Source organism: Coregonus lavaretus (assembly GCF_964263955.1).
Source record: "Coregonus lavaretus genome assembly, chromosome: 13".
Lineage (NCBI taxonomy): Eukaryota > Metazoa > Chordata > Actinopteri > Salmoniformes > Salmonidae > Coregonus > Coregonus lavaretus.
In genome coordinates this window covers 6,754,208-6,826,031 of record NC_140000.1, presented here as the reverse complement: position 1 = coordinate 6,826,031, position 71,824 = coordinate 6,754,208, and the positions used below count along the sequence as shown (strand labels likewise).

Here is a 71,824-nt window from a genome sequence, read left to right as displayed (position 1 = left end):
CCATCTTCTGTCCGACGGGATATCTGCGTGGGGGGGACCGCTCATATAAATATCCATACTCAAGGCAGCCTAAATTTAGGACAAAGGAAACAGTAATTAAAGACGCAATGTCGGGTACATTGTTTTTATGCTACAGGGTGCATACAGGCTAAGGCTAAATGCTAATATGCTGCATGCTAACATGTGACCGTAGAGGTCCACTGCGATGGTAATAAAGCCTCTTAAATTATGTTTGTATGTGGAATTTCGGTTCTATGTTTTGTGAGCGCTGTTAAATGTTGTTTGACTATGAGGGGGAAACGGGAGTTACAGCCGGACTGTTAACCGTCTATTTGGGTTGAGGAGAGGTCTAAGAATCTCCCTTCCACGGTGAAAAAGTATTTTTGAATGTATCGCGCATGCGTGGGATTTTACTAAACAACACATCTGTTACACTGCAGGGGGAGACAGGGAGACACAGACGTGGGAACAAAGAGGAGAGATTTTAACACGAATCTTATAGTTTAAAGTGGCTGCTGTTTGAACATGAAACTATTTGTTGAGATGTAGTGAATTTATACATTAAATATATGTTGGCGAAGTATAATGAATTAAATTAAATGACGGATTAAAATTAAATAAAAATGTTTTTGAGCTATCTATTTAGTCCTGAGTTAAATGACGGATTAAAATAAAATACGTAATGAATTAAATTAAGTCTTGAAGCGAATATGAACGAAGGAATATTGAATATGCTTGAAATAACTCAGTGATTGCATTAACTACTAAAATGTTATTCTGTGTCTCTGTTCTTCTGTCATATGAGAGGAACGATAAGCGAGGGGAGAGAGGAGATACAGGAAGTGATGACGTGACATCACGTGACGCGGCAGAGGCAGAGGATCAGATATCAGGCTAGTTCACAAAATCATCCCTTACAAAATATTTGATGTTATGACAATTTTACATAGGCTTGGCAAATACTATTTCATTAAAAATTGCATTTTGGAGGCTCTGTGCATCACTGGGGTTTGATTGGAATTGTGTTGGGAATCAAGGACTGACATTATTCTGTAAATTTAAGATAATTAGGGGTTATAGAGCAAGGGGTTACAGGCTTTGTTTTTGGGATGGCTTTGAAGTTGACTAACTTACATTTACTTGCATTTGATGGGTTGTGGTAAGATAGCAAACACTAATTGATAAATTGGTGACATAGGATATAGGAATAAAAATTGGTTTTAATTATTCATGATTTTTAATTGATTTATAAAAAAATAAAAAAAAGGAGTTGTTTGGGTTATATTAATAATTAGAGGGGGGAAGCCATAGGCTATATAGTCTAAAATAAGATAATTCATAATAAAGGAATATAAAAGAGTAGTTACAATGGGGAGAAAGGACAGCAAGGCTATATGAAGGTGATTACACCGATTGATATAGTACAAAATAGTGACCCTTTAACTAAAGTATTGCGAGGTTATCCGGCAAGTGAAACAAAAGTTGCCCTTCATTCTCAAACAAAAACTGATAAAAGATTCCAGCGATAAGATAAACAAAGCTATAGAGATAAGGCTAAGGGGAGTAGAGCTTAGGGATGTTTATCCTCAGCTTCCAGGGATCATCCAGGAGGGTGATTGTTGCATCAGAGATGAAGATGAATAATAGATAGAGGACAAGCAGAAACAACGATAAAGATGAATCCAAAACTCCAGAAGGAAGGAAATGAGATGTCTGGAAGAGAAGAGTGAGGTTAAAGAGGATGAGGATGATGAAGATGAGTGATTGAGAAGAGGTCATGGGTGGATATGACTCTGTGATCAGAAGGAAGTTGGCAAGAGAGGAAAGAAGAAGGATACTAGAGATTTGATCTCTGATGGAAGTTGAAGGAAGAAGGATACACGAGATTTGATCTCTGATGAAAGCAAAGATGAAGAAAGCGATGAAGATTTGGAGATTAAAGGTGCTTTATGTTCAAGAGGATTTTATCCTACAAGGACTGGCACAGAAGAAATAGAAGGAGATATAGACCGAGGCTTATCAGGCCTGGAGGAAGCGAGGACTTTGGGAGAGGTAAGAGAGCTAGAGGAACAGCTCGAGACGTTGAAGAGACAAGGAGAAAACCTGCTGAGAACATTTTTAATCCCAAGAATTGGAGGAGAAGAAGAATACATTGAGGCAAAGATGCTGAAGAAGATGATGGAAGATGATATTTTGAGGACAGAACTTAGAATATAAGCTTTTGAAGAATCCTGATATGTCAACAGCAAGAAAGAACAGGACGAAGAAACTCTGAGAAAACTCAATCATACAACTGGTGGAGAAGAGAAGCTTTGGTTATGAAGAATCAGAGTGAACCAAATCAACAATCACTGTTACAGCTTCAACTGAACAATATCAAATGCAATTGTACCAGCCAAGGGGGGTACCAAATGTTCCATATCCACAGCCAGTTTCTGGACAGACACAGAATTGGAGAGGAAGAGGACGAGAAGGGTTAGAAGGAGGAGGAAGATTTCAGCTACACTTCCAGCAACTTTCAGAAGACTGTTATAATTATGGACAGGTTGGTCACTTTACCTGTGATGGAAATGCGCCAGGAGAAAACAACAGAGGAAGATACAGGGGCAGTCGAGATCACCTGTTAGTGCCTAGAAGATACAAAGGGGGGTGTCAGCTGATAGCACGGATTAGAGAAGAAGACAAAATATCCAACAATTGAAGTAAAAACAACCGACCATTAGAAGTGATGGTGAATAGTGGAAAAACTTATCTGTGTTCAGCCTAAAGATGTTAAACATATCACTATGTAAAATTAACTAATTAGGATAGGGATTGGAGGTAGTAAACAGTTAATTACTCTTAGGGAACCAATGGACCTCTGCTATAAAAATCAAAGAGAAATTAAAATAGACATACTAATATTAGGACATAAATCTGTTGCAGTGTTGGGAAGAGATGCATGGTGTAAATTGAATTGTACAATAAGATGTACACTAGACGGCTGTCTGGTAGAAGATTTTAAAAAGTAGGGTTTTTGGGAATCATATTGGCTTAAAAAGATCATATCATAGGAAGGATGATAATCTATTAGACTGCCTATTAGACAATCTGTCTGAAAAATAAAGTTAAAAGGGGTGACTGTTATTCTGGGTTACATTCTTACACCAAGAGATTTCAGGCTAGGCTAAAAGGTGTTTAGTCGTTTGCCAAGTCTGTGTAAAAAAAGTCAGAAGCAGGTGGGGACTTTCCCAATCACGTATTCTAAAAATTTGGTGGTAAAGGGATTTTGTGAATAAATCAGTGGAAAAAGTTTTTAAAGGTTATGAGAGAAAAGATTAGATTAAAATAAGTTAGGAGAACTAGGGTTGAAGGAACTCTAAGACAGTAAGCTAAGTTTCAAAGTTAGTAGTAAGAGAGAGAGAACAGTAGTGAAGGACACTTTAGAGTAGGAAGATCAAGGTAATTATAGGTGTATTTTTTATAATCAAAAGTTTGAAAGTCAGGGATTAGAGATAGGACTGAGAGTTGGGAAAAAGTGACACTAGTGGTGATAGATGGAAGTACAAGCAAAGACAACTTTTCTTTGGAAAACTAGAAGTAACTAAGGACACTAACACTTCAGTCTATTAAAACAACAGTGAGAAGCAATTTAACTCTTTCAACATTGATAGTTAGTGAAGCCATAAATATATCGCATTTGATTATAAGGGAATCAATAGCTCCAGCACCAATTTTAGGGGGAAAATGCTTATTAGGGTTAGGATGGGGACGTTCCTCCCACATGGAGAGATAATTATGAAGAAGTATTGTTATCAGGACCAAGAGTAGAAGCTGTTGCACCTAATCAAAGGAGGTATAGTTTGGAAGAGGGTTATGAGTGATTGTTCATTCATTTTGCATAATGTTACAGAGAAAGATTAGGGAGAAGAAGTATACTTATCTAGTGCAAGCATTAAAATTTGTTCCGGTTAAGAATTATTGGTTAAAAGGCTATGTAATTCATAAAGTAACGCTTATAATGGAAGAGTTGAGGTCTGTTGTAGCCTCCACAGTCATTGAGGGAGTTCAGGAGGAGTAGATTACAGTAGTCACTCCAACAGTGAATAATACACATAGGATATCGGTAGTGAAGAGTGTTAATACATCAACTAAGTCAACTACTTTAATGGTAACTTTGGAAGGGATTAATGATACGATGGCAATAGCAAATGTAGGAAGTATGACACCGACAACAACTTTTCTGAAATTAAAGGGGTAGTAAGAAGGACTCAGGGGTTATGTTACGGATAGGGTTAAAATAGGAGAACAGATAGTAGTAGAGAGAATATAGATTCATCATGGAGGTACAGGATGAGGTCTTTGATTTTAATGACAGACAAGGAGAGGTATCTGCAGTACCGCTCGTTAGGGAAGAGAGAAACTAAATGGAGTGGTTTGATTCTTCTGTTGTGAAAGTTAAAGATAAATGGGCAGGTAGGAATCTTTGGTTCCAGCGGTTAACTCATTCTGTAAGATCAGTGAGGAATCTTGAGGGTCCATGTCTGGTGAGAATTCCAGCACCAAACATTTTAGAGACGGTCGTTCGACCTCTATCAAGTATGTGTCAATCTTATGCTTTGTCATGACTGTGGTATCAGCAACAAGCAGTAATAGATAAAATAATGTCGTTGTCAAAACATTTGTTTAAGCCTAGGTTTAGGTGTTATTGGGTTAAGTGAATTAACTTGTGTGAATTTGTTGGATGGTAAAGAAAAATCAGGTAACAGCGAACCCTGGAGCATTTGAGGTGTAACCATTGAGGGCTAAAAGTTGTTTTTGTTCTAATAAAACATATGAGGTAAGGGGTATGTTTATGGGAATATCAGATTGTGATGTTATATGATAACTTTGGGTATGCATGACCTTAAGGGTAGTAATGAGAAATATGTTACTTTTTATGTACCAGGTAGTAAGAACAGCAGGACTTTGATGGTTAAAAGATTAGCTTTTGCCTGACAATGTGACTATGGGGAATTTTAGAGATATTTGGAGGGTTTGTGGTGATAAAGCGTATATATTCTTACCCTATGGATGGATAGGATTTTGTTACATGTCAACGTTGAAGCTTCCATATGAGGTTTCTACCATTATAAGAGGGGTAGCACCGGACACAGAAATCTGAAGCTATATTTGAAATTGGATGAAAAGAGACATGGCTACATGTCATAGTCTTCAAACCTATCATTGAAGGATAAATCTAAGGGAGAAGGGGGGACTTTTTCCATGGTATGGTGTAACATAAGGTTAGTTATACTTTGAGTCCAGATAGTTCAGATATTATCACTAGGGTTATATATGCATTGAAGAATATAAGGGATGCGTTTGGGAGATCTGAGAAGACTTGGTTGCAAGATCAGGTAGGCCAGTAGGGGCAGTGATGGGTTACATTTAATGGCAGCTTTGATAACACTGTGTGTGATGTTTGTAATTTGTTACTGACCTTTGAGAAAGCTATGATATTGAGATAGGTTGGAGAGTGATGCCTGGAGACAACACTCAGATGCCGGTGTTGACTGTTCCTGATCTGGATGAAGATGGACCAGTGGAACTGAATGGATAAATATCATTTTTGATTTGATGATTTTTCAAAAAAAAAAAATTTCAATATTAGGGTGATGGTATGATTTTATGAATCAAGGGGGGAAGAGGTTAATGTGATTCATACATCATTTATATATCATTTTTATATTCTTGTTGATATTGATGGTCAATTTGAAAGTGTTGTTTTGCAAAAGATACTGTTTGGTCTTTCCTTTTCTTTCAGAAGCATTTGGGGGAACATATGGAGATTGAAATACTCAAACAACGACAATATGAAGGGACAATATGACTGGAGGAGATGAAACAAGGAGGGTGTGGCCGATTCCATCATCAACAGTCCATTGGAAGAGGAGACTACGGGGAGATGAAGTGTAGTGGACTACATTCCAGTGTCTGCAATGAAATATAGACATGTGTAATACATAATTGTGTCATATTCTTAGGGATTAATTTTTGTAGAAGGATATTTGATGTTATTGAATACATGTGAGGATCTTAGATGTTTTTGTTTATTTCGGTGATGTTTAGGGACAGGGAATTTAGGCAGGGAGAGGTTCACTGTAGGGTCCAATGGGTTGACCAGCCTTACAAGTGGATGTTTTTGGATAGGATTTTGTTTGCAGGGGCTTACATGTGTATTTAATTGCATCATAGTTTCAAATGCATTTACATTGTTTATGAGGTTATCTGGAGTACCGAGGTGGTTGCCTGGGGCAGAGGGACCGTGAGAGAATTTTACTGTCTTGATTGATATGGATGGAAGGTTGCCAGACAGTTTTTCGCTCTTACACTCCATAGAGATTTGTTCATATTTCATAGTAATGTATTCACACTTCATAAACAGTTGTTCATATTTCATAGAAAGGTATTTACACTCTAGAGGAGAATGTTTTTGGTTTAATGTTAAAGATACTCAATAAGATAAATTGTTACTTGTCATAATCCTATTCTGTTTGTTTTCGAGACTTTTAGTTCGTCTCGAAGGGGGGATATGTAGTGTATTGAGATTATGATGGTGTTAAATGTTTTTAAGTGGAACTGAAAGAATGTTCATTTTAGTATCAAGAGGGAATGTTTTAGTGTAATGTCACATACAACAGACAGGAAGAGTGTTGTAGACAGGGGAGACTGGTGATTGGCCAGAAGAGGGAGCCACCCATCTTTTTGCATTGTTTATAAATAGGGGTTAAACGAAGAAGAAAGGGCAGAACGGCCATGACAATCTGGGACGCCGTTCTCCGGACACCGCGGGTCTGTAACTTATGCTGTAACCTTGTGATATTAATAAAAGCCTCTAAATCATTGTGCAGCATAAGCGGACTCTTTGTTGACAGCAATAATTGCCACCATTCACCCGATACGACAGAGTGCAAAAGATAGCTCAGTTACAGCCATCACAACAGCTGCGATACACTGGTGGTGACTCAAGGTGTCTTTTACTCACAGTTTAACTGACAAGTTGGGAAGACGATTTAGAGTTACATTTACATTACATTTTAGTCATTTAGCAGACGCTCTTATCCAGAGCGACTTACAGTTAGTGAATACATATTTTTTTTATACTGGCCCCCCGTGGGAATCGAACCCACAACCCTGGCGTTGCAAACGCCATGCTCTATCAACTGAGCTACATCCCTGCCGGCCATTCCCTCCCCTACCCTGGACAACGCTGGGCCAATTGTGCGCCGCCCATGAGTTATGAGTTATGAAAATGTAACTCTTCTTCCAGATTTTTTTCAAAATACTTATTTACAATTAATAGCTTCAAATAATTTTTTAAAACTATAATACCAATCTCATATACTATTAATACTTGCATCCATAGCTCTATCAATGAATGTGAAAGTGGCTACATTTCCCCAGCCACATCACTCATCTCACCAAACAAAGTAACAGGGTCAGGCTGTTGAAATGGCAGACTGGGGCTGCCCGGTGGGGTGTGTACTGTTTTAGCAAACAACTTCTGTTGTACTTGGATTAGTAAAGTTATATTTGAGTGAGGAAGTATTAGAGAATTGAAATCGCTCTTCAAATGCTCATTAAGGAAGATGTCCAATAGGACCTAATATGTCATGTCCTATGTAACCTGCTCTCTTGTATTTCATCCTTACAGGAATGAATGGTGACATGCCATCCCGGGTCCTTGCCTGCTCGATGTGCTCCTTTTCTCACAGTAAAATGGCCGAACTTCACCAGCACATCAGGACCAAGCATCAAGGGACGGACAGCAAGTGTCTTGTCTCTGAAGAAGCTGAAACTGATAACCCTCTTCCCCAGCGCAAAACAAAAAGGGGCTCCAACAAGTGGACTCCAACTTGCACCCTATGTGGAAAGGTTTTCAAATTTGCATATCAACTACAGCGACATTTTAGAACTCATAAACTGCCATTCCATTGTAACCAGTGTGAGAAACGTTATGCTAAGCAGAGCAGTCTGGAAATACACCAGAGAATTCACACAGGAGAAAAAAACCTTGATTGCTCATACTGTGATAGGGGATTTAGAGGTGGTTTTACACTCAAACTGCATGTGCGTACACACACTGGGGAGCGTCCTCACTGCTGCACTGTTTGTGGGACGCGGTTGGTCACAAGACCAAATACTAATGAAACACCTGCGGATGCATAAAGGAGAGAGAAATTATTTATGTAGCATATGTGGAAAGGCATTCCTTGCCTCTGGAGAACTGAGGCTGCAAACACGATTGCAGACAGGAGAATGCCCATACATCTGTGAAATCTGCCATCATGCTATGTTCCGAACGCTCTACGGTGCTTTAGGTGCCAAGGATTTGGACATGTTGCAGCAGTGTGTAGAAGGGAGATCCCACCATGTGAGAAATGTGCAGGAGGACATAGTCAGAGGGAGTGTAAAGTTGGGATAGAGAAAGCACAGAGTGACAACTGTGGAGGCGCCCATGCAGCTGGGGATCCAAAGTGCCCTGTGAGAGAGAGAAGGGTTGAGATTGCCAGAGTTCGAATTAGGGGGAAGAGATTAGAGGATAGCCCAAGGGTGAGTGATTCGACTGGGAGCCTCCCAGTGAGTAGGCCTGAAGACAACAAGCATTTCGCTACACCCGCAATACCATATGCTAAATATGTGTATGTGACCAATAAAATTAGATTTGTTTTGAAGAGAGAGATCCAGAGAGTATGAGTTTTAGTAAAGTTGGATTTCCTGCGTTTATAGCCATGTTGAAATGGAACGGAAATGACAGAAGATAGATGTGGTAATTGCAGCAGCAGAGAAATATTTGGGTGTGATCGATTTTAGTGCAGAAGATCTACAGGGAGTTTTGAGAGGGGGGGTTCCATCCTCCCAGGCCAACGGCCTGATGTAGGATCATTTAGCTTGAAAGTAGTGGGATGGGGTGGTGGGTTTTTGGGGATAGTTGGTGTTTTTAAGACAACTGGGAACTCTGAAAAAACAAGGTCAAATCATGGCGTCAGTGATCTTTAGGCCAGAAAGTTGGAGCTCTAGAAAGATGCCAGAGTTTCTGACTTGGAATTCTGATTTGGACCGTAAAAAAAAAAAAATCCTCAGTCGGAGCTTGTTTTTTCCCCGACTTCCCAGTTGTCTTGAAGTCTGAGACTTCATTTCCATTTCACAGTTGTTTTGAACGCTGCAAGTGTATAGGTGCAGGGTTAGATGGTGGTGCAATTTAAGATTTCCCCTTCTTCCATTTTTTTGTGACCAAAGAGTGTGCAAAGCTGACATCAAGGCAAAGGGTGGCTATTTGAAGAATCTCAAATATAAAACATATTTTGATTTGTTTAACACTTTGTTGGTTACTACATGATTCCATATGTGTTATTTCATAGTTTTGATGTCTTCATTATTATTCTACAATGTAAAAATAAAGAAAAACCCTTGAATGAGTAGGTGTGTCCAAACCTTTGACTGGTAATGTAGTTCATAAAGAACTACAAATGCCATCATGATCTGGGCGAGACTGCTGAATCGAGGCAAAGGTAAGAATCTCTGGATTAACTATCTAATGTTAGCTAAATGTAGTAATGAATAAATTGGTACATTTATTTAAATGTACCTGTTAGCAAACGTGCAGGAGCTTGCAGGGATTTGTAGTCTTGCATGATGTCTACTTTGATGGTAATTAGCATTTTCGAATCTGAGAGTAAATAGAGCCTAATATATTGATAAAAGTCAAATTGTCCGAGAGGGATTTACATGGTTATCAAAACGTCACGCCAGGGTAAGCCTACACGAAACACAGCCCTTAAGTGTTTCTAAAATCCCCTATGGGAAAAATGAATGGTAGAAAAAGGATTGCAATCATTTCCCTGTTTGACCGCTAGGTTTTATGGGTATTATGACACCTCCGCGTCTCAAGCTTGGAGCCATTGAAAGGAGTGATAACTGTGGTGGCATTAAGTGTTTAGGAGGAGCAACTGAAATGGAAGATTCTCCGTGCATGTGACGCCCGCAGTTTGGTGCGACTCATAGCCGGTGGAGAGCGTGGTGAAACACAGACGAATTTGTCTGTCCCGCTGAGTTTTGATGCAGAGTCTTTACCCGATAAAGTTAAGTTGTGATGTGTCAGTTATCCTGTGAAAGCTTTTGTGCAGAACCCACTAAGGTGTTTCAGATGTAAAGCTCATGTTGCAGAAGTGTGTAGGAGGGAGATTCCTAGATGTGAGAAGTGTGCAGGAGGACATGAGACATAGGAATGTATAGTAACGGTGGAAAAAGTGGTGGGTGTAAACTGTGGGGGTGCCCATGTTGCTGGCTTCAGGTGAGACAGAGGCAGGTTGAGGTTGCCAGGTTCAGAGTAGTGCAGAGCAGAGCCACAGGAAGTAGGGGTGCTGAGGGTGCTGCAGCACGCCCTGAAAAATGTAAATTAAAAAAACTATTAATAAAATAAAAAAATAGAGCAGCTGTGTGCATTTTCTGTCACTTTTAGAAAGCAGAAGGCAGAGAGTGCCATTTGCTTTGCAGGTCAGCTGTTTAGGCAGTGCGCCAATTGCGCACTATCACAACCTATTTTAAAATTGTTATTTTAATTTATTCGCCCAGTAGGCTAGTGCAATTTTGGTTTCATGTAGGCCTATTGGTATGAAAATAAACAACTGAACAACTTGCTACTTAGAGCATTTCCCAAAAATACAAGTCTTGTTTTTGGCTTCAAAGACAATAACAATTGTAGGCTATAACAAATGTGCATTGTCATGCAGCTGACAGAATGATAATTGAGATAATGCAAATAATTCATAATGAATGATTACCTAGTTGGGCTAACTCTTTTAACTTTTTGCTGTAGACCTACATCACCATCCTCTGCTGGCATCCCTACCTGTAGCCTACCTGCCTCTGGTATAATGCATTTCCACCTCTCCCTCTATCAGTCTTACTGGTCCATCTTCCTGAATTAAAATGAGATATTCTAACAGATCAATCTTACTGGCAAAACGTAATTAAATATTGCTAAGTTATTTATCTATAGTGAGGATGTAGGGCTGTTTAAAAAATATATGTAATGAGCACCAATATGCTGCGTAGGCAACACAATAATATCAGGCAGAGACAAGCTGGCCCCAGGGGAAATGTTCACGGGCCGCCTTCGCGTTGCCTACAATGTTGCAATATTCATATTCTCGGAGTAGTCTTGTTGATACAAAATGTTTCAATATAATCCGAGCCGCCTGGTTCGTTGATACAGTGTTTCAATGTTCTCAGAAACACCTTGTTGATGTAATGCTTCAATATTCGCAGAATGCTGAGCTTACACATTATAAGGAACATCTCTGAATGCAGAGCAGCAATTTTGGTGGCAAGCGCACAAGACAATGTCACTGTCATAGTACATGGTATGCGCCGTTCCACAAGAGTGACTTCATATAGCCTATAGCAGGGGGTCTGCAACCTTTTTCATATGAGTGACAGTTTACAATTTATCCTACAATTTCTAAAGATCTCCATGCCAGTTATGATTTTCATATAAGCATTGTAGGCTACTCAACTGTGCCCAGAAAATGTCTAAACTGAATAGCCTAATTCTAGCTGGCTACTGGACAGAGACGCTGTCCATTCAGCCACACCCCACGGAGCTCCCCTATGTCTACCTGTACCGAGGCGCTGTCCATTCAGCCGTGCTAAATCACCGCGCGGCCTTAATGTGTAGATTTAGTTTGTCTTTATGCGTTCTTGTCGATTGTAGGCCTACGTAATTCCTTTAATGTATGCCTTTTATTTCAATGCATGTGTAGGATTTATCTGGCATAGTTTGCATTCGCAGTCAGCTGTTTTATGCTCCGGTTAAGTTCACATTGATGTCGGTATTTGAAGTCGCCCTTAGCGTGTATTATGCATCTATTTCATGTTGCACTGTATGCACTGTTCCACAAGTAGGCTAAAATAGTCAATGTAGCCTATGTATGATGAGGTTGAGTATAAAACCTAATATAAACCTAATATTGCGGTGATAATGTCTGGGGGACATTTTTGTTTGTTTTTGTTGTTCTCCAAATAGCATTTTAGAGTTTTTAAATTGTGTAGAAGTAGGCTACATTAAATGAGCTTCAACTGTACGTTCCGCAGGAATGGGACGTAAATCACAGAGGATAGATGTTGTGGTGGCAGCTGCAGATAAGTATTTGAGTGTACATGATTGTACTGCAGAACAGTTACAAGCTGTTAGCGATAGTGTCCCGTCCTCCCAGGCTGTTGGCCTGGTGTAGGATCAGATAGGGTTTAAGTAGTGGAGTGGTGGTGAGGTTTTAATGGGTGTTGCATTAGTTGGTAGGGCAATTTTTCACAGTGTAATGAATTCATAATACAGAATAGTAGGCTGATAAACAGCCAAACAGTAGGTGGCGGCAATACACTAAAAGGTTGTAGTCTGCCATAAAGCCTAAAAAAAGAAGAAGAAGTAGAAGCAGAAGAAGGCCCTTAGAAATTGTTTTGACCCGGAAGTGGTTATCCGCGGGACGATTACTCGAAAATATTTTCAAAGACAATAGAACATGTGTTTATGAACATTTTATTTCTTCCGTTAATCATTTACAGAGAAATGGCTTCTCCGAACCATAATGCCGGTGTAGCAGGGACAGTCACGGTGACGGCTTCGCCAGCTGGTAAAACACAGACTTTGGTGGTGGCTTCTAGCCCGGCCGGGCTCCGCGGTAAGAAGCGACCTGCTAACACGGCCACCTCTCCTGCTCTACCGGCCAGTGGGAACAACAGCAAGAAGAAGAAGCAGCCCATCGCAAACCAGACACAAGCTCAGGTAGTTTCCTCGCTGCAAGTTAGCTAGCTAGCAAGCTACTACATACGCAGAGGAATAGACAGGCCAATTAAAATGTTTCTGATTTCGATGAAACAGTACCAAAAATTGAGTGGGCGTGGTAAGAGGTCCTCCCATTACAATAAAATACAGTTATAGAGTCACTTCACCACTTTTTAACCTCGTATTTAACATCTCCAGTTAAGTCCCAGTGAAAACTATGATCTACATTCTGCAGTCCAAAATATAATCAATCTCTTTTGTTTTTCTAAACACCAAAGATCACTCAAACTTGAAAAGTAGAGAGATTACATAATGCTTGTAATGCTGGCTGCACTTTATCCAAACTGGTTGGTGTAACTAGTTATGTAACAGCTGAGCTGTCCCCTGGGCCACGTTCAGTTGCCAAACAACGTTGCAGATAGAAATGCCACGAATAGAGCCTACGTGATTACTTATTTTACATGTCAGAGAGGCATGTTGTATAAACATAGCATATTTCAATCTAAACGTTACAAAACGTTGCGTCCTGCTAAACCACCCCTGTAGGTGGCTGCAGTGGAGGCGGTGTCTGAGGGGAAGGCAGTGGGCGTGTCTGACGCTGTAGCTCCAGCCACAACTGACCCTGCAGCCAAACCCCTGCCCTTCAAAGACCCCATATTTGTGGTGAGCAGACTGGGGGGAGCACTTGTGAAATGATAACTGGTTGATAGAGCATTTTCTGTCTTTCACTCACTTGTCTTCGCCTCACTCCTCTCTCTCCCCCCATTTTTCTCTACAGCATTCAGGGATAGGGGGAGCTGCAGCAGGAAAAAAGAACCGAACCTGGAAAAACTTGAAACAGATCCTGTCAGTGGAACGGACTCTACCCTGGAAGGTCAATGACCCCAGTTGTGAGTGGGTCTGATTTTGTGTGTGAAACATGTTTTGGATCAATGTTTCTGCTTTGAAAGATGTTTACAGTGAAAATGATTGCTCATTTTGGGGATTTTAACAGAAGGCTGTGTAACTATAAGCTACTTCTTTGTGCAGTATTACACCTGACCTGATACTTTCTGAGCCTTCTCTGATTGCCTGAGTTTGACCTTTGACCCTGCTGTGTTCAGACTACAGCATCGATGCCCCCCCCTCCCTGAAGCCAGCCAAGAAATACTCAGACATCTCTGGACTCCCTGTGAGTAACTGACACACACACACACACACACATACAGACTGTTCTCCAGTCCTCACACATGTTTATGGACACCCTATGAGCTATTGTCATTTTGTATGTGTCAGCTGAACTAAACACACTCACTGCATTATGCAATGTGTCCATGTGTCAGGCCAATTACACGGACCCCCAGACCAAGCTGAGGTTCACGTCATCTGAGGAGTTCTCCTTCCTGCGCCTGCTCCCCACTGACGCCGTCACCGGTTACCTGGCGCTCCGCAAGGCCACCTGCATTGTACCCTGACCGCAAGGCCTGCTGGGAGATGGGAGTTCAGCCAGTGTCTGTCCTGGCCAGGGAGGGACATTGACCATTAGGGAGAACAACACAACACTGACCTTTGATCAGTTTCCACTGTCTAGGAGGCGTCTGAGACTCTCGGGGAGAGGGACCAACAGGGACTGTTACAAAGAGAGGGAACTCACACTCTCACACAGACTGAAAACCAATAGAGACCTTGGACCCCATTTCAACAACAAGGAAGCGTCTGTAGTGTCAAGAGACTGTATCACGCCCAATCTGGCCGATGTCATGATGGGGATTTGATGAACACATTCAGTAGATTGAAGACCTTTAGAGTTATCTGCTGTCTACACAGACCTTTTGAGTTAGCTACTGTCTACAGGAAAAACAAACAAGTGAATAACTTGACCCTCCTATGATGATTGCTCCATGATCTGTCTGAAATCATCACGTTTCTATGTGTTTCTCATGTTGCTGTGTGATGATAGTGTTGCTACTTGTTTTATCTGCCCTCTGTTAGATAACACCACAACACTCAACATATTGTTACCTGTTTTTTTTATTTATTTAAAAAACAAAATACTTATTATCCTTACTCAATAAACTAGTTGTGGCACATTCTGTAATCACTCTGTACTACCACCTGCTGTAAGGATATGATATGACAGCTTTAAAAGATGAGTTTCTCTCAAGGATGCTGTTGTTTTTCGGCTTGGGGACGAGACAGGGAGATAAGCTAGGGAATTGAGTAGAGGAGAGATGCAGAAAGAGACTTCCTAATGTGTTTTCCGGGGCAGGGTTAGTTTGAGTTGCTGGCTAACTGTAGAGAGCAACAGTCCAATGGCTGCTGCTGTTGTGTGACAACAGGTGCTACCGGCCTCGGGGTCACAAATCAGCTGGGCCAAAATATGTCAGGCCCCAGCGAGAATTGAACTCGCGACCCCTGGTTTACAAGACCAGTGCTCTAACCACTGAGCTATGGAGCCTTACTTGTATTGCAACTCAGAGACTAGGCTATTTAATTACCACACCTGTACTGGCTACAACGCAGACGCCACACCTCAGTAATATGTCAGACTCCTTGAATAAACACAAGTAACAATAGCTACCGGTATGATCCCACAAAGCCTTCAGAACAGTCATTGTAAATTATATCAAGTGAATTACCACGTTGAGATATACTCAGACAAGGCTTATCAATGACAGTTAGCCAGAAAGAAGATTACACAGAGCTACCCAGAGAGACACAAGATCATGCTTGTACTGTATCTCTCTGCTTGTGTCTTTCTGGGTATATCTGTTATCGTTCAGTCTAGTCTGAGCTGTGTTTGACCATTCACAGACAGCTTTGACTGGGCCAGGAAAAACAAACAAGATTTCAAAGGGTTTATCAAAAAGCCTATAGAAGAAGACTGGATTTATCCAGCCTTCTAAGTTCTAAATAGAGAAATACAGTAGGTGATGACAGTGCCTCCAGGTGGTATAAGGTGGTTAAAACAGGAATATAGTGCTTAGTTCACCAGAGGAGTCCTCGACTCTCATGGTCTGTAAACTGTTTCTTCCTGGATACAGTAAGAGTGAAAGAAATGTTCTGATTGGTTCTAGTCTAGATAACGCATGTTCAGCAGTAGTATCTGTAGATGAGACTAAAGTGAAAGAGAGGAAGAGTTGTGTCAGTGCCTTGTTCTCGGCAGAGTTCTCCCACACGCTCACAAACTGAGATGAACCTCTCTGTGGCTATTGTCGTTCTCACTGCGGTCGTCTGCACTTCGACAGAAAGTAAGTATTTTATTGATCTAATTCCAATTGAATTAGGGCCAGGATCATACTATTTCCTTCAAAGTACTGAGTACAGAAAGTGTGATAACGGTTTAAAACTGACTTTGAACCAGTATTTGAATCAATCACATTGTAAAGATTGAAGCTGGTGTTAATGATTTGGTGTATTTATCACTCAACTGAACTTTTATGTATTATCTGTTTGGGTTTCCAGTTCCTCATGAGGTTGTCTATGTGCTGGGCTGTCTTGAGAAGACAAAGGTGGAGGCAGAGGCGGAGGTTCAGGTGGATGGGGAGGAAGTGTTATATGCTGACTTCCAGAGAGGACAGGAAGTTTGGACGTTGCCTGAGTTCCTGGGGCCATTCCCAGGCTCCACTGTTGTTCATAACTTCTACAAGAATGCAGTCAAAGGCAGACGATTGTGTCGGGATGTCTTGGCTCTTTGGATATTCCACGAAAAGTCTCCACCTGAGATAAAGGGTAAAAAGCAAATCAACTTTATGACAATAATTAAAACTTTTTCGAAAATTTCTGTGAAATAACAAGTGACAAAAATGCCTATGCATTACAGTGAGAGATTGATTTTAAAGCGAGTGGTTGTATTCCCCACCCCCCAGATGCCCCTGAGAGCACCATCTACCCCAGGGATGAGGAGGCGCTGGGGGTGGAGAACACCCTTATCTGTTTTGCCAATCATTTCTACCCCCCGCCTGTCAAAGTTAATTGGACCAAGAATGGCCTGGAGGTGACTGAGGGAGCGTCTCTCAGTCGGTACTATCCTAATAAAGATGGAACGTTCCACCAGTTCTCCACCCTGAGTTTCACCCCACAGGAGGGGGACGTCTACGCCTGCACTGTGGAGCACACGGCCCTGAAGGACCCCAAAACCAGGTTCTGGGGTGAGAAACTGTTTCTCTAAATGGGGTATTTACTCAATTATCTTGGGTCTTTAGAGGCCCCTCAGATATAAGAAAATCTGAAACTCAGGGTAATGTTTCCCCATGAAGTATTGCCACTGCAATATATGATCTTTGAAAGATGTATTTCTTCCTGGTTTTGATGGCACCTCTCTCCTCTTGTCCCCCAGAGTATGAGGTCAGTGAGGTGAGTGGGTCCAGTGCTGGTCCTGCTGTATTCTGTGGAGTGGGCCTGGCTCTGGGGCTGCTGGGGGTGGCTACCGGAACATTCCTCTACGTCAAAGGAAAACAGTTCAACTGAATTGTGACATACACTACCAGTCAAATGTTTGGACACACCTACTCATTCAAGGGTTTTTATATATTTTTACTATTTTCTACATTGTAGAATAATAGTGAAGACATCAAAACTATGAAATAACACATATGAAATTATGTAGTTACTAAAAAAGTGTTCAACAAATCAAAATATATTTGAGATTCTTCAAATAGCCACCCTTTGCCTTGATGACAGCTTTGCACACTCTTGACTGGTAATGTATATTAAATTGAAAAAGTCCTATTTTGCTGTTGTATGTAAACAATGTGACAAAGAATTAGTCGTGTACCACAGTTTCTTAAAAGTTTTATGCTAACTGCAGTCTGCAGTTTTATAGCTAATCTCATGCTATTTTACATATTTTGCCATGAGGCTGAGAGAAAATATTGAGGCCCCCATAGCCCCCCCCCTGGGGGGCTGCAGGGGTGTGTGGTACGCCAGTGTGAATAATATTATTATATAAGAGCTACTCTGTAACAGTTCACATTTGTTCCTGTCAATAAAATCTAAATGATTTTTTCAGAACAATCAAAGGTATCATAAATATGATCTCACCCAACCTTAGACATTCAGCAATAATATACATGATGGATCGCATTCATTAATTGTTCCCCCGTCTTACAACATTGTACACTGCAAGTGGGTAATTCACCCCTCCATCATCAATACTTACATGATCACGAACTTGAATGTCATTTCACAATTTACCAATAACTATCAGTTGTGTGGTAAACATCAAATCAAATCAAATTGTATTTGCCACATGCACCGAATACAACAGGTGTAGACATTACAGTGAAATGCTTACTTACAAGCCCTTAACCAACAATGCAGTTTTAAAGAAAAAAACTGTAGGGAGGTTATATACAGGGGGTACCGGTTAGTCGAGGTAATTGAGGTAATATGTATATGTGGGTAGAGTTAAAGTGACTATGCATAAATAAAAACAGAGTAGCAGCAGTGTAAAAGAGGGGGTTGGGGTGGGATGGGGGGGCAATGCAAATAGTCCGGGTAGCCATGATTAGCTGTTCAGGAGTCTTATGGCTTGAGGGTAGAAGCTGTTAAGAAGCCTTTTGGACCTAGACTTGGTGCTCCGGTACCGCTTGCCGTGCATTAGCAGAGAGAACAGTCTATGACTTGGGTGGCTGGATTCTTTGATAATTTTTAGGGCCTTCCTCTGACACCGCCTGGTATAGAGGTCCTGGATGGCAGGAAGCTTGGCCCCAGTGATGTACTGGGCCGTACGCACTACCCTCTGTAGTGCCTTGCGATCGGAGGCCGAGCAGTTGCCATACCAGGCGGTGATGCAACCAGTCAGGATGCTCTCGATGGTGCAGCTGTATAACCTTTTGAGGCTCTGAGGACCCCATGCCAAATCTTTTCAGTCTCCTGAGGGGGAAAAGGCTTTGTTGTGCCCTCTTCACGACTGTCTTGGTGTGTTTGGACCATGATAGTTTGTTGGTGATGTGGACACCAAGGAACTTGAAGCTCTCAACCTGTTCCACTACAGCCCCGTCGATGAGAATGGGGGTGTGCTTAGTCCTCTTTTTTTTCCTGTAGTCCACAATCATCTCCTTTGTCTTGATCACGTTGAGGGAGAGGTTGTTATCCTGGCACCACACGGCCAGGTCTCTGACCTCCTCCCTATAGGCTGTCTCATCATTGTCGGTGATCAGGCCTACCACTGTTGTGTCGTCGGCAAACTTAATGATGGTGTTGGAGTCGTGCCTGGCCATGCAGTCATGGGTGAACAGGGAGTACAGGAGGGGACTGAGCACGCACCCCTGAGGGGCCCCCGTATTGTGGATCAGCTTGGCAGATGTGTTGTTACCTACCCTTACCACCTGGGGGCGGCCCATCAGGAAGTCCAGGATCCAGTTGCAGAGGGAGATGTTTAGTCCCAGGGTCCTTAGCTTATTGATGAGCTTTGAGGGCACTATGGTGTTGAACGCTGAGCTGTAGTCAATGAATAGCATTCTCATGTAGGTGTTCCTCTTGTCCAGGTGGGAAAGGGCAGTGTGGAGTGCAATAGATATTGCATAATCTGTGGATCTGTTGGGGCGGTATGCAAATTGGAGTTGGTCTAGGGTTTCTGGGATAATGGTGTTGATGTGAGCCATGACCAGCCTTTCAAAGCACTTCATGGCTACAGACGTGAGTGCTACGGGTCGGTAGTCATTTAGGCAGGTTATCTTAGTGTCCTTGGGCACAGGGACTATGGTGGTCTGCTTGAAACATGTTGGTATTACAGACTCAGTCAGGGACATGTTGAAAATGTCAGTGAAGACACTTGCCAATTGGTCAGCGCATGCTCGGAGTACACGTCCTGGTAATCCGTCTGGCCCTGTTGCCTTGTGAATGTTGACCTGCTTAAAAGTCTTACTCACATCGGCTACAGAGAGCGTGATCACATGAGGAAGTATGAAGGATTTATACAATGTACTGAAACTGTGAGTGAGAATGGGAGAACATGTCTGAGCTATTGTGGGACCAATACAATAGAAACCCAAACAAGACTGTAAAGTAGCAGGTTGGTTAATATTTACACACAGTGATGGCAATAAGAGTTTTATTGTATGCAATAATCGCTATGGGACTTTTCCTGGTGTCAAGAAATCATTAATCATGAACAGGGTTGGGTTAGTTACTTTCTAAATGTAATCCGTTACTAGTTACCAGTCCAAAATTGCAATCAGTAATGTAATTTTTGGATTACACAAACTCAGTAACGTAATCTGATTACTTTCAGTTACTTTCCCTTTAAGAGGCATTAGAAGAAGACAAAAAGGATCCATGCAACACATTTAGTGTGTAATTACACGGAATCAGTCATGAATTGCAGTGCTTTGTGATATGCTTAGAGAGAGAGAGAGAACATAGCAATACGACAACAAATGACTCCCTGAAAGACTTTAGAGCTGTTTCGCTACTTTCCCCTTAAGAGGCATTAGAAGAAGACAAAAAGGATCCATCCAACACATTTGATGTGTCATCATAGTGGTCTCTGACTTGTGGTAGGACTCGCTCAGGCGGACAAACTTAAACTTGCACCTTTTTTCAATGCTGAATTGAATGTTATTGAGAAAACAGAAAGTGTCATAATGTATTTTTTCACAAACATCCTTCCTGAATTTAAAAGTCATCCAAGAAGTAATCATCTAGTTTCTCAAAATAATCTGTCATCTGATTACAATATTTTAGCTGGTAACGTAATTACACATAATCAGTCATGAATTGCAGTGCTTTGTGATATGCTGAGAGAGAGAGAGAGAGAGAGAGGGAGGGAGGGAGGGAGGGAGGGAGGGAGGGAGGGAGGGAGGGAGGGAGAGAGAGAGAGAGAGAGAGAGAGCGAGAGAGAGAGAGAGAGAGAGAGTGAGAGAGAGAGAGAGAGAGAGAGAGAGAGAGAGAGAGAGAGAGAGAGAGAGAGAGAGAGAGAGAGAGAGAGAGAGCATAGCAATATGATAACAAATGACTTCCTGTAAGACTTTAGAGCTGTTTCCTCATTCTGTTCTGTTCCGTTATAGACACAGGCCGACATTAACCACATAGAGACACAGAAGGAGGTTTCTAACTCTGAGACGTAAACATGTCTGTGCTGAATTTCTCCTCCATACACCTGGTGCTCCTCTCCTCTCTGTCTGTAGTAGGTGAGTAAAAATCTGCTAATGTCCTATAGATGTGATCAGGTTCGACAGGAACCATAGAATGACTTTGAATTGATCAAGATACACAAAGTCTCAGTTATCGTCTTGAGCTTTGCAAAATGACTGCCATTATAGACACTTGCAGTATTGAGATAAATGTTGGATTAATGTTGACTATGGTCTCTGTACAGAGAGACTGAAGTGATTGAAGTCATAGGCAAAGTTGCCACGGGGGATGGGCGGACATGTCATTTCTTTAAAATAAAAAAAGATAGCATATGAACATGTCATAAACAATGGCAAAATGTGTAGAATTGCAGGAAATTAGCTTTAACAGTCAACTTTGGGCACGAAAAATTTTCCAACTCATCTTTCTAAATTTTTTAAACAGAAATGGGGTGTGCCTTTGGTGGTTCATCGCTGTCATTGTGGTCATGCGTGCCGTGACCGACATAGCTAGTTCGTTAGCTAAGCTAGCCACTTGTAGATATCAAGTATGTGTTGATATCATTTCACAGGATTTGTTTTTGGACGGAAGCTGTAGAGATCGGTAAGAAATGGCACTTCTATAGCCAAATATCTTATTCATCCATTTATTTATTTTTTTACTTTACATGGCCTGGTTTGATGGTGCGTTGATCAGTTATACAGTTTAAAGCCGTTGTTTTTTTGCCCAAAAAGTTGACCTTTAAAGTCACTGTCCAGTGTTTCCAGATTTCTATGAAATATGATCCATAATTAATTACAATATGAGTGAAATCGTTTTCCTTCCTATTTTTTAAATTTATTAAGTATCTTAAAAAGCAGCTTTTCTGTGTTAGAATGGTGTGGGCGTATACCAGTCATTAAAAATATTAATGCGAGTAGACTGCTGATTGGCCAGATCATCCTCCTCAAGAGGATGACATCATCGTCTATGAGGAAATAGCAAGCATTTTTGAATGGTCTGTTGAGATACAAGTTTGAGTTGGGGTTTTTTAAGTGTTTTTTCTCTAATTTATGCTTTGGCCACAAATACAAGTATAGGATGAGTCAACAACATTATCTGGGTATGAGTTAACTGAATATTCACTTTTAACAGTGAGATTTTCACTGGACAGTTACTTTAAAACTGCAACATGTTCTCTCAGCCTCATGGCAAAATGTGTAGAGTAGCAGGAAATGTGCTTTAAAACTGAAGAAAAAAACTCATCCTCATGGCAAAAGGTGACGAATAGCATGAGAGGAGCTATAAAACATCAAATATTTCTCTCTGCCACATGGCAAAATGTTTATAATAGCAGGAAATTAGCTTTCAAACTGCAAAATTGTCTCTGATTCATGACAAAATGTGTAGAATAGCATTATAAACTGCACATTTTTCTCTCTGCCCCATGGCAAAAACATTTGAAATACAGGAAGTTAGCTGTTTATGTTTTCCACCAAAAATATATTTTTATTATGGGAGGGGGGGCGCTTACACTTTTCTTCCACTTCTACTGTGTTTTTAAAATACCCCTCCATATATCCCTCAAAACACCCCTCAAGAGAAGCATAATAAATCATGTCAAGCTGTGTAGAATCGCAGGAAATGTATTTTAAAATGTCCAAAAACATTGCGGGGGAGGACCCCCCCCCGTCTACTGTTCGTCCCCCCTCCAATATCTACACCACAATTCCGCCCTTGATTTAAGTATATTGGCCAAAGTGTGTCATCCTCTGTGTTCTTGTAATCGTGCACTGATGAAATTGTGCACTGAACATGTTTGTATTTTGATAAAGAATTATTATATGTTATAATCTTTCTACAGACATAGATAAGTAAAGAGTGAAATCCACAGGATTTCTTTGATTTCTCTGGTCTGTTGATCAGATGATATTATGAAAGAAGAGAAACGAGACCTCCAGAAATCATCTTGTTTGTGACTGTTTATTTGACAGATGGCTATTTTGGACACTATGAGATGAGGTGTGGGTTCAGCTCCAAGGATCCCCATGATGTTGAGTTTCTGATACAGGTCTACGGCAATAAGAAGTTACTGGTACAATACAACAGCACAACAGAAGAATGTACGGTATACACACAATGGATGAAGAACTTCACTGAAACGGCCTGCAAAGGCCCTGCTTTTCTGGCTGAGAGGAGAGAAGAAATGAAGAAATACTGCAGCAGCAACGTTCCTGTGGTGTATGGGTACTTACTAGATAAGACAGGTGAGTGTATGAGTACATACTAGATAAGACAGGTGAGTGTATGAGTACATACTAGATAAGACAGGTGAGTGTATGAGTACATACTAGATAAGACAGGTGAGTGTATGAGTACATACTAGATAAGACAGGTGAGTGTATGAGTACATACTAGATAAGACAGGTGAGTGTATGAGTACATACTAGATAAGACAGGTGAGTGTATGAGTACATACTAGATAAGACAGGTGAGTGTATGAGTACATACTAGATAAGACAGGTGAGTGTATGAGTACATACTAGATAAGACAGGTGAGTGTATGAGTACATACTAGATAAGACAGGTGAGTGTATGAGTACATACTAGATAAGACAGGTGAGTGTATGAGTACATACTAGATAAGACAGGTGAATGTATGAGTACATACTAGATAAGAGGTGAATGTATGAGTACATACTCAATGGTAGTGATAAGGAGGAGTACATATTAGATGAGACAGATGAACGTTGTGAAAAGAGCATGAGGCGAGCCCTGAAGAACCCAGTGTGTTCTTCCCTCTCCAGTTGAGCCCTACATCAGACTGAGGTCAGTGGAGCCGTTCAGTACCAGACACCCGGCCATGCTCTTGTGCAGCGCCTACGGCTTCTACCCCAAACCCATCAGAGTGACGTGGCTAAGGGACGGACAGGAAGTGACCGCAAATGTGACTTCCACAGAGGAGCTGGCCAATGGGGACTGGACCTACCAGATCCACTCCCACCTGGAGTACACGCCCACATCTGGAGAGAGAATCACCTGTATGGTGGAGCACTTCAGCCTCACTGAGCCCAAACTGTATGACTGGGGTATGTGTGTGTGTGTGTGTGTGTATGCGTGGACTAGGAGTGTCTGAATGAGATACGAGTGCTTGGGTGGGAGGGTTTATAAGGCTATTTATTATAAAATGTATGTCTTAATTGTTTGTGTAATTACAGACCCCTCCCTGCCTAAGCCTGAGAGGAATAAGATGGTGATCGGGGCCTGTGGGCTGCTGCTGGGGGTGGTCTTTATAGCAGCTGGACTGATCTACTACAGGAAGAAATCTACTGGTGAGGAGACACAGGCTATTCTATGTCAAATCAACCAAATACCTTTCAAGTCCAAATTGTAAATGTAGCTTTACCTTTTTCGTTCTCTCTCAGCAGGAGGAGTGTTGGTGCCAACCATGGTTTTACCAGAAAGTTATGGCGCCATCTAGTGGTTCACACTAGTCTGACTTCTTGAGATTGTGATCTGAACCCACTTAATTAGTCTGGGTACCAGTCTTTTTTGCTAACATTCCACTCCTTGTAGCTTTTTCTGTGTCATATGCCAAGGAGTACAAGTAATGGAATGTTAGCTAAAAAGACTGGTACCCAGACTACCACTTAATCACTCCAAGCATAATCTCTTCTCTGTCTCCTAGGCAGTGGCGGCTCCTGAAAAAATTCTCAGGGGGGGCAATTTTTCTGATGATTTAGGTGACCTACACACATTTTTAAAAAGATATGTCCAGCAACAACATGAAGACAGGGGCAGCATATAAGTCAATACTGATATACACATTACTTGCTTCAAAAAGGCCTCATGGTTGAATTGGAAATATGTGCACCTGAGCATAATTCACAACAAGCAAGCAGGAGCTTTTGATAGAGGCTACTGAAAACATTGATGCAAGTTATTGGTAATAAGAAATTTTTATAGACTTCCATATTCTGCCCTCTTGTATAGATTTGTGAAAATGAACAGTGATAGACATTTTGCCTGAAAACAGAATTTGAAAATAATTTCTAGAAAAGGTAAACACAGCTATCTGTATGGCTTTGTAAAAATGAACAACCATATTCTGGCCAATTGTATAGATTTGTAAATATGAACAACCATATTCTGGCCAATTGTATAGATTTGTAAAAATGAACATGAACAGAATATATATATTTTTTTACTTTTTTTAAAATGAAAAATAACTATTTTAAACAACATCAACTGTGAACTGATTTGGGCGTGTGTGTGTTAAAGAGACAGACAGGGAGGGACAAAGAGAGAGAGAGGCTACATTACTTGTACTGAAACTGTTCTCTTCTCTCTTTCAATGCAGCAAAGTGGTCAATGACTTTCTCATTGAAATCAGGCATGCTGAGGACTAGTTCCCTCTCCATGGAAAGCATGGCCAGTGCATTCAGACGTTCCTGGCCCATTGAATTTCGCAGGAATGTCTTAACTCGTGTCAAAGTTGAGAAACATCTCTCAGCTTCAGCTGTTGTCATGGGAGTAGTTATGAGGATGTTCAACAGAGTCACAGTCTCAGAGAACGTCTCCTGGAGGTTGTAGCTCATGAGAACCTGGTACAGTGCCAGTGCACCACAGCAGCCCTTGAATTCAGGATTCTCATAGATCAGAGATAGTTCTGTCTTGAGCTTTGCCTTGCTCAGCATGGGGTATGCATTCACAGTGGCTTTCAGAGCCTCATCAGGAAATGAATGGCAGTACCTTTCAAACATGTCTGCTTGCAGTAAGGTAGCACTCACAAGGTGGCCAGAGAAAGATAACCTTTCTTTGGTGTGATCCAGGATGGTGTTGCAGACCTCTTCAGACAGCCTCTGCTTCTCCTCTTCTCTCAAAGCTGTTCTGGGTCTTTTGGCTCCTGTTGCTTATTGCAGCTGCTGTTGAGAGGAGTCCCTGAAGGCAAACAGACCAATGTGTTTGTTGGCTTTGTACAGTATTGTTGTCTATGTGATGCACAGGTATATGCAATGTATCCATGTATAGTACAAATACTTCAGTTCCACTTGAAATGGGCAGGGATGCATAAAGTCTTTAGTGTTTAAGTTAGCCTTTGTGTCTCACATAGCCTGGATGTTCAGCACAGTATACAGTGGTGCTCATAAGCTTATGAGCCCATGCTAAAGTTGACTAAAAAGAGGAATAAAAAAGAAAAGAAATTGGTGTCCTTAAAGGTTGGATTTTCCAACTTTTTAAATTAAGTCATTAAGATCAATTTCCAAAAGATGATTTTTTTATTTTTGTATTCCTCTTTTTAGTCAACTTTAGAATGTGTTCATACACTTATGAGCACCACTGTACAGTACACATAGTATATAAAATAAGCTAGATTACACCACTGGCCATATATAATGAGAATAATGTAATTTCAAACACAAATGCAGTCTCCTTTCATGCATACATTTTCAAATAAAGCTCTGCTTTGAGAAAGATCGAATGATATTGTTTAATCTTATCTTATGGCCTGCACACTGCTTGTGAAGCTGTCGAGGGCACGTTTGATGAAGACAGCATCGATGTCCTTCTTCTGTAGCTTCTGGTACAGAATGTCGACGTGGGGCATGATTTTGTGAAAAAGCCCCAGGAAAAAAATAAAATCTTCATCATGTAGCATCCTCACGTAGCCAGATGCCTCTCTCGCGGTGGGCTGGTCAAATGAACCCAATGAACCCGTCCGGATGGCTTCAAAACATTCTATGAGGTCGTCTCGATTCTCGTAGACAGTGTTCACGACTCTGCTGTTGAAGTTCCACCGTGTGGATGAAGGTCTGGGCAGTCTTCGTGCAACAGTCTGGTCAAGAATGCTGGTGCGTTTGGGTGACCGGGAAAAAAAAGTTGCAATCCCGCTCAGATCGGAAAAGAAAATGTTCACTTTTTTGATGCGAGAAGTAGCTTGCTGCATGATCAAATTCAGCTGATGCGCATAGCAATGCACGTAATGGGCATTCTTGAAATGCTCACGCACCTTTTGCTGCACACCAGCCTTCTCTCCCCTCATCACACTGGCTCCATCGTAAGCTTGCGCAATGAGTTTGACTTTCTCGTCGTCGGCAAAAAGACCGTTCAGTCTCTCCAAAAGCACACTGGCGATTGAGACTGAGGTTGATTCCGAGATGGGAAGGAACTCAAAAAAGCGCTCCTGCACTTTGTGGTTGCTATCTATGTACCTCAGCACAAGCACCAGCTGTGTCTGTGTAGAAACGTCCGTGGTCTCGTCAGCTTGGATAGCTACGAAGTTCGCCGACTTCACCTCCTCCACAATATGTTCCCTCATGACCGCTAGCATACACTCCAGTAGCTCGTTTTGAATGGTCTTTGATGTGCCCTTGAAAACTTTAGCATTTTTAAGATGGTCATCAAACACCTCATCTAATTGTGCCACAAAGTTGACAAGTCCAAGAAAAATACCAGGGTTGGTGGAGCCCTCAGTTTCATCTTTGCCTCGCAAAGCTAACTCAAACACTCCGCAAAACTTCACACACTGGATTAGCCGGCTGAGGATGTGGCGGTTCTTGCTAACCTCATCGTTGTGGCGGCGGACAGCTAGCCTGTATCCCTCATCCAGTTGAGTGGCAATGTTTACTCTCCCCAAAGCAGACAATCTCAAACAGCTATCCATGTGGGTCTTTGACAGCTCATGTTTCTTAATCTTTTCTGAAAGATGGTGCATGTCCGTTACACCAGTCGCTGTCCAAGCGGTGCTGTCTGCCGTGCCGCCTTCAGGGTGAAAGAGTAAGCAGGGGTAGCAGAAGACTGCATTAGCTACATCGCAGCCTGCTAGCCAGGTTTTTCGTTCGTACCAATTTTTGGAAAATCCTCAGGTGTAGGACTTTCCCCCTTTAGTAGAAACCTGTTGAATTATTAAATTTGGTCTGGGAGGTCCTAATTGTTTCGTTGCCAATTTTATCTTGATTTGTTCGCTGACAAAAAGGAACTTCTTTCAAAGAGACAATCGAGTTGCACTGAACGCTAGCCATCTTGACAGTAGTACGTGAATTGATTGACGCTGCTACCCGCTCTTTTCTTAGTTATGTTCATGGTTATGTTACGTATGACGAAAGCGCGTAAGTGCAAGCCCTCCCGGAACCCATAGAGATTGTATTGAAAGCTCTGATATTTGAAAAAAAAAAGATTTTACATGAGAGTCTATGAGAGACTTCTGGGGCGATTTTCAACCTGACTGAAATCGCCCCAAAACGGGCGGGGCCATTTGAAGCACGACTTTAGCTTGATTGGATATTTAGTGGCAGATCAGACGTCTAGATTAGAACACTGATAACTACTGTTGCCGTGATATAATTGATTAGAAAAAAAATCCCTTCCTTTTCCCGTTTGGCAGTGCGTCGCCAATATCGCCCTAATGAACACACCGCCCCTGCTCCTAGGCCTTTTGCATTGGAGGAGAGAAGAGAAGAGGTTGCAGCCAAATACTCCCCAAGGCCCTTCTATGGGGATCAGAATTTGCTAAATATTTGATCAGGTCATTCAGATCAAGAGTTTACCACAGAGTGTCCAACGTGAATAAATCTAAGTCCACATCCTGTGCGTCTGAGACGTTAGATCTATGATATGATTTTGTAAGTATTAGGGATTTATTATTCTTCTAAACTGATAGGATGACTAACTTAGAAAGAATGCATTCTTGACTGGGCTAATGTAGGCTGTGACACCTGGCAAGGCTGTGATTGATGTGAAGAGAAGATAAGGATTGTGTCTTCAAATACAAGACTATAATGGTTCATTGTGATCTATGAGTCTTCCTTTGACATGGGAATGATGTCTAAGGGAGCTGGCTCTTCTCACTATGACAGGTTGTTATGATAATCTTGTGTCTGCCTGAAGTGTGTAACAAATGGCGCCGAGGAGATGAGAGCAACCACTGCATCAACGGATTGGCTGAGATAGTGTAAACCACGCTCAAGTCTTTACTCTAATTGGCCAGCAGAGAAGTGGGAAACTTCCTCTGTCAGAGTATTTGGGTATTGTTTCTAGAGCAATGAGTTAGTTCTCTGGAGTGTCCTGCGAGGCATCACAGAGAGCCCGTATATACGAAACATCATATTTACCATTGAAGGTTTTTGCATTAATTAAAATAACTAGTATACCTTAGAAGTCGTGTTGACCTCTTTTGTTCCTGATACCAGATTTGAATTGACGCGACATTGACAATTGGTGACACCCGACGCGGTCTGGTAGAAGGGACTTCGCTGGGTAAATGTCCGGCCCATTTGGTCAACTCTTTAATCGAACCGTGTGTTTCACAAACTGCCCGGGCTTCTATAAAGGTAAGCAGATACCTGTTGTTAAATAACCAAAGATCTGCACATTGGCTTTATCCAAATTAATTTTGTGAAACACCTGTCTGATGTAAGTGAACTAAATTATGAAACTATTATGAGTAGACAAGCACAATATTGTGACATGCAAACCTTTGCTAAATGTGATGTTTAAAAAACCATGGTACCAGAGAGTATTTGTTCTACCGGCAAGGTCCGTAACTACGAGGGTACGGCTGGGTTCGGAGAAAATACTGACATCTATCGGCAAGGTCCGTAACTGCGAGGGTACGGCTAGGTTCGAAGATACAGGGAATAATTGGCTTAAGTAATTGCTATCGACAAGGTTCGTAACTACGACAGTACGACTAGGTTCGAAGAATTACACCGGCAAGGTCCGTAACTACGAGGATACGGCTAAGGTTCGGGAAATTTTAGATAATACTGGTGACTGGCAAGGTCCGTAACTAAGGGTTGCGGCTAGGTTCAGCACAGTGTTTTGAATAAAATAGACGCGGCTGTAATACTGGTGACTGGCAAGGTCCGTAACTAAGGGTTGCGGCTAGGTTCAGCACAGTGTCTTGAATAAAATAGAAGAGGCTGTGTGCCCAAATAGATTGTGTGTGGAACATGGGTGTAATTGATGACTGTGTGACATATTTGACTGTATGATAGGATTATGACTGTGTATTGTGAGTGAGGGCGATAACTGTGCACTATTTTTGCTGGGTGATAACTGTATACTACGCTTAACTGTGTACCATTTTTGGCTGTGAATACAAAGAATATTTTAAAACAGTAAATAATGAGAATTACAAATAGGAAATAAGGTTTAAATTGTGCAAACGTTAACAAAAGACACCCATAGGAGGTACTATAGAAAGTTAAACAGTGCGAGTGTTGTCGTATGCATGAAAGTGTGAATGATAAACCTGTATATCTTGATAGAAAACAAATTGGGAATCATAAGACGTCTGTGGCTGTCCAAACGGTATAATTTGGGAATAACTGTTGGATTTGTGGTTGCTTAAACCATATAACCCGTTAAAAACAATTGGGAACATAAAGCTAAAGTGATTAATTGTGTGACTGAATTAAAACGTTTGAACTGATATATTTGAAATATAACGTTTGGTGTTTGAAAAAGCATAATACTGCTTTTGAATAGTTGTGTCGAAACAATTCGGTTTAGTATTTGATTTGAGGTTTGATGTTTGACATAGAATAATACTGGTTTTAGGTGCTTGGTTTGGGCTACTTGGTTTATTATTTGATTTAACGTTTGATGTTTGACCGTGCAAAATACTGGTTAAACAATTAGACCGAAATAATTCGGTTTATAAACGTGCACCAACTTTAACTAATTAGGTGGGAATTATTTGATTTAAATAAATGGACTGGAGTACTTTGAGTAACGGCGGAATATTGGAGGCGCGCTGGGACGAGAAGCAGCTCCTCACAGCTCCTCAAAAAGGTAGAGTTGCGAGGGGAGGGGCTGGAGAGAGCGAAAGTGTGGCTTTTGGAGCCATGAAAAGACTGGGAGATGGCTGGGAACGCATGTGGGTATCTGACGAGAGAGTGTTCTAAACTTGCTCACCGAGCGTAGACGTGCGTTGGGTGAGAAAGTAGAGAATGTTACATTTGCATTTGTGGTAATTTGGCAGACGCTCTTGTCTAGAGCGATTTATGGGAACAATTGGGGTTGAGTGCCTTGCTCGAGGGCACATCGGCAGATTTTTCGCCTGGTCGGCTCGGGGATTGGAACCGGCGACCTCTCGGTTGTTGGCGCGGCGCTATTGGTCACTAAACTGTCGGCCGCCCCATATGAGTTTAAGATTGTGGCGTTGTTGGATAATATGATGGCGGAATAAACTGACCATAAGTCATGTTGTTTTAGACGTAATGTATAATATAGTACAAAACAAATAGAGGGTTAAATTGAACTAATTATCATGGTAGAGCTAACGTAGTACAGTGAGGGAACTTCATTTTGTGTCAGAGGGTAAGATGAGATCATTAATGGTACTATTAGTGGAAATCTATTTATCATTTCAAGGCATGGAGTAATAATCTGCATTTATGAGTGTGAATTCCACGGCTGATGTGTTGATTGAATGGGTACGATGGAGTATTTGGTTTGGTAATGTTGAATGGACTATTTGTAGCGAGCGTGTTTAGGGGTTAAATAGAAAAACTAACTTATACAATAGGGAATCAAAAGGAGAGAGAGTTTCTTGCTGAGGTGAAAGCTACTGCGATTTTCATTTGGTGACGTCACTTGCTCTATGAACTGGAAGTAGTTACTTTGAGAGCATCGCAGATGGTGTGAAGTGACTGGCGTTGTCCCTGGTTCGAACACAGGTAGGGACAGTAGACAAAGCTTTCGCAATGGGGCTATATACCTAAATTACTATGTGGATTGAGAAATGTGAAAGATTGAATTAGATAGCTTAAATAGAACTATTCTAGAAAAGTCTATGAAAATATGTAATAAGGTTACCATGCGCTCTCCCCGAAGGAGCAAGGGGAGGGTGAGAGACAGTATAGTTCAGATGATAAGAATGTCATTAAGCGTATGCTGACCAACAATAGCAAGTATTTGTTTTATTAATTAGGGCATAATCAGAGAGAACAGTTAAATAAATTGAATAGCGAACTGAAATGGGTTAGCGGGAAAAATACAAAATAATTGGACGATTATAAAACGATAATTTATTTTGGTTAGGATGAAAGTATGCATTGGCTGTTGTGCTGGGGAATGGCGCAAGCCTGTGGTGGGTTATGGATTTGTTACATAAACTTATATTTTGGACTGGGGCGATAAAATAGGCTACAATTGTAGCATAATCAGAAAAAAGACACAATTTAGTGTGAAATAGTTATTACAATTGTTGTTGATAGTTGTTACGGTTATTATCATTGATCCAGTAATGATATAAGGATAGTAGAGGAAGGCAGGGGATTTAATCTCATTTAGGGAAGTTATATTAGGAAGAAAATACCATTAAATGAGGGAACATTTGATGTAACCGTGATTGTATTGGCTAAAAACTCAAATATGACATATACAGGGAGGACAGGAACAATGGAAGGGAAGACAGGTTTTCCTAGGGGGTTGAATAAATAATTGATAAATGGATCATTTGAGGTGAGATCACATGTAGCAAAGTTAGGGTAATCAATTAAATAATCATAGTATACTCGAGGAATTTTGAGTGGTTTAATGGATTAGTTAGGAGGAATTAGAATGATACAAACAATTATTAATGGGTTAAGACTGGGAATATCTATCATGTTTTGTGTGTACTACCATCTTTAGAATATAACTAGGAGAAAGAGATTAGCTCATCTCAGTTAGGCAGAATTTAGGTCATAAAAGTGAGCTATCAAATTGAGTGAGGCCTGGCTATTTGTGATTGTTGTTTTTTCAAATTGGGTTAAAATGGGTTCACAGAGCCAGAGGCTGTACAGAGAAAGGTGGAGCCCCCATGTTGTCCTAGTGAAAGAACATTCAGAGGAATGTTTATCACTAGGTAAATATATAAAACAAGGGAAGAACATTACTGACTGGCAGAATACACAAAATGGGGATCAGTATGGCCACTCCACTGGGAGATATAGAATAAAGTTAAATGGGAGAGCAAAAACCCAGCCCAGTGTCCATCTGGAGATAAGTTTTAACGGATGACAGGAAGAGATTTTCTTAACTCAGGAACAGGAGGGTGAGTTAGCAGCAATTCTGTTCAAATTATGGTCACAAGGACAACAGATGTAGGACTAATAAAGGGGGTAGCTCCAGTACAAGTGATTCCTCGATTCGATAATAGACCATACCAAAAATGATACTATGAAACCAGAAGCAATAAAAGGGATAACACCTACATTTGAGAATTTACTTAAGGGAGAGGTGATAATTCCTGGAGATGTGGTACAATGAAACTCTCCAATATTTCCTGTTAGAAAGGAGGCACCTAGCGCCGACTGGAGGATGGTCATGGACTTACAGTTAGTTTAATATAAATATCATTCCCAGAGTTCCATGTGTACAAAATCCACATACATTGATGAACCAATTGAAACCAGAGAACTCCTATTTTACAGTGATAGATTTAGCTAATGCTTTCTTTAGCATCCAAGTTCATCCGGATAGTTAGGGGTGGTTTGGCTTTACTTTTCAGGGAAGGAAATGGACTTAGGCTAGGATGCCTCAAGGCTACTCAGAAAGTCTTACAATCTTTGCCCAGGCTATAACTAATCATTTGGGAAAGTTTGAACCTAGGGAAGGAAACAAATGTTAGTTTATGTAGATTATATTCTATTGGCTAATCCCACTCAGGAGGGATGTAAGAGGGATACAATCCAATTGTTAACCTTCCTGGAAGAACAGGGACACAAAGTGAGCAGAAAGAAACTTAAACTTTGGTAGATCGAGGTCATTTACCTAGGACACACTATAACACAGGAGGGGAGAATGTTAAACTCATCCATAAAAACTGCTATATTTGGAGCGCCAAAACCGTTAAAACAAAAAACAAATGATGAGCTTATTGGTAATGATAAAGTGATGTAAAGTTTGCGTACTTCATCATGTACTGCATACAGGTAAATTAAGTGATCTTAGCTATGGGAAGGCAATGGTAGCCCATGGTAAAGTAATTTGGAACTCTAAGGAGACATACATACATCAGGGATGTTATCCAAATGGTAGAGAGTAACGAGGGATATGACATTGGTAGTGATTTAAAGATGATTAGGTTTTCTGGTGGGCTATTAGATATAACTGGGTTAATCATGAACATAGAGATTTTTATTCTTTGTTGCTAGACAGAAGACTTAGGTGACTTAAAAAATAGACTTGTCATGTCCAACAATTAGTCTTCAGGTCAAGCCCGGGAGAGCCTGGGTAGAACAGAGTTTGAACTAAACATAAGTGTTTTTATAAGATAAGAGATTGATTGATTGGATTACTAATTGATTCTGAACTGGATGAAAGTTGAATTTAGCTTCCATAAAAGACAAAGGAAGTGGGAGGAGCAATAAAGGAGCAAAAGATAATCTAAAAAATTAAAGACATGGCAATAGGATGATAAATTACATAAGAAATGGTTTAGAAAGGTGGTAATATTGACACATGGGCAAATCATGTGTCAAAAAGGGGGAGTGATAGGATTAAATAATATTGATAGAATTAAATAAAAATACTTAAAAATAAAAAACAACAATAGAAATTGAGAGCTGAGCATGTATGTGTGAAGATAGTTTATTAACCACACCCGTATGTCAGAGGTTTTGTGCCCCACAGGTGAACTAAAGGAGAAGGTGACCCACTCTATCTAACCAGGAGACTGAACCAGGCCTGGCGGGAAGGGCCCTACCAAGTACTGCCTTTGCCAGCAGAATAGCTGAGAGATCCATCTGGGTGCATGTCACACACTGTAAAAAGGCAAAACCAGCTACACCTGACGAACAAACACAGAGTTAGGAGAAAGATCCGATCATCCACTAGGGTTCGGGGGTTGCCTCCTTAACGAAGATTCCCTTACCCTGTCTGATCATCCCTGTGTGAGTTCGATAGAAGGTAAAGCAATGGGTTGGCCTCTGGCATCTGACATGTTCTCAGGGCAAGGGTGGGGATTCACAGGTCTCCAGACGATAGGTAGCTGTCTGATTGTGGGGGCCATAGTCCTAACACACACGGACCCTCCTGTTTCAGCCAAAAGTAGTAGTTAACCTAAAACAAGTTGATAAAATAATACCTGAGCACAGTCTATGAAGGCATAGGAGACAGCTAGACGTAGGGAAAGGGGAAGATTAGGGACTTTAGGGGAGGACATCACTATATGTGTGTCGCCGTGTACATCCTGGGACTATGTAGTTGCTCATATCGAGAGCGTGGGGGATATGTAAATCTCCATATACAGTTTGGGGACAGGTGTAGTGTTGTGAGGGTAGGAAATTACCAGAAATGGCAGTGCGACCCATAGAAGGGTAGGTACTGTCTGAATGTCTGAAGTACGCAAAAACAGGTTTATCCCCATGCAAACCACCTGGGAATGTGGTGAAAGAGTCTTGTAGTAACTTGAACTATCAGTATCCCCGATAACAAACTCATTCCGACCTAGGTTGCCTACGTTTGAAGTCTCAGGGGATTCTAATCGTTTTTCTAGGACTAGTAAGATAGGATACTGAGTAGGGCATCTTAGCTCTGCTCCTACACAGAGAATATCACAACTGAAAGAAAACATGACTAATATTTCCTATTTGTTGCAGACAGAGGATTGTAGGACCCAAAACCAGGCCTGTGCTGACATCTGATGGTTGTGTGGTGATAACTGATTGTGAACTCAACTACATATGTAAACAATCAAATGTGTCAGAGACTGGTGAGTTGTCAAATAGAAAGTAGGACCTCCTCCTGGGATCCTTTGATGAAAGGATCCTGTGATGGGATAGGAGTACCTCGAGAGGTTCCAGAACAATTCAAAGCTAGGAATCAGACCGCAGTTGAGTTTGAATCAAGTATTTTTTGTTGGTCAACAATTAATAAAAACTTAGATTGGATAAATTATATTTACTATAACCAGCAAAGATTTATAAACCACACTTGTGATGCAATAAAGGGATTAGATGAGCAGACAGCGGCAACTATCTTAATGACAAAGCAGAATAGAATAGCGTTAGATATGCTTTTGGCTGAGAGGGGCGGAGTTTGTGTTCTGTTTGGATCTATGTGCTGTATTTTCATCCTCAAACAATATAGCACCGGACGGGTCAGTGACAAAAGAGCTTCATGGGAGTAACTACACTGACAAACAAACTGGCTGAGAGATCTGATATTGATAGCTCCATAAACGGTTGGTTTGATAACATATTTGATAAATGGAAAACTATTGTTGTAACTATTCTGGGTGAAGTTATAGCTTCTATGGGTATACTTGTTCTTTGTGGATGTTGTCTTATTTCCTGTGTCTGAGGTTTGGTGAGAAAGGAGATGGAGAAGGTGATTTCCCACAGATGGTGAGATAAGGTCCAATCCTGGATTCCAACCTAGGAATGGAGGATATGACCTACCAGGCTTGGTGGAGTGACACTAGAGGGTGTCTAAAGGGGGCCAAAATATACTTCTCTGTTTGTGTTTTATGTTTTAATAGTCTTATGTTTTGTGTTCTATTAATCCTGTGTTTTATACTTTATTAATCAAGTTAACCATGTGAATGTTTGTCTTTTCTTATGTGATGGTTTGAAGTTCCTTGGTGACTGGTAACAATTTGCAAGTGGGGTGTAGATGAACTGAGGGTTTGCATTTTTAGTAACATTATGGCCTATTAATAAAAGTGTGATTTTTTGTTTGTTTTGTATTATAATGAATGAAGATCTGTGTTTTCTTATTTTTGAATCACACCTTATGTGGTGTGAAAAGGGGGACTATTAGGGATTTATTATTCTTCTAAACTGATAGGATGACTAACTTAGAAAGAATGCATTCTTGACTGGGCTAATGTAGGCTGTGACACCTGGCAAGGCTGTGATTGATGTGAAGAGAAGATAAGGATTGTGTCTTCAAATACAAGACTATAATGGTTCATTGTGATCTATGAGTCTTCCTTTGACATGGGAATGATGTCTAAGGGAGCTGGCTCTTCTCACTATGACAGGTTGTTATGATAATCTTGTGTCTGCCTGAAGTGTGTAACAAATGGCGCCGAGGAGATGAGAGCAACCACTGCATCAACGGATTGGCTGAGATAGTGTAAACCACGCTCAAGTCTTTACTCTAATTGGCCAGCAGAGAAGTGGGAAACTTCCTCTGTCAGAGTATTTGGGTATTGTTTCTAGAGCAATGAGTTAGTTCTCTGGAGTGTCCTGCGAGGCATCACAGAGAGCCCGTATATACGAAACATCATATTTACCATTGAAGGTTTTTGCATTAATTAAAATAACTAGTATACCTTAGAAGTCGTGTTGACCTCTTTTGTTCCTGATACCAGATTTGAATTGACGCGACATTGACATAAGGTATGTTCAGATGTGACATACAAGATTGGTTTATGGAATTGTTCCTCCTTAGGTTTCTATTCTAATTCTTGTTTCTGTTGGCAACTGATGTTATTGTTAATTTGGCTTTGTCTTTTAATAAAATAGTTTTATTTAGCAGTTTTCATTTGTTTGGGCATATGTTGATAGATTCGCAGTGGTCAGGCTATATTTAAGCAATAAGATCCGAGGTGGTGTGGTATATGGCCAATATAACATGCCTAAGTGCTGTTCTTAGCACGACTCAACGCGTAGTGCCTGGATACAGCCCTTAGCAAACCTCCGAGGTGCCTTATTGCTATTATAAACCGGTTACCAACAGAAATATAACTGTAAATGTAACCAGTGTGAAATGGCTAGCTAGTTAGCAGTGCTCACACCGGTTAAATAAACAATACTTTTTGCATCATACCCGTGGTTCATGACGCTGCCAGATCTTACAACGCCTGAATAGGTATTTTACCTTTCAGCTAACCACATATGTTACAGCAATCTGTCAGTTGATGACACAGTCGATGACACGGCATGCAACCATTGGTTTATAAACGTCTATATAAGTGAAAGGCTATATAAGGCTATAAGTCTGAAATGACTTCCTCTCCTGCTTTCCCTTCCTTCAAGGACACTTATGCAAAAAAAATAAAAATAAGGAAAGCCATTTGAAAGTAAACATCCTCCATATTGCTTTCACCCATCCTTTGCTTTCAGATCAGTGCATATCAAGGAAAGGAGACTAGGACACAGGAAATGAAGCTAGGCTGGGACACAGGAAAGGAGACTAGGCTAGGACACAGGGAAGGAGGCTAGGACACAGGAAAGGAGGCTAGGACACAGAGGTCTAGCACCAGCAGACTCTCCTTGCCAGAGGATTGGGTTGCGTTCCAGGTCATGTTTTTTTTGCAGTCACAGTTTGCATCTCTTAAAATTGCTGTATTTTATTAATGTGGAACTGATTCTTTCTACAGTCCAGACATTGTGAGTATGCTCATCTTCAAAGCGTAATGGCAAAAAATATTACATAAAGTTGGAAGACAACTTGAAGGTAAAATTAGTATGAAAAATGTATGCACTCACTAAAACTGTAAGTCGCTCTGGATAAGAGCGTCTGCTAAATGACTAAAAATGTAAAATGTAATTATTTCCAAAAACATATCAATGCAATTGTTTCCATTCCGAACAAACACAGATTGTATGACTGCATCATTTAATAATTTATCATTTTGCACATTCCCGTGTTTAAAATGTCTCTTTCACTCTGTGCATGGTGCTGCACAGATTTGCTGCAAGTTGATTATTTTTATATCAGTGATTCTGCACGGCTTCATCAAGGACATCAACCACCCGAGCCACTGCCTGTTCACCCCGCTATCATCCAGAAAGCAAGGTCAGTATATGTGCATCAAAGCTGGGACCGAGAGACTGAAAAACAGCTTATATCTCAAGGCCATCAGACTGTTAAATAGCCATCACTAGCACATTAGAGGCTGCTGCTGCCTATTGAAATCACTGGCCACTTTAAGAAATGGAACACTAGTCACTTTAACAATGTTTACATATCTTGCATTACTCATCTCATATGTATATACTGTATTCTATAATATTCTACTGTATCTTAGTCCATGCCGCTCTATCATTGCTCGTCCATATATGTATAAATTCTTAATTCCATTCCTAATTTAGATTTGTGTGTATTGGGTATATGTTGTGAAATTGTTAGATATTACTTGTTAGATATTACTGCACTGTCGGAGCTAGAAGCACAAGCATTTCGCTACACCCGCAATAACATCTGCTAAACACGTGTATGTAACAAATACTTTTGATTTGATTTGATTTGCTTCAAATTTGAACTTGCCGTGACCGCAGCGCTTATAAATTAGGTGATCTGGAACGTGCCCTCTATTATGGAAATTCAAACATCCGGGCACCTTATCCGTTCAAGGCTGATAGAAGATGGCTTCTGCATTGAGAATTACGTCAACTGCAAATACACTAAATTCTATAGAAAATCAAACCAGCGAGGAGGAGGATGGCCAGAATTTATGGTGAGTATCGGCCCTGAACTGTACAATAATAAAGCTTTTAGAAAGACCTAGCTCGCCTGTCAGAGCCCCTTTGAATGGTTTTAGGTTTTGAAAAATCTGGTTCTAGGGGGTAGCGCATCAGATTGAATGGCAGGGATACGGGTGCTTGGTATTTATCTGATGTCATTGTGCCTTGCAGGACCTCTATTTTGAGTGAGGTATCGACGCGTTCACGGTCAAAATTGCCGTCTGGGAAAAATGTTCTTATTATGGGTAAGCCTATTTAATCTTCTGCTTGCAATGTGTAATATTGACACGGGATGGACCACCTGCTCTCTCAGCTACTCCAGAGTGCGGAATGCTAGACAAGGAGTGCCTCTCACCACGCGTTCTGTATTCCATTACAATGTCAATAACTGCCAGTATTGGACCATTGTTGCGAGGTTTGAGAAACAATTGATGATTAACCGAATCATGGCAGGCTATTGTTAAATGCATTCGTAACAGCGCGGCCTATTGTCCAACAAAATATGGACAGTGTTTCATAAACGACTGAAAATGGCCAATTCTGCAGAAGATCAGATCACATTGAAAGAGTGATGATATTCAACACCTGCTAGTTTAATCCGCAAGAGAAATCCCTCAACAAGCAAATGAGATTACATATATTTCTTATCTGGTCGAGTAGTGGTATACAGTGCCTTCAGAAAGTATTCACACTCCTTGAAAATGGATTAAATTGATATTATTTTGTCACTGGCCTACACACAATATCCCATAATGTAAAAGTGGAATTATGTTTTTTGAAATGTATTACAAATGAAAAGCTGAAATGTCTTGAGTCAAGTTTAGGTGTAAAAATGTGTTTAACAAGTCACATTGCATGGACTCACTCTGTGTGCGAAGTGTTTAACATTATTTTTGAATGACTACCTCATCTCTGTTCCCCAGACCTACAATTATCCCTCAGTCAAGGAGTGAATTTCAAACACAGATTCAACCACAAAGACCAGGGAGGTTTTCCAATTCCAAAATCAGACATTGAATTTCCCTTTGAGCATTGTGAAGTTATTAATTACACTTTGGATGATGTATCAATACACCCAGTCACTACAAAGATACAGGCATCCTTCCTAACTCGTTCAGTCAAAAAAACAAATATTTCGGCTCATTCCGTTCATTTGGGTCAGTAAGTGCCAATTTATGCTTGCTCTCGAAATGTGGTCAGAGGCACCGTATGGATGGTGTGATGCAATTGCGGAGCCTCCGGAGGCACGCAGAGGCCAAATTGAGCGCCATACTGCATCGCTGTGCGCCTCTCAAATGTTGCAACAATGTGGAGGGCTCCGTTTAGCTCCGCATTACATGATTGGTTGACGGTAGGTGAGGGCGGGAGGTCCTGTGTAAACACAAACTCACTTCCTTCACAACAGCTCTGCGCTGATGTATGAATGCCCTGACTTCTGCAGAGGACATGTCACCGTAAATGCTGCACGGCCAATGCAGAAGTCGGAATGACCATGCCCCACCTTTAATGCCCAGAGCACGCAGGACCTCCTACCGGCGAACGATGAACTGAAAACTGTCGTTCACAGTAGGGGGCTTATTGGAGCTGTCATTTGTGACTGAGACTTGTAAACGTGTGCTTTAAACAATGTACATTTGTTGATTGCTAGGCATACAAATTAAATGTATTTCTTGATACATTTGAAACAAGGTCCTTCTAGCTGTGGTTGCTACCGGACTAGATTGTGAACAACTCTTGGCGGAATGCATTGCTTGACTGTCGTGAGAATTCAAAGTCGTTTATGAACTGCAGCCGACTAAACAAATCGTTCTCGAGTTTGTTGAGCAGAGGCTGTGCATGCTTTGGTTCTACAAAGCTGTGTCCATCATAACATTAAATCATCAATTAATTGCAGTCATTCTTGCACCATACGATCAATTATCAGTTCTAAACATGTATCTTCTCTATGCTCATGATCCATTTTCCTGCGCGCATATGACAGACAGTTGGGGGTCGGAGCACGTCTCTGGAGCCGGAGGAGCCTGTATGGAAGGTGCTGCATGGTCATTCTGACTTCTGCATTGGCCGTGCAGCATTTACTGACACGGCCTCTGCAGAAGTCAGGGCATTCATACTTCTTGAGCTTCGCTGAGCAGCACAGTGCTGTTGTGAAGGAAGTTGTCAAGGAAACCGCTCAGGGATTTCACCATGAGGCCAATGGTGACTTTAAAACAGTTACAGAGTGTAATGGCTGTGATAGAAAACTGAGGATGAATCAACAACATTGTAGTTACTCCACAATACTAACCTAATTGACAGTGGCAAAAAAAAGGAGCCTGTACAGAATAAAAAAAAAAATTTGTTGTCATTTTTAGCAGACGCTCTTATCCAGAGCGACTTACAGTTAGTGAGTGCATAATTATTTATTTGTTTCATACTGGCCCCCCGTGGAAATCGAACCCACAACCCTGGCGTTGCAGGCGCCATGCTCTACCAACTGAGCTACACGGGGCCCAATATTCCAAAACATGCATCCTGTTTGCAATAAGGCACTAAAGTAAAACTGTAAAAAATGTGGCAAAGAAATTAACTTTATGTCCTGAATACAAAGCGTTATGTTTGGGGCAAATCCAACACAACACATCTCTGAGTACCACTTTTCATATTTTCAAGCATAGTGGTGACTGCATCATGTTATTGGTATGCTTGTCATTGGCAAGGATTAGGGAGTTTTCTTTTTTAATGATAAAATGAAACGGAGTGGAGCTAAGCACAGGCAAAATCCTAGAGGAAAACCTGGTTCAGTCTGCTTTCCAACAAACACTGGGAGACGGTCACCTTTCAGCAGGACAATAACGTAAAACACAAGGCCAAATAAACACTGGAGTTGCTTGACATTGAATGTTCCTGAGTGGCATGGTTACCGTTTTGACTTAAATCAGCTTGAAAGTCTATGGCAAGACTTATCTCCCGAGTGGCGCAGTGGTCTAGGGCAGTGCATCGCAGTGCTAGCTGTGCCACTTGAGATTCTGGTTCGAATCCAGGCTCTGTCGTAGCTGGCCGTGACCGGGAGACAAATGGGGCGGCGCACAATTGGCCCAGCGTTGTCCAGTGTAAGGGAGGGAATGGCCGGCAGGGATGTAGCTCAGTTGGTAGAGCATGGCGTTTGCAACGCAAGGGTTGTGGGTTCGATTCCCACGGGGGGGGGGGTCAGTAAGAAAAATATAATAATAATAATGTATGCACTCACTAACTGTAAGTCGCTCTGGATAAGAGCGTCTGCTAAATGACTAAAATGTAAAATGTTGAAAATGGCTGTCTAGCAATGATCAACAACCAACTTGACAGAGCTGGAAGAATTTTTAAAATAGTAATGTGCAAATGTTGTACAATCCAGATGTGCAAAGCACTACCAAAGGTGATTCTAACATGTATTGACTCGGGGTTGAATACTTTTGCTTTTATTTTTTATATTTTTTACAAATGTTAGAATTTTTCTTCCACTTTGACATTACAGAGTATTTTGTGTAGATCGTTTACAAAAAATGACAATTCCATCCATTTTAATCCCACTTTGTAACACAACAAAATATGGAAAAAGGTCAAGGTGTGAATATTTTCTGAAGGCACTGTATTTGCCCTGCATATAGGCCTAACTCATTTTGTGAGCTATAGCTGCACTGATGCAAGATCATAGATAATTGTATAGGCCTAGAGCACTGGCCACCACTGGCCACCACTGGCCACCGCAGGCCACCACTGGCCACCACTGGCCACCACTGGCCACCACTGGCCACCGCAGGCCACCACTGGCCACCACTGGCCACCGCAGGCCACCACTGGCCACCACTGGCCACCACTGGCCACCGCAGGCCACCGCAGGCCACCACTGGCCACCACTGGCCACCACTGGCCACCACTGGCCACCGCAGGCAACCAACCTACAGGCCTAATGGAGCCTGCAGTGGGCTATAACGTGTTTTAATAATTTTGCTTACCATGCAGTTTACCTGCACGTATGTGTTTCATGTTTGCTGCAGGTGAGACGGGGGCAGGTAAGACCACTCTGATAGCCAAACTGCAGGGAGTTGAAGAATACATGAAAGGCAGAGGACTGGAGTACCTGTACTTTAACGTTCACGATGATGACATCGATGGTAAGTGTGGCTTTTTGGAACATGATGAGAAAACAAAGGTTTGTTTTAGTTCATGATATAGCTCGGGCATCAGTTTATGATGGATCACTGGTGATCAATAGGATAGCATGGTACGATTTCTCCTTTTTGGTGTGATTTGACCCCAAACTGTTTGTGTGTCTGTGCAGATCATGCTATGTGTAACGCATGGATTCTGGACGGTGACCTGTATCACAAAGGCCTCCAGAAGTTTGCTGTGTGTGGGGAGAACCTGGCCGACACTATGGCCCTGCTGGTAGTGGACATGTCCAGACCGTGGACGGTGCTGGACTCTCTGCAGAAGTGGGCCAGCGTGCTGCGAGAACACATCGACAAGCTCCGAGTCAACCCAGAGACACTGAGGGACATGGAACAGAGATGTACGTCTATGAATCTGCGAGATGGAGGGGGGTGGGGAGACAGACACAGACGTTCATACTTCATAACATTAAAGACAGAAATGGCTACTTCAACAGTATTTCTTTAAAACTTTGATTAGCCATGAGATGTAAACTATAAAGTTAATCGAGATGAATTGCTCTGGGTTTGAATGAAAAAGGGTAAAATAGCAGTCTAAAATTGAATCTCTTCCTCCCTCTCCTCTACCGCTAGTGGTCCGACAGTTCCAGGAGTACACAGAGCCAGGGGGAGACCACAGCGCCTCTCCCAAGAGGAGGAACCCCATGGCTGGGGAGGCTGAGGAGGAGTGTGTGGTCCTCCCTTTGGGAGAGGAGACACTCACACACAACCTGGGCGTGCCTGTTATGGTGGTGTGCACAAAGGTAGGGTGGGCAAACCAATTGGCATTAGGGAAAGAACAAGGCAACTTCATTTAACTCAACTTATCAAAATATACTTTCAGTGGCATTGGTATGGTTTCTTTATTCATACATGTGTATAAAGGATGGAAAATCTGTCATTGTGTTTTACACTATTTCTAATTTCCTCTGCTTTCAATCTCTTTTTCAATCTTGTCTTGTGTGGCTTACCCTCTCTCTCTCTCAGTATTCTCTTTCCCTCTCTCCACTTCCCTCCTCTGCAGTGTGACACGTTTGTCAGTCTAGAGAAAGAGCATGACTACCGGGAAGAACACTTTGACTTCATCCAGTCTCACATCCGACACTTCTGCTTGCAGTGTATCCTTCCGACTCACCGACTGGTTGTCTGACCTAAGAGTTGGCATTCCGCTGGCGTTATTCTTTCAAACTAATACATTTTCATGTTTTTCTTCGATGTACCAACAATGTGCAGGCACCAGTTTCAGGTTTTTCTTGTGTGAAGTGAGCACGGTCTTTCTTAGCTAGGTATTAGAGGGGTCTTTAAGATATCGTTGGCCATTCTATCAATAATACTATCCTTGACAAGTAGTGGCCTCTCAGATGGCGCTGCGCTGCTATACACGTCAATGAAGGAGAACAAGAACATAGACCTATTGTATAAATACCTGGTCCATAGATTATACGGGTTTCCCTTTGACATGCTGGCCCAGGTGGTGGAGAAAGACTCAGTATTCATGTAAGTGTGACTCTGTGTTCTCACTAATGAAACATTTAGCCTTTTTTCTCATGTGCTGTTGACACTGACGTTTTTAGTTATTTCGTTTTTTCATGCTTTTCGTGGTTTGTTGTCTTCCAGCCCATCAGGATGGGATAATGAAAAAAAGGTCGCCATTTTATATGAAACCTTTCAGTCGTTGAAAAGGGAAGACAAGTTTGAGGAGGTTATCGTCCAGCCTCCTGTTAGAAAGGTAATAGAACTCTGATCTCCTCCTTCTTCTTCTTGGCACTGACATTACCGTTTTATTAGAAACAAGTGTAATTTTAAAAGGCCTTTTAACTATAACCCTACACTCTAGGAGTAGGATCTTGGAGTTGATTGAACTTGTGACTGAATCTAAACTCCTTAGCCCTGATCAGGGTCAGAGGTTACTACTAGCATGCAGGGTTGGTGCTGTGTCTGGGTGGATTGGGGGATTCTGGGTGTTTTGCTCTCTCTCCAGTCCTCTCCTCTGGACTTTACTGGGCTCCGGGATGAGTACCATAATCTCAAATAACATCAGATTACCAGGATGAGCCTGCCTGTACTCAGATCTCAGATTACAGTGCCAAAACCCAAGGCCAAGCAAATTATGTACTTGATCGGATGTACACTAAACTAACACATTAGGATGACTTGCATGTCATTTTGTGGAGAAACTGTATATAGGTATGTTTGTTTATGATGTTTTTTTTTTTTTTGTGCAGTTTGTACATGAAAAGGAACTAGGTGCGGAGGATGACCAAGTGTTTCTCCTAAAGCTTCAGGTAAGTGAGAATGTACAGTATATATTGATACAGCTGGTATGACCCAAAACATGACTTTGATAATATTGCATGACGCTAATCTGACATCAGCTGTTATAACAGTTTATTTCTGCCAGTTGCCATATGAATTAGGCTAGTTGTGTTAAGGGCTTCAGACTCTATCTGGACTGTCACACTGACATGCTCTGTGTTGTTGTTTAACAGACCCTGTTGTCCAAGCAGCCCCCAGCGGCGGCAGGCAGACCAGTGGTAAGTGTCTGGGGAAACATGCTACTGTAAAGGACCAAAAGAAGAGTTCATGTAGATCTTCTGATATATGCAATACATGATCCTCTCCTCCTCCTTCCTTTCCTGTCTCTTCTCTTTCTCTCCCCTCCCTTCTCCTCATCCTCTCTCCTCTTCTCTCTACCTTTCCTGTATCATTCCTCCCCCTCTTCCTCTCAGGACACCACAAACAGAGCACCCACTGGCTCTCCTCGGGTGTCAAACCGCTCGGCAACAGCAAACGTGGCCAATGTGATGCCCATGCAACCAGGTACCAAGACCAGAGATCCCCGATAACTCATTCTACTAAAATGACTAAGATTATCTTTGGCACCAGTGCTAAGTTTGTACCTATATTTTGTACATAGGGAATGAAACCGTTAGCCTAACTGTTATTTTTTATTTTTTTAAACAATACCTGCCAACCTTGCTTGTTCGCTTTAACTGTGGTGTTTTGTCTCTTTTTGTTTTTCGCTGTGCCATTAGGCGGGCAGACCAGCGAGGGCGTGCTGGCTAACTTCTTCAACAGTCTGCTGAGCAAGAAGACCGGGGAAGGGGGTGGGGCCAACAACACGCCCAGAACAGTCCGGAAATCAGGTACTGCTCCACACATGGAAGATCTGTAACTCTTTTATCATACACTTTCTAGTAAAGTTCTAGGTAGCACAGCAACAGGTATTCTTCCCCAAATTTACCCCCAGAAAGACAGGACTTGAAATAGAAAATTGTCCGTTCTGTCATCTCACTGCATGTCTGTCAAATCAAATCAAATCAAATTTTATTGGTCACATGCGCCGAATACAACAGGTGCAGACATTACAGTGAAATGCTTACTTACAGCCCTTAACCAACAGTGCATTTATTTTAAACAAACAAGTAAGAATAAAACAACAACAAAAAAGTGTTGAGAAAAAAAGAGCAGAAGTAAAATAAAGTGACAGTAGGGAGGCTATATATACAGTAAAATAAAGTGACAGTAGGGAGGCTATATATACAGGGGGGTACCGTTGCATAGTCAATGTGCGGGGGCACCGGCTAGTTGAGGTAGTTGAGGTAATATGTACATGTGGGTAGAGTTAAAGTGACTATGCATAAATACTTAACAGAGTAGCAGCAGCGTAAAAAGGATGGGGTGGGGGGGCAGTGCAAATAGTCCGGGTAGCCATGATTAGCTGTTCAGGAGTCTTATGGCTTGGGGGTAGAAGCTGTTGAGAAGTCTTTTGGACCTAGACTTGGCACTCCGGTACCGCTTGCCGTGCGGTAGCAGAGAGAACAGTCTATGACTAGGGTGGCTGGAGTCTTTGACAATTTTGAGGGCCTTCCTCTGACACCGCCTGGTATAGAGGTCCTGGATGGCAGGGAGCTTTGCCCCAGTGATGTACTGGGCCGTACGCACTACCCTCTGTAGTGCCTTGCGGTCAGAGGCCAAGCAGTTGCCATACCAGGCGGTGATGCAACCAGTCAGGATGCTCTCGATGGTGCAGCTGTAGAATTTTTTGAGGATCTGAGGACCCATGCCAAATCTTTTTAGTCTCCTGAGGGGGAATAGGCTTTGTCGTGCCCTCTTCACGACTGTCTTGGTGTGTTTGGACCATGATAGTTCGTTGGTGATGTGGACACCAAGGAACTTGAAGCTCTCAACCTGTTCCACTTCAGCCCCGTCGATGAGAATGGGGGCGTGCTCAGTCCTCTTTTTTTTCCTGTAGTCCACAATCATCTCCTTTGTCTTGGTCACGTTGAGGGAGAGGTTGTTGTCCTGGCACCACACGGCCAGATCTCTGACCTCCTCCCTATAGGCTGTCTCATCGTTGTCGGTGATCAGGCCTACCACTGTTGTGTCGTCGGCAAACTTCATGATGATGTTGGAGTCGTGCCTGGCCATGCAGTCATGGGTGAACAGAGAGTACAGGAGGGGACTGAGCACGCACCCCTGAGGGGCCCCCGTGTTGAGGATCAGTGTGGCAGATGTGTTGTTACCTACCCTTACCACCTGGGGGCGGCCCGTCAGGAAGTCCAGGATCCAGTTGCAGAGGGAGGTGTTTAGTCCCAGGATCCTTAGCTTAGTGATGAGCTTAGAGGGCACTATGGTGTTGAATGCTGAGCTGTAGTCAATGTGGTTGTTTAAGTGCACTGTGCACGTGGGTGTCCTGTCCTCCTCCTGTCACTCCCACTCCTTCCATTGTCTTTACCAGCGGTTCTAAACCTCAGTAACTAAGCTCATGAGGCATTTAGAAGTTATATTCTTCAAGAGTCGTTGGTGTAATAGAGAATTTCCATGGAAACCAGAAGGTGAGCTTAATAAAAGTTGCAACAGGGAGATAACCTCCAGCATAGAACATTTCTAACTGGCCTTCTCTAAGTAGGCCCTTATATTCTAATCTCACAGCACCAATGTTCTGTTAACACCCGCCGAGAGGCTTGTAGGAAGTCACCGCATCAGCTGCTACAGAATCACACAGGGTCACAGAATACAATAACAACCAGTGTCATCGGTCCTTGTACCTCCAGTCTGGCATCAATCACTATCAACAGATAGTCTAGTGACCATACACAATGAGTGTCCCAAATAGAATACTCAAAATCATGTGTATTACATAAAGGGAGAACATATAAATATGCTAAGTATTGTGGTAATATGAACTTTATTCATCTTAAATATTACCATTACAAATGGCTATATATCTTCAAAAGTTCAGAAATGTATGCATGTACCAATCTTACAGTGAATAAAAATATAAACGCAACATACAACCATTTCAAAGATTTTACTCTTTTTTACATATAAGGAAATTAGTCAATTGAAATTAATTTCATTAGGCCCTAATCTATGGATTTCACATGACTGGGAATACATACAGATTTGCATCTGTTGGTCACAGATACCTTTTAAAAAACAGTAGCGGCGTGGATCAGAAAATCAGTCAGTATCTGGTGTGACCACCATTTGGCTCATGCAGCGTGACACATCTCCTTCACATAGAGTTGATCAGGCTGTTGATTGTGGCCTGTGGAATGTTGTCCCACTCCTCTTCAATGGCTGTGCGAAGTTGCTGGATATTGGCGAGAACTGGAACACTGTGTCGTACACGTTGATCCAGAGCATCCCGTGCTCAATAGGTGACATGTCTGGTGAGTATGCAGGCCATGGAAGAACTGGGACATTTTCAGCTTCCAGGAATTGTGTAAAGATCCTTGCGACATGGGGCCGTGCATTATCATGCTGAAACATGAGGTGATTGCGGTGGATAAATTACACGACAATGGGCCTCAGGATCTCATCACGGTATCTCTGTGCGTTCAAATTGCCATCGATAAAATGCAATTGTGTTCGTTGTCCGTAGCTTATGCCTGCCCATACCATAACCCCACTGCCACCATGGGGCACTCTGTTCACAACGTTGACATCCGCAAACCACTCGCCCATACAACGCCATCTGCCCGGTACATTTGAAACAGGGATTTATCCGTGAAGAGCACACTTCTCCAGCCATCGAAGGTGTGCATTTGCCCACTGAAGTCGGTTACGACGACAAACTACAGTCAGGTCAAGACCCTGGTGAGGATGACGAGCACGCAGATGAGCTTCCCTGAGATGGTTTCTGACAGTTTGTGGAGAAATTCTTTGGATGTGCTGGTCTCAGACGACCCCGCAGGTGAAGAAGCCAGATGTGGAAGTCCTGGGCTGGCGTGGTTACACGTGGTCTGCAGTTGTGAGGCTGCAAATTCTCTAAAACGACGTTGGAGATGGCTTATGGTGGAGAAATGAACATTAAATTCTCCTGCAACAGCTCTGGTGGACATTCCTGCAGTCAGCATGCCAATTGCACGCTCCCTCAAACTTGAGACAACTGCACATTTTCAAGTGGCCTTTTATTGTCCCCAGCACAAGGTGCACCTGTGTAATGATCATGCTGTTTATTCAGCTTCTTGATATGCCACACCTGTCAGGTGGATGGATTATCTTGGCAAAGGAGAAATGCTCACTAACGGGGATGTAAACAAATTTGTGCACAACATTTGAAATAAATAAGCTTTTTGTGCGTATAGAACATTTCTGGGATCTTTTATTTCAGCTCATGAAATATGGGACCAACACTTTACATGTTGCGTTTATATTTTTGTATAAACCCCTTTTTTTAAAGTAGTAAATAGTTCTGTCCTAAATGACCCTTTTGTTTATGCTGGTTTTCAGTCAACCTTTTAATAATCATGATGTAACCTATAATTGTCTAATGATGTGGATGGTAGATCAACTGATCATAACTGAGTTCTCAATCCGGTGCTCCGGATTGTATTTTAGAACCCCTTCTATGGCCATTGCTCATCTTTCTCTGTGTGTGTGTTAGTTACAGGATGCTGGCCCCGCTAAGGTCGGTGTATCATGTAACTCTCCTGCATGCGCTCATATTCATTGGGCATGCTCACTCTGTAGCCATATGACCATTCCACCATTCAACAAACCCTGATTTTATGTTGTAAACATGACCCCTAAGCATGATTGGATGTTTATTGCTTAATTAACTGAGGAACCACACCTTTGTGGAGTCTGGTGGGTGGAGCTATAGGAGGACGTTGTAATGGCTGGATTGAAATTAATGGAACGGTATCACACATATTGACTCTGTTCCATTAACACCATTCCAGCTATTACAATGAGCCCGTCCTCCAATAGCTCCTCCCACCAGCCTCCTCTGTTGTGGAAGCACCTCTTTTCAATAGACTTTGTATCCTTCATTTACTCAAGTGTTTCCATTATTTTGGCAGTTACCTGTAGATCTGCAGCAGTTCTTCTGACTCCTTTGTACTTGGTCAGTTAGACTGACCGGCCTGTTTCCCTGCCCTTGTGTTCCTGCACACACACAGAGCCTGCCTGGCCCAAATGAGTGGATGTGGCTGGGTGCTCCATCAGCTTTTGCTTGTTTGGGTCCTAAGCCTCCTTGTTTGTTTGTGCTCATTCTGCTACTCCATAGGTCTGCCACTAAAGGACAGCACAGAGCTCATGTCCTCCCATATCCTCATTTGTTGCTACTCCCCAGACGTCAGACATACAGGTCTGCCACTAAAGCCAAGAGTGTGCAAAGCTGTCATCATGGCAAAGGGTGGCTATTTGAAGAATCTCAAATATAAAATATATTTTGATTTGTTTAACACTTTGTTGGTTACTACATGATTCCATATGTGTTATTTCATAGTGTTGATGACTTCACTATTATTCTACAATGTAGAAAATAATAAAAATAAAGAAAAACCCTTGAATGAGTAGGTGTGTCCAAACGTTTGACTGGTAGTGTAGGTCTGCCACTAAAGGACAGCACAGAGCCTATGTCCTCCCATATCCTATTTTGTTGTAAAAGGCCTTAGTAGTTGGTTAGAACTAATTTCTTTGTTTTCAGAATTTGATTTACATTTTTACATTTTAGTCATTTAGCAGACGCTCTTATCCAGAGCGACTTACAGTTAGTGAGTGCATACATTTTCATACTGGCCCCCGTGGGAAACGAACCCACAACCCTGGCGTTGCAAGCGCCATGCTCTACCAACTGAGCTACAGGGGACTATTGATGTATTAATTTGTTTCATATGTATGTTTTATTTGTCATTTTCAAATGGTGCCACAAAGAGAGTACAACTGCAAACTGATCTTTGTCCCAATACTAGCAATTGGGTGAAAGTGTATTTTTAACACCAAGACCTATTTTGTGAACTCTTCCAGGGTCAAAGATGGGACTAGACGGTGAGCCAGAGGCATCCTCCCCCACCTCACCCTCCCCCCCAGCCGACATGGAGGAGTCCTGAACCCCCAAACACCAACCCCTGACCCTCCCCGCCACCACACACCCACACGCGCACACACTCGCTGGGTCCTCTCCCTCTTTTTAAACCCTCGACTGTCGGATGGATCAGAAGCTGGACTGGAAACAGAACAGAGCGGTCTTAGAGCGGTTGCCGTGAGACTGAGCCTTGCATGCCAACCCGTTGAAACACCGCCAAAGCAACACAACATGGACTTACTGAAAACCATCAATGTATTATATAAAAGATAAGCTCACAGGATATTGGAGGGAAATGGAGTACGGCTGTTGACTCGTTGTTGCTTTATTTTTAGACCAACATTAAAATGAGAGCAACTGGATTTCTTGCGGGTGGCCTTGAAGCCACTGTGACAGGTGCACATCCTTGGTGTCACTCTGAACTCTGTGGCTGTCTGCGAGGATGTTTTCAAAGTGGAGGAGATAGATTTTTGCCATTTGGGGAGATAGGTATTTGGTAGACACCAGTTACATTGTTATATGATTTCATAATGCACTGGAACGCTGATGGATGAAGACCGCTGTACAATCGGGCAGAATGATTGAAATAGTTCATGTTTTAGTGCTTATAATGGTCATAATCAAGGGTTCTATTAGAACTAAAGAGTCAATGATGATGCGTTAAAACCAGGGAAATGATTTTTTATTTTTACTTGTGTCGTGTTTATTTGCTTGGTTTGGATTAGAAAATAGGCAGACCACTGGAGTATTTTATTGGCATAGGGTAATCATCTGTCACAATCTTAAAAAGGTAGTCGAGGTTTGATGATGAGCAATGTCCATGTGTTCGGAATATGTAGTCAAGTTCTCAATGAACCGTTGTTAAATCTGCCGTTGTTCAATAAAGCTGTATTAATAACCAGTATTCGGCTTTTGTCTCATGTTCCTTTAGGCCTATGGTACCTGTTGATGCAATAGCCAATGATATTGTCTAACGTCCACCACTATTGTTGAGCTGTATCCTGGTGCTGGCCGGGAAGTCTGAAAGACTATAAAAGGAGACCGGGAGGTTTCAGAACGGGGTGCTAAGAAAATCATCGTCGTTCAGTTGCAAAGAGTGAGAAGATATTGACAAAACAGGAAGAAATCCGGTGGAGGTGGTTGAGCAACACTGGGCTGTGACTGGAGCAGAGATGGATAGAAAGGTAGGGGGGTTAGGAGTTGAGGAGGACGGGATGGAGTGAAGTGGAAAAAGGTGGCAGTGTAGTAAGAGTAAAGGTTAAGAAGAAGAGGAAGCCTGAGGAGCCTTTGCAGGTCTTGTCAGAGGAGAGTAGGGATGAGGACGGTTCGGTTCACAGTGTTGTACTGAGAGAAGTGGAGTTCAAGGTGTTGGTGAAAGGCGGTGAGTCCGCTCACGTTGACTAGGGATTTGGAGAGTAAAGTAGGAGAGGTTGTGTCTTCTAAAGTTCTTCGTGATGGAAGTTTGGTGGTGTTGTGTTTCAATGCTAAACAGTGTGAGAAGGCGTTCAAACTCAAGCAGGTATGTAAACGTGTGGTTGATAGCAGCATGCCGAATCAAACTGGATGGAAGTGGGTGACGGGAGTTATTACAGGAGTTCCAGAAATTGTTAACATGCAAGAAATAAAGGACCACTTGAAGGGAGGCTCTCTTATTGAGGCAAAGTGCCTCCAGATGACGCGAGATGGGAAGAAGGTGGATAGCTTGACAGTGCTACTAAACTTTGAGGATCTGGTATTGCTAGGAAAATGTAGGATTGGGTATATGAGTTACTATGAGCGAGCATATGTTCCGAAACTGTTGCTGTAACTGTCAAAGGTTTGGGCATGTGGCTGCGGTGTGTAAAGGCAAAAGGAGATGTGCAAAGTGTGGGGGAGAACATACATATGGGGAATGTGGAGACGGGCCCAGTTAAAGTGCTGTTCAGTGATGAAAAGACAGGTGGAAGTGCAGCAGGTCAGGAGGGAGCGTAACATCTCGTATGCAGAAGCTGTGAAGGTAGTTCACACAGAAACAAGCGGGGCACCTAGAAGAGCAGGTATTCCTGGGCAGATTGCGATGCAGGTTGGGCGTGATGGAGGGAGCAGAATGGGGGAGAACACAAGACTGGTAGGAGACATGAGGAAGGTTGTTTCATTTGTGACAGCAGCAATCAATTGCACAGAAAAATTACAATCAAAGACTAAGAAGATACAGATCATAGTGGAGCAGGCAGTGAGGTATCTTGGGATCACAGGACTGACATGGGAAAATGTACAGGATCACCTCAATAAGATTGAGAATCAGTCCAGCCAGGAATCATGTATTGGTTAATTTTCATTGTGGCATTAATCCTTCAATGGAATGCCAGAAGTTTGATGGCTAATGGGCAAGAGTTCAAATAGTTTCTTGAGGAGTTACCAGCCAAACCTGATATGATATGTATCCAGGAGGCATGGCTTAAACCAACTCTAGATGTTGTATTACAAGGTTATGTTGCAGTCCGTAGTGATAGGGGAGGAGGGGGAGGAGGAGGGTGTGCTACCTTTATAATGCGGGGGATCCCATATAGGCTTGTGGGAGAGGGAGTTGAACAGGAGTATGTAGTGGTTGGGAGGGGGGAATATGGTAATAGTGAATTTTTACAAGCCGTGTAAGAGACTAGAGTTGCTGCCCCTTAGGGAATCTAGAATTTCAAGATAAGAGACGGTTAATGTGGTGTGGGGATTTTAATGCTCATAGTACGCTCTGGGGAAGGTTACGGACTGATGTTAAATGGACAAGTGTTGGAGGAACTACTGGATGAGAAAGGGCTTGTGAGTCTTAATGACGGCCGTGGAACCAGGATTGACCCAGTAACTTTGATCTCAAGTTAAATGGCAGGCAGATGTAGTTGGGAGGTTTTGGAGGAATCTACAGTGGGTAGTGATCACTATCCTGTCATGTGTACTGTAGGATTGAGGGAGGAAGAATCAGTAGGAAATGGATTGAGATGGATATTTGGGAAAGCGGAGTGGGGTCAGTTTCAGGAGTTGAGTGAACAGGAGCCGTCTCAGGTTGATCTTCATTCAGATATAGAAACAGTCAATGATGGAATAAGAGGAGCAATAGTAGGGGTCGCAAGGCAGGTGATTCCTATGGGTACAGGGGGGAGAAGGAGCAAGGCAGGTGATTCCTATAGGTACAGGGGGGAGAAGGAGCAAGGCAGGTGATTCCTATGGGTACAGGGGGGAGAAGGAGCAAGGCAGGTGATTCCTATGGGTACAGGGGGGAGAAGGAGCAAGGCAGGTGATTCCTATGGGTACAGGGGGGAGAAGGAGGAAGGCAGGTGATTCCTATGGGTACAGGGGGGAGAAGGAGCAAGGCAGGTGATTCCTATGGGTACAGGGGGGAGAAGGAGCAAGGCAGGTGATTCCTATGGGTACAGGGGGGAGAAGGAGCAAGGCAGGTGATTCCTATGGGTACAGGGGGGAGAAGGAGCAAGGCAGGTGATTCCTATGGGTACAGGGGGGAGAAGGAGCAAGGCAGGTGATTCCTATGGGTACAGGGGGGAGAAGGAGCAAGGCAGGTGATTCCTATGGGTACAGGGGGGAGAAGGAGCAAGGCAGGTGATTCCTATGGGTACAGGGGGGAGAAGGAGCAAGGCAGGTGATTCCTATGGGTACAGGGGGGAGAAGGAGCAAGGCAGGTGATTCCTATGGGTACAGGGGGGAGAAGGAGCAAGGCAGGTGATTCCTATGGGTACAGGGGGGAGAAGGAGCAAGGCAGGTGATTCTTATGGGTACAGGGGGGAGAAGGAGCAAGGCAGGTGATTCCTATGGGTACAGGGGGGAGAAGGAGCAAGGCAGGTGATTCCTATGGGTACAGGGGGGAGAAGGAGCAAGGCAGGTGATTCCTATGGGTACAGGGGGGAGAAGGAGCAAGGCAGGTGATTCCTATGGGTACAGGGGGGAGAAGGAGGAAGGCAGGTGATTCCTATGGGTACAAGGGGGAGAAGGAGCAAGGCAGGTGATTCCTATGGGTACAGGGGGGAGAAGGAGCAAGGCAGGTGATTCCTATGGGTACAAGGGGGAGAAGGAGCAAGGCAGGTGATTCCTATGGGTACAGGGGGGAGAAGGAGCAAGGCAGGTGATTCCTATGGGTACAGGGGGGAGAAGGAGGAAGGCAGGTGATTCCTATGGGTACAGGGGGGAGAAGGAGCAAGGCAGGTGATTCCTATGGGTACAGGGGGGAGAAGGAGCAAGGCAGGTGATTCCTATGGGTACAGGGGGGAGAAGGAGGAAGGCAGGTGATTCCTATGGGTACAGGGGGGAGAAGGAGCAAGGCAGGTGATTCATATGGGTACAGGGGGGAGAAGGAGCAAGGCAGGTGATTCCTATGGGTACAGGGGGGAGAAGGAGCAAGGCAGGTGATTCCTATAGGGACAGGGGGGAGATGGAGCAAGGCAGGTGATTCCTATGGGTACAGGGGGGAGAAGAAGCAAGGCAGGTGATTCCTATGGGTACAGGGGGGAGAAGAAGCAAGGCAGGTGATTCCTATGGGTACAGAGGGGAGAAAGAGTAACGCAGTCCCCTGGTGGACTGAAGAGTGTAGAGAAGCAGTGAAGAGTAGGAACAGGGCTTTCAGAATGTTAAAAAAGTATAAACAAGTACAAGCAGTAGTAAGGAGGATCATTAGGACAGCTAAGAGGGAGTATTTGGCGCCGGCTCTGTGGAAACATAGGCAGGACCACTCCTGTGGGAGAGGTATGGGGGATGATTAAGAGGATGAGTGGGGTCAAAAGAGATTGGGATCTCCCTGTGCTGAAAAGTAGGGAGATTGTTGCAGTGAGAAATATGGAGAAGGCAGAGATGTTAGCCCAGGCATTTGTGAAGGTGCACAGCTCAAATAATCTGACAGAAGAGGGGCAGTGTGGGAGAGAAAGGGTCAGAGGAGAACATCATGGGGTCCTGGATCAGAGAGAGATGGTGGGGGATACATTGAATGGCCCTTTTACATTGGCTGAGATGAAGAGAGCATTAGCTAAAGCTGGGGTAGCATCTCCTGGGAAGGATGAGATGTGTTACATCATGATGGCTCATCTCAGTGACACTGCAGTGGGGAAAGTATTGGGCCTTTACAATAAGGTATGTCAGGAAGGACAACTGCCTGGAAGTTGGAAGCAGGCGGTAGTGGTGTCAATACAGAAACCAGGGAAAGACCCTAGTAGTCCTTCAAGCAATAGGCCGATAGCGTTGACATCTCACGTATGTAAACTTATGGAAAGAATGATAACGGAAAGGCTGACATACTTTCTGGAGAGTAGAGGACTAATGTCACCAGATCAAAGTGGGTTCAGGAAAGGCAGGGGAACGATGGATCCTGTACTGTGCCTTGAGTCATACGGAAGGCACAGGCAAATAAGGAGGTGGTGGTAGCCGTTTTCTTTGATGTAGAGAAGGCCTATGATATGTAGTGGGAGGAAGGCCTACTTATCAAGCTGGATAACATGGGGGTTGGAGGAAGGGTTTTTAACTGGATAAAGGATTTTCTTTTTGGGCAATCAATACAAGTGAAGGCAGGTAGCTCAATGTCAGAAGGCTATGAGGTAGATAATGGTACCCCCCAGGGAAGTGTCATTAGTCCTTTGTTGTTCTCCATTATGATTGAAGATGTATTCTCCCAGGTGAGACCTGATATTGGGAGGTCATTGTTTGCGGATGATGGGGCACTGTGGAAGAGAGGGAGAAATATTACCCATACTGCCAGAAGAGTTCAAGAAGCGATAACTGAAGTTGAGCAGTGGTCCCTCAGGTGGGGCTTCAAGTTTTCAGATGAGAAAACACAGATTGTGTTTTTTTCTAGAGGGAAGGTTGGGGAGGAAATATACTTGAAGTTGTATGGAAGGAATCTGGAGAGGGTGGGAGGGTTTAGGTTCCTGGGCGTCTGGTTTGACGCTCGATTGACATGGGCGGAGCATATTAACAGAGTAGTTGTCAAAGGAAAGAAAATATTGAATGTGATGCGCTGCTTGTCAGGAATGGAGTGGGGGGCAGATAGAATGGCGTTGAAAATGATATATATAGCTCTTCTTCCTTCTATCCTACCTTGGTTGCGCCCTCAGACAGTGATAGATCTAAGGTTGCTTGAGAAGGCAAGAGATGTTGAGGAAAGAGTAGATTCAGTTGTAAGGGAACATTTAAGAACGAAATACTTTCTTGAATATATTCACAGATGGATCTAAGGACCCTAAAACAGGGAGGACAGGAGCAGCTTTTAGTGTTCCTGAGTTTAAGGTGGCAGTGACGAAAAGAGCACCGGATCATTTATCTGTTTACACAATGGGGTTGTTGGCCATACTATTGGCTGCAGAGTGGCTGGAGGAGGTGAGGCCAGACAGGGTAGTCATCTGCTCTGACTCCTGTGCAGCACTGATGAGCTTAAATTCATGTGTGTCTCAGAGCAGACAGGATGTATTGTATGAGGTATTGCAGTGCTTGTATAGGGTGAAACAGATGGGGGTATTTGTGATGTTCCTCTGGGTACCAGCTCATGTGGGAGTAGAGGGGAATGAGGAGGTGGCTGTTATTGCCAAGCAGGCCCTTAAACATCCTAATGTTGAGATGGAATTGTCAATCAGTAAAGCAGAAGCCAAGGGATTTATAAGAACAGTGGTTAATAATAAGTGGCAAGAGTTGTGGAACAGGGAGAGTAAGGGAAGACACCTGTATAAGATCCAGGAAAAGGTGGGGGCAGGGAGGTCCTCAGGCCCAGACAGAACGGAGGAAAGTGTAGTCACAAGGCTGAGACTGGGACACACAAGGCTCAATACTACATTGAAATTGGTGGGGAAACATCCGACTGGGAGGTGTGATCATTGTCAGGAGGAGATGGACATAGTGGAACACTATCTATTTCAGTGGCAGAAATATGTGAGGGAAAGGGTGCGATTGTTATTAGATTTGAGGAGTAATGGAGTTGAAGAGCCAGGATTAAGTGAACTGATGGGGAAATCTTCAGGGGATGTAGTATTTAATTATGTATTTCGTTTCCTTAGGGAGACAATATTATTGGGTAGGATTTAGACCTTCACAGTCTCTGGTCCACACTACAGTCCAGTTAGTGGCGGTAATGCACCTTAAAGTTGGTTGCCAACCGCCATATAAAATCCACAGAAGAAGAAGCAGAAGAGTTGTATCCTGAATGCTTTATTTCTGTTCAAGTGATGCAAGGGGGAGCCTTGATACGGAAGGGGTGTGAGCTCGTGAGTCCGATGTAGGACAGGAGGAGGAAATGGAGACTGTGCTTGAATCCGAAAGTGAAGTGTGTGATAATGAACAGAAAATAGTGAAATAAAAAAATAGAACAAAATGAGTATAAGTTGTAGTAGAAGATGAAGACCGGTCCCATAATGCACTTCTTATTGGACTGCGTTTTCTGGACAAGGAGATTAATTTGGGAAATCCATTTGTAATATCGAGGGCTGTGAAGAAAGCAGTGGGAAAGGTGGATTCAATCAAGGTGACTAGAAGCGGCCTTGTTTTGGTTAATTGTGTTTGATGAAGAACAGAAGAAGCGTGTTGGATCAGGCAAACTTGTCCATGTCCAAAGTAACATGTATTGATCTTCGGAGCAGGGCGCCTGCCAAAGGAGTTATAGCTGGAGTCTCGTTGGATGTAGATGATGAGGACCTTAGTCAGAAAATCCCAGGAGTGGTCATTGCACGTCGCCTGACCCGTATGGTAAATGGCAGGAAGGAGAAAAGCCTGTCGATATTATTGTTGTTTGAGGAGACTACCTGAATATGTGAAGATTGGATATGTGAGGTATGCGGTGAGAGCATTTGTGTCCAAACCATTACAGTGTGGACAGTGTGTAAAGGATATGGTCACGTGTCAAATGTTTGCAGACAGAAGAAGTATGATATTAAAGAATCTGTGAATAGAAAATGTTGCAACTGTGGTGGGGATCATACTCCGGACTTCCTTGAGTGCCCTGTTAGGGTGAAGGAGGTCAAGGATCAAGCCTGCGCAGCGGATCTCCTATGTGGAGGCGGTGAAGAGAGTGGAAGGGGCAAGAGGCAATAGTGTTGAAGATATGGCGGTGGATGCATTGCAAGCAGTTGCTAGTGTTTTAAGTCAATTGGGTGATCTGGATACACTCATTGTGAAGAAGATGGATTTTGTGGCATTTATAACCACAGTGATTAATTGTACAGCACAAGTGTCTAAGAAGTCCAAGAAGATGGATATCATTATATCTGCAGCCGGGAATTTTTTGGGGCTCCAAGACTTCACGGCAGAAGCACTACAAGGACTTTTGTCGCTAGGAAATGTCCCGCCCTCACAGGAGGCTTCTGAGCCTGTGTTGGGACCTGATTAGAATGAGGTTTTCACAGAAAAGCAGGTTGATTTTGTTTAGTTATTTTCTTTTTTGGTAGTTTGTATGATATTTTATTTATTTTTACCCAAATGTTTTCCTTTTTGGGATCCTTGTTATCCACCCGCACAGTAGGAGGCAGAATGCACATCTAATTGTTGCGAATCCCATTATACCATAGAAGAAGAAGAAGAAAAAGAGGGAGCCTTTTGACTTGCTTCACAATATTCTTGCATCATGGTATTCTTTATGAAGACTAGACTGTAGTCTATCTAGGCTAGCATGGGGGGTGATAAGTGCCAGAATTAAGCCTCATGAAGCTACTGATACCTCTCATCAAGTCACCGAACGTCTTCCTAGCGACAAAATACCACCATGAATTAAAATGGACTATCAATGGAGACAAGTTTTTTTTCTTCAAACTGCCGACACGTTCACGTCACGTGACACGTACACATTATGTACAGTACCAGTCAAAAGTTTGGACACACCTACTCATTCAAGGGTTTTTCTTTATTTTTACTATTTTCTACATTGTAGAATAATAGTGAAGAAATCAAAACTATGAAATAACACACATGGAATCATGTAGTAACCAAAAAAGTGTTAAACAAATCAAAATATATTTTATATTTGAGATTCTTCAAATACATTTACATTTTACATTTTAGTCATTTAGCAGATGCTCTTATCCAGAGCGACTTACAGGAGCAATTAGGGTTAAGTGCCTTGCTCAAGGGCACATCGACAGATTTTTCACCTAGTTGGCTTGGGGATTAGAACCAGCAACCTTTCGGTCACTGGCACAACGCTCTTAACCACTAAGCTACCTGCCACCCTTTGCCTTGATGACAGCTTTGCACATTCTTGGCATTCTCTCAACCAGCTTCACCTGTAATGCTTTTCCAACAGTCTTGAAGGAGTTCCCACATTTGCTGAGCACTTGTTGGCTGCTTTTCCTTCAGTCTACGGTCCGACTCATCCCAAACCATCTTAATTGGGTTGAGATCGGGGATTGTGGAGGCCAGATCATCTGATGCAGCACTCTATCACTCTCCTTCTTGGTAAAATAGCCCTTAAACAGCCTGGAGGTGTGTAGGGTCATTGTCCTGTTGAAAAACAAATGATAGTCCCACTAAGTCCAAACCAAATGGGATGGCGTATCACTGCAGAATGTTGTGGTAGCCATGCTGGTTAAGTGTGCCTTGAATTCTAAATAAATCACAGTGTCACCAGCAAAGCACCCCCACACCATAACACCTCCTCCTCCATGCTTTACGGTGGGAAATACACATGCAGAGATCCTCCGTTCACTCACACCGCGTCTCACAAAGCCACGGCGGTTGGAACCAAAAATCTCCAATTTGGACTCCAGACCAAAGGAAACATTTCCACCGGTCTAATGTCCATTGCTCGTGTTTCTTGGCCCAAGCAAGTCTCTTCTTCTTATTGGTGTCCTTTAGTAGTGGTTTCTTTGCAGCAATTCGACCATGAAGGCCTGATTCACACAGTCTCCTCTGATCAGTTGATGTTTAGAAGTGTCTGTTACTTGAACTCTGTGAAGAATTTATTTGGGCTGCAATTTTGAGGCTGGTAACTCTAATGAACTTATCCTCTGCAGCAGAGGTAACTCTGGGTCTTCCATTCCTGTCCCGGTCCTCATGAGAGCCAGTTTCATCATAGCGCTTGATGGTTTTTACAACTGCACTTGAAGAAACTCTCAAAGTTCTTGAAATGTTCGGTATTGACTAACCTTCATGTCTTAAAGTAATGATGGACTGTTGTTTCTCTTTGCTTATTTGAGCTGTTCTTGCCATAATCTGGACTTGGTCTTTTACCAAATAGGGCTATCTTCTGTATACCACCCCTACCTTGTCACAACACAAGTGATTGGCTCAAATGCATTAAGGAAAGAAATTCCCCAAATTAACTTTTAAGAAGGCACACCTGTTAATTTAAATGCATTCCAGGTGACTATCTCATGAAGCTGGTTGAGAAAATGCCAAGAGTGTGCAAAGCTGTCAAGGCAAAGGGTGGCTATTTGAAGAATCTCAAATATAAAATATATTTAGATTTGTTTAACACTTTTTTGGTTACTACATGTTTCCATATGTATTATTTCATACTTTCTACAATGTAGAAAATAGTAAAAAATAAAGAAAAACCTTTGAATGAGTATGTGTGTCCAAACATTTGACTGGTACTGTAGATGTAGTGTTCACGTCGTGTAACGTGGCACTGACACATTATGTGTCAGTTTGCTTGTAAGTTTATTATTAAAGATCTCACCATGACCGCCTTACAAAGGTCTACATGTACATGATTTTGTAAAAAATATTTTTAATTGCCAGAGTAATCGAATCAATTTCATTTGTCAATTTAGCTAAAATAGGCATATCACCTCAATACAAAGATTATTACGCAAATTTAAATCTCAGCCAACCATTACTGTGTAGATATCTTACGTCAATACAGACACAAGGGCTTCTTTGTTGGAGGTAGCCTAGGTCTCTAGTAGCGCATTCAAAAGAAATCGGAACTCGGCAATCTCTGACTTCCGACTTCAGTGCGTTCAAGACAACTGGGAACTCGGGAAAAATCGAGCTCAGACTGTGAATTTCTTTTGAATGGTCATCCAGAAACTCTTGCATCTTTCTCTGACCTGAAAATCACTGATGTCATGATTTGACCTCATTTTTTCCCCGAGTTCCCAGTTTACTGGTTTAACAGACACAATCACTTTCACCATGCAATTTTTAGGCTATACATTTATGTGGCGATGTCTTATGGTGAAAAGCAGGGCTCGAATTGAGGAGGAATGTGAGGATATAGGCTAACCCTTGTTATAGAGACGGGCAAAAAGCATATGCTACCCCTTGTTTGCTTAACAACGGCCCAGATTATAAAAAGTGATCTAGGCTATAACAATGATTAACTCCACGATCAGTTCCGCAGTGTAGTAGCCTATCGAAGGCTTGCTCAGCCTCAACATCACAGGAAAATGTGGTTGTTTAATTAAATGCTCCGCAATTTATAATATTAGTGGTAGGCTATGCCTACCGCAAAAGACCAAAAAGATAGAATCGGTATAGACCAAACAGCTTAACAGATAAACACTTTTTTATTCAGGAGAATCGCATTGAATCAGACTATTCATTTCAGTGCAGTTGCGTTCTTACGCATAACCTTAGCCTAAACGGAACCGAAAACATCCCTGCCTGTTTTGATCACAGATCATGATGAAGCATGTACATTTCATCTTTCTGTCATTGATTTAGCCCACAATCGCCTCCAGATTTGAAACACATGAAGACCTATATTTAATCTAGATTTGACTAACAATAGCCTGACTAGGATCCTGACTGTTCCCCGCATTATATTTGTTACCAATTAGGCTAAATGTATTCCTATTAATAAGCTTTTGTTTCCCTATTAATTTGCATAGGCTAACCATTGCGTTTAATGTTATTTACCATCTTCTGCTTTTTATGAATAAACAACTATCGGGGTAAAAAATATAATTTCGATGCCTCCCCACACATTGTTACTTACCTTACAGTTCACAAAGTCATCTAATTTCCACTCCATTCATATGCAAATACATTTGATTCATACACTGGCTTGTCTGGCTGGCATGTTTTCATTTTAAACAGTCCTTCCCCTTATCTACACTGAAATAATATTATTTCAGTAGTCCTCTATTATGATCCCCCAAAATATCATAGCTCATTAGTACACTCTTGTGGTTGAATATATATTTTGTATGTCCTAGGATACAACAGTAATGTTGAACTAACAAATACCATCAAGGGATATGTTACAATTTACAATAATGAACACCTTATGAAACAGCTGTGAAAACCAATCTGGCAATATTTTAGATTTAAATATATAAAAGTTGATATTTTTTTGGTACATGCGTGTCAATTTACTTTCACAGATTTTTTGTACACTCACATGGCAATCAGACTGAAATCCTGAATTCTGGTGTGTGGAATAGAGAGGAGGTGGGTGCTGTGTGATGGGAGATTCTGCCTGTCACTTGTTTCAACAGGCAGTCAGTCTCAGCAGGGGGACTAGAAGAGGGAGACTGCAAAGTCCAGGCACTGCTGCTCTCTTTGTTCTGAGTGTTTGCAGGGCTAGTGTTTTTAGCTAATTTGTGTATCTCACATTATGTGCCCAGTATGATAGTTTTCTTGCTCTTTCTTAGCAGATAATGACAACATGACAATAACAGTAGCTGATGTAATGAAAAGTTGGAGGGTGGTTGGTAATGGAGGACATCAGGTGGATCCATGTCTGGGTGTTAGGCAGAACCCCTAGGTCCTGGAGAACAGGAGCAGAGTAAAGGGAACAGGGTAGGAGACAGACAAACACACAGGATATGTAAAAATACAGTTATTTAATTAAAATGTTTGATTAGACATGCAATAATATTAATGGCAGACAGAAATGAAAGGATACCTGTCTGTAATGTTTTATGTCAGTGGGGTTGATGAGGGAGGTAAGGGATGGTCCCTGGAAAAGATAGAGAGATGAGTTGTGAGAGAAACTCCAGGGTGGTGTCATGACCACTGGAGTCATACCACCTTAACAGTACCTACCTGGAAGCGGTGGTTACTTAACGTGACCCAGTGGTTAGCCTTGAGAGTGACCCCTGGGCCAGTGTTGGTACTGCTGACAGCATGGCAATGCCGTCCACCACGAGGAGGCAAATGCAAATAGTTATCATCTGAGATTTTTATATTCACCTTGACGGATGATGACCCTAGCTAGGCGTGAAAGAGCACAAGGTTTTTAAATGTTTAAATTGTACCTTTATTTAACTAGGCAAGTCAGTTAAGAACAAATTCTTATTTACAATGACGGCCTACACCGGCCAAACCCGGACGACGCTGGGCCAATTGTGCGCCGCCTTATGGGACTCCCAATCACGGTCGGTTGTGATACAGCCTGGAATTGAACCAGGGGGTCTGTAGTGACGCCTCAAGCACTGAGATGCAGTGCCTTAGACCGCTGCGTCCTTCTTTCAAGCCAAGTCATTTACCCGGATGTCGAAGCACTTGGTCCCCTTGATTCTCCTCCGGTGCCTCTCCTTCTGTTTCTCCTGTGCCTTGTCCATGTTCAGTCTCACCTTGATTGATAATATAAATAAATGCAATTATATTTCATATTATTACAAATACATCTCTTATATTCCAAGAGATAGATAGAGATATATATATATATATATATATATATATACACACACATACATACAGTGGGGGAAAAAAGTATTTAGTCAGCCACCAATTGTGCAAGTTCTCCCACTTAAAAAGATGAGAGAGGCCTGTAATTTTCATCATAGGTACACGTCAACTATGACAGACAAATTGAGGAAAGAAAATACAGAAAATCACATTGTAGGATTTTTTATGAATTTATTTGCAAATTATGGTGGAAAATAAGTATTTGGTCACCTACAAACAATCAAGATTTCTGGCTCTCACAGACCTGTAACTTCTTCTTTAAGAGGCTCCTCTGTCCTCCACTCGCTACCTGTATTAATGGCACCTGTTTGAACTTATCAGTATAAAAGACACCTGTCCATAACCTCAAAAAGTCACACTCCAAACTCCACTATGGCCAAGACCAAAGAGCTGTCAAAGGACACCAGAAACAAAATTGTAGACCTGCACCAGGCTGGGAAGACTGAATCTGCAATAGGTAAGCAGCTTGGTTTGAAGAAATCAACTGTGGGAGCAATTATTAGGAAATGGAAGACATACAAGACCACTGATAATCTCCCTCGATCTGGGGCTCCACGCAAGATCTCACCCCGTGGGGTCAAAATGATCACAAGAACGGTGAGCAAAAATCCCAGAACCACACGGGGGGACCTAGTGAATGACCTGCAGAGAGCTGGGACCAAAGTAACAAAGCCTACCATCAGTAACACACTACGCCGCCAGGGACTCAAATCCTGCAGTGCCAGACGTGTCCCCCTGCTTAAGCCAGTACATGTCCAGGCCCGTCTGAAGTTTGCTAGAGTGCATTTGGATGATCCAGAAGAGGATTGGGAGAATGTCATATGGTCAGATGAAACCAAAATATAACTTTTTGGTAAAAACTCAACTCGTCGTGTTTGGAGGACAAAGAATGCTGAGTTGCATCCAAAGAACACCATACCTACTGTGAAGCATGGGGGTGGAAACATCATGCTTTGGGGCTGTTTTTCTGCAAAGGGACCAGGACGACTGATCTGTGTAAAGGAAAGAATGAATGGGGCCATGTACCGTGAGATTTTGCGTGAAAACCTCCTTCCATCAGCAAGGGCATTGAAGATGAAACGTGGCTGGGTCTTTCAGCATGACAATGATCCCAAACACACCGCCCGGGCAACGATGGAGTGGCTTCATAAGAAGCATTTCAAGGTCCTGGAGTGGCCTAGCCAGTCTCCAGATCTCAACCCCATAGAAAATCTTTGGAGGGAGTTGAAAGTCCGTGTTGCCCAGCGACAGCCCCAAAACATCACTGCTCTAGAGGAGATCTGCATGGAGGAATGGGCCAAAATACCAGCAACAGTGTGTGAAAACCTTGTGAAGACTTACAGAAAACGTAACAAAGGGTATATAACAAAGTATTGAGAAGCTGTTGTTATTGACCAAATACTTATTTTCCACCATAATTTGCAAATATATTCATTAAAAATCCTACACTGTGATTTTCTGTTGAAAAAAAATCTCATTTTGTCTGTCATAGTTGACGTGTACCTATGATGAAAATTACAGGCCTCTCTCATCTTTTTAAGTGGGAGAACTTGCACAATTGGTGGCTGACTAAATACTTTTTTTCCCCCACTGTGTGTATATATATATCTCTTGGAAGGCCAGAAAAGAAATTAACAGCGGACAATAATTTTTACCTGGTCAAAAACCTCCACATCCTTCTCAGCCCCTGCCTGAAGGTGGTCCTCGAAGGCATTCTGATCTGGTTTGACAACTTCCACCACATCAGGTGGAGTTTCAGTGATCTCAAAGTACGTTATACAAAAATAGCAATAGACAAACACTAAGTCAATCACAAATTTGTTATACTACAGTATATGCAATAATTTTATTTACAATTACCTCAGTAAACAGCTGCGGCTCCCATCCGTACAGCAGGCACAGGGTGAGTACTCTGCTGTTGTGTGCAAAGATAATTACCTTCAGATTGTCCTCCCAGTCCCACCATTCCTGGTACCCGTCAAGGGACTTGCCCATGGCAGTCCTGTTGGTCTGTTCATCCAAACCTGGAGTCACCATACATCTACACATTCACATTATATATAACTTACTGTACTATCAGTATCAATTTCGAGAAAAAAAAACTATACATTACTGGAGGCCTATGCGTAACAATGCTACAACCATTACATTATTAACCACTAACATGTAAGCTAACACTGACTGAAACCAACTAGCGTAGAGCTAACTAGCGCTTAGCCAAGCTAAATTTGGTTAGCATCAAGCTAGCGAACAGTTAATGCTGTTTTTGTACAAATATGAACAGTAACACATTTTATCGTGACATCACATATTTACATATCATGTATTACCTAAAGTAAACGGAGCCTTTGTTCATAGAAAATAAAACAAATTGGATCTAAAACGTAGTTGAAAAAAAGTACAGAAAGTTTGGACGCTATCTTAATCCCTTCTCTTACCATTAGCAACCTAGCCAAACTCCATTACCTACAAAAGTTTTTCACTAGGTTGAAACTCCCTTCAATTGCCTTCAAACATCACCAAACTCATGGATTATGTAATTAACCATGTTACCTCAATATTTTTAGAGTCATATTGCACACTACATACCTGAATTAATAGGGTAAAATGATAAGATGGAGAAACGTTCGTTTTCAATAGTAGTCATTCTCCAAGATTGAAGAAGAAACCTCCAAGCAGTGTTGCCAACTCCTCATTAAGGAAAGTAGCTATTGGCAGTACCCGCTGCTCGTTGAGAAGAGTAAGAACGATACGTGCTTTCACGTCAGAGTTTCCAAAAGTCTCCAATAACACCAGAAAAAGTCGCTAGATTTGTCGCTAGTCGCTTTTTTGAAAATGTGTCGCTAGAGGGGTCTGAAAACTCGCCAAATTGGCAACACTGGTAGCTATCGGCTGTGCTAAAAGTCGCTAAATGACGTCATCACCTAATTTGCATAATTGGCCATGTGCATGTAATTGTGATGGACGCTGTAGGAAAGAGGAATAACGTTGTGGGAGAGACAAAAAGTGAGTAAAAAACACCCTAAATATGTTTAGAACTACAAATGAACTTTCTTCTGTCGATTCCTGTTTTTTGGCGGAGTTACTTCTGGGTTTTTTAAACGTTTTTATTTTTTAAATTGAGTTTTCTTAAGTTTGGTTTGGTTTTTAACCTTATGGTCCACTTAGGAGCCTACAACAAGTCACAGTAAATCATGAACATTTTTAACCATAACATTTTAAACATTTTTTTGTATGCAATCTACATTAACAATCTAAATGGACCAAAAAGAGACATTAGAAAAAACTGTCAATGGCAATGTGAGAAAATGATGGTAACTAGTCTGGCCCTAATTCAGGTTATTTTTTATTATTTTTTTGACCCCCCTCCACACACACACAGGCTGTGCTGGCTCACAGAAAGAGTGGGTCATCGTCATTTTTGGTCAAGGCTCTCTATGGCAGGTTCAGCAACTAAGGGAGCTGACTTAAATGAGTAAGCAGCTGATGTGCCAAAAAGCTGCAAAACAGTATCAGGCAGCTGGTGCTCATAGCAAGCCTCACCAGACAGCTTCAGTCCATATTGAACGTACAGGATGGAGTTAAGGGTCTGCAAGGACATCCGATTTCTACGTTTGCTTTTTACCACACTCATCTGGCTGAATACTCTCTCGACTTCAGCATTCAAGTGTGGCAAGGACAACACAGACACAGCAGCCATGGCAAGTTCTTGAAACGGGTTGATATCAGCTGCATCCCTGAACTTCCAAATCTCACTCTAGAAGCCCAGTGTGTTTTTTGTCTCATTCCATTTACTAAGATGGATGGCACGCCATTGCTGGACAATCTTGTCTATCTCTGCAGGGGAGTAGCCAAGGAGCTTGGCTATTTTTTATATTTCTCCAGGGCTCTTATTGTGCTTTAGAGTTTCGTCCACATTGAAAACTGACATGTACTGCAATGTTTCGATGTTGTCCGGCAGTCTCACCCTCAACTCATTAGTGAGGGAGATGGTGAAGGCTACACACTGCTTTCGGACATTGTTTTCATCCTCCGGCGCAAGGTGGAGCTCAGCTGCCTTTGACTCAAAAAGATAACCAAGGTACGGTTTGGGACTGATGTATCCATCTATTGGCTCTTTGAGTACATCAACATTTGCCAGTGGATTAGGCACCCTGCTGCTCACAGACTTGATCAGGCTAACCAAGCTGTCAAGTAGCTTAAGAGGATCTACTTGCTCTCCCTCAAAAGCCTTGATGGCCAACTGTACCTCACCCCGCACTAACTTCAAAAAAGTCAGATACAATATGTTTTGAGGATCACTGTACATGGAGTATAAAACCATGTAGCAGTGTTCACTGGACTTGGTGACTGCGAAATGCAGCCTAAGCTCCTCCCACTGGTCCAAAATGCGTGAAACCGCGGGTTCAATGGAGAGCCAACGTGTGGCACACACCTTGGTTATCTGTAAAGGTTTCTCCCCACAGTTGATGGTCTCATATATGGCCTTGTAGGCCTCCCTACGCTTTGGAAACACTGAAAACCAGTTACAAGTCTCTCGTACCAAGTACTCCACACTACGGGGGATGGTGTCATTGGAAGCATGACTTACAGCAAACTGCAGCGAGTGGCACACACAGCGAATAAGAACCAGATCTTTGAGGCCATACTCCTCCTTCAGCACTTTATGGACCCCATTGTTAATCCCCGTCATAACAGAGGCATTGTCAGTCCATATCCCCAGGTGTTTCTCTTTTTTAAGACAACACTTCTCGAGGAAAGCCACAACTGCATGGGCTATAGATTTGGCATCTCCTCCCTCCAACTCAACAAGCCCCAGAAATGTTGATACAATTGTCTGCTTGGTGTCACTAAAGTACCTTATCACAACCCCCAGGTACTTAGAACACTTACATCCGTGGACTCATCGAGGAGGAGGCTGAAACGCTGGTCACCCACATCTGCGACCAACTTTTTCAGATATTATGGTGCTAGAACACCATTAATAATTTCTGTACACTTTGTCCTGTGCATTTTGAAGTGGGTAGCAGCAGTGGAGTCTGAGAAAGCAGCTCTACATGCTTCTCCAATGTGATCACATGCCAGCATGGAACAGTGTTCAGCGATAACTAATGCCATGGTGGCCTCAGCCTTTTTTGCAGAGCCAATTTTTTAAACCATAAATGGCAGCTTGTTTTGGGTGGAACTGTTATAAGGCTTTGCCTTTTGAGTATGTTTTTGAGTTGTCATGTGTTTTTTTTACATCACTAAGTTTGGCGTAGAAATCAGGCTTACAATACAGGCAGTATGCACGTGTATCATCTCCAATAAACAGCTTCAACCAGCCTTTGAATTCCGGGTTTGATTCCCACTCCTTTCTGTATTTTTTAGTGTACAGTTTAGACTGAGACATGATGAGCTAGCCAGCTAGATGTTTAGCTTATGTCACAGAGAGGCACACACACAGTGGACGAGGTGAGTAAGTGACTGAGGCTGTGTGTGTCAAATGCAGTGATTTGTTTTAGACCAAGAACATTTTACATTTACATCCCGCCCTGAATGTAAGCCAGGGCGGGATCAGCCAGTGGCGGCTTCCCGCATGCGCGATTCATTTGCAGTCTGGACGCGGAGGGGTGAACATATCCTGCTCTGACTGCAGCTGGGAGGGACTGCTGCGCAAGGACTGGGCCGCCTGTGAGTGCTTTGGGACGGGGGTGGGGCCCACGGCAGCACCCGCTGCTCGTTGAGAAGAGTAAGAACGATACGTGCTTTCACGTCAGTCTCAAAAAGTATCCAATAACACCAGAAAAAGTCGCTAGATTTGTTGCTAGTCGATTTTGTCAACACTGCCTCCAAGACCTCACAATCTCACTAACGCCCTCCATTGACGTCACAGCTCCCCCTAGTGGCAGTAATCATATACATACATTAAATGTAAATACCTGGGTGGCCTATAAAATGATACAACGGATGGCTCCATAAAATAACAAACAAAATAAAACATAAAAAATATGACCATACATATTTGTGTGTGTCACATATACACATGGCATATGCTTGGGTACCACCTTGACATCTCTGATCTGCTTGCCTCAATAAATTAATGCTAGAACATTGGTAGCCAGGATTAGCTATTTGTATCTAGTCTCCTAATAATTGCATAAAGTTGCAAGTTAGACACATGTTATCTTTTGTTTGCATGTGCATGTCTTTTTTTGTCGGTCCTGTCAATGTTGAGGGATCAAACATGCCTCAGCACACATAGAAGGTTACTTTACCTGCTTGCAAATGTGTGCTAAAAGTGGGGATGTTTCATAGTATTTCTGATTATCTTAACATCCCACCACCAATGACATATATATATATATATATATATATATATATATTTTAACAGAAAACCACGGAACCACCACTGCAATATAGGCCTACACTCAGATAAAAAGGTGCTATCTACAACCTAAAATGATTATTCCGCTGTCCCCATAGGAGAACCCTGTTTGCTTCTAGGTAGAACCCCTTC

At 42.3% G+C, this 71,824-nt stretch overlaps 4 protein-coding genes across 4 annotated transcripts; all 4 read left to right on the top strand.

Annotated features, from left to right (window-relative positions):
• The first annotated feature begins 12,488 nt into the window (after positions 1-12,488).
• LOC311139684 (INO80 complex subunit C-like) lies at positions 12,489-14,872 on the top strand. The gene is made up of 5 exons (XM_084174603.1): positions 12,489-12,805; positions 13,352-13,468; positions 13,584-13,695; positions 13,909-13,976; positions 14,128-14,872. Exons 1-5 carry the CDS (start codon positions 12,551-12,553, stop codon positions 14,257-14,259), a joined length of 684 nt encoding a protein of 227 aa, XP_084030729.1. The 5' UTR covers positions 12,489-12,550; the 3' UTR covers positions 14,260-14,872.
• A 1,026-nt stretch (positions 14,873-15,898) lies between these two features.
• On the top strand, positions 15,899-17,795 carry LOC311139636 (H-2 class II histocompatibility antigen, A-Q alpha chain-like). The gene is made up of 4 exons (XM_084174547.1): positions 15,899-16,035; positions 16,250-16,516; positions 16,654-16,935; positions 17,124-17,795. The coding sequence occupies exons 1-4, from the start codon at positions 15,978-15,980 to the stop codon at positions 17,252-17,254; spliced, it is 738 nt and encodes a 245-aa protein (XP_084030673.1). The 5' UTR covers positions 15,899-15,977; the 3' UTR covers positions 17,255-17,795.
• A 3,014-nt stretch (positions 17,796-20,809) lies between these two features.
• LOC311139509 (H-2 class II histocompatibility antigen, E-S beta chain-like) lies at positions 20,810-24,353 on the top strand. The gene is made up of 5 exons (XM_084174393.1): positions 20,810-20,919; positions 22,837-23,109; positions 23,650-23,931; positions 24,061-24,174; positions 24,268-24,353. Exons 1-5 carry the CDS (start codon positions 20,859-20,861, stop codon positions 24,321-24,323), a joined length of 786 nt encoding a protein of 261 aa, XP_084030519.1. The 5' UTR covers positions 20,810-20,858; the 3' UTR covers positions 24,324-24,353.
• A 14,797-nt stretch (positions 24,354-39,150) lies between these two features.
• On the top strand, positions 39,151-51,870 carry LOC311139899 (cytoplasmic dynein 1 light intermediate chain 1-like; the record flags this gene model as incomplete). The annotated part of the gene is made up of 13 exons (XM_084174895.1): positions 39,151-39,242; positions 39,421-39,494; positions 43,269-43,385; positions 43,553-43,783; positions 44,016-44,185; positions 44,446-44,539; positions 44,783-44,918; positions 45,039-45,150; positions 45,647-45,706; positions 45,911-45,955; positions 46,151-46,241; positions 46,457-46,567; positions 51,684-51,870. 13 exons carry the CDS (start codon positions 39,151-39,153, stop codon positions 51,764-51,766), a joined length of 1,416 nt encoding a protein of 471 aa, XP_084031021.1. The 3' UTR covers positions 51,767-51,870.
• Positions 51,871-71,824: the final 19,954 nt, after the last annotated feature.

Coding starts and splice junctions, on each gene's coding strand:
- LOC311139636 (XM_084174547.1), top strand. CDS start 15,978: ATGAACCTCTCTGTGGCTATTGTCGTTCTCACTGCGGTCGTCTGCACT. Junction 16,036..16,249: donor CGTCTGCACTTCGACAGAAA/GTAAGTATTTTA, acceptor TTGGGTTTCCAG/TTCCTCATGAGGTTGTCTAT. Junction 16,517..16,653: donor GTCTCCACCTGAGATAAAGG/GTAAAAAGCAAA, acceptor CCCACCCCCCAG/ATGCCCCTGAGAGCACCATC.
- LOC311139509 (XM_084174393.1), top strand. CDS start 20,859: ATGTCTGTGCTGAATTTCTCCTCCATACACCTGGTGCTCCTCTCCTCT. Junction 23,110..23,649: donor GTACTTACTAGATAAGACAG/GTGAGTGTATGA, acceptor TTCCCTCTCCAG/TTGAGCCCTACATCAGACTG. Junction 23,932..24,060: donor GCCCAAACTGTATGACTGGG/GTATGTGTGTGT, acceptor GTGTAATTACAG/ACCCCTCCCTGCCTAAGCCT.
- LOC311139684 (XM_084174603.1), top strand. CDS start 12,551: ATGAACATTTTATTTCTTCCGTTAATCATTTACAGAGAAATGGCTTCT. Junction 13,696..13,908: donor GAAGGTCAATGACCCCAGTT/GTGAGTGGGTCT, acceptor TGCTGTGTTCAG/ACTACAGCATCGATGCCCCC. Junction 13,977..14,127: donor CAGACATCTCTGGACTCCCT/GTGAGTAACTGA, acceptor TCCATGTGTCAG/GCCAATTACACGGACCCCCA.